The sequence below is a fragment of the Lactuca serriola genome, chromosome 5, assembly GCF_051521515.1.
Source record: "Lactuca serriola cultivar US96UC23 chromosome 5, Lser_US96UC23_V15, whole genome shotgun sequence".
Taxonomy (NCBI): Eukaryota; Viridiplantae; Streptophyta; class Magnoliopsida; order Asterales; family Asteraceae; genus Lactuca; species Lactuca serriola.
In genome coordinates, this window is record NC_136412.1 from 295054767 (window position 1) to 295126855 (window position 72089).

The 72089-nt window shown below is 35.3% G+C and overlaps 3 protein-coding genes across 16 annotated transcripts; all 3 read right to left on the reverse strand.

Moving 5' to 3' along the window:
* Nucleotides 1–15124: 15124 nt before the first annotated feature.
* LOC145054683 (transcription factor KUA1-like) lies at nt 15125–27570 on the reverse strand. Of its 12 annotated transcripts, XM_079002932.1 has the most exons (8): nt 26972–27570; nt 26585–26781; nt 25914–26249; nt 24834–24890; nt 24276–24356; nt 23393–23458; nt 23021–23183; nt 22701–22931 (listed from the first exon to the last, which is right to left on the reverse strand). In XM_079002932.1, exons 1-4 carry the CDS (start codon nt 27303–27305, stop codon nt 24834–24836), a joined length of 924 nt encoding a protein of 307 aa, XP_078859058.1. In that variant the 5' UTR covers nt 27306–27570; the 3' UTR covers nt 22701–22931; nt 23021–23183; nt 23393–23458; nt 24276–24356. The 12 variants fall into 12 exon arrangements, with proteins under 12 accessions (XP_078859052.1, XP_078859054.1, XP_078859051.1 ...); XM_079002926.1 differs by lacking the exons at nt 24834–24890; nt 25914–26249; nt 26585–26781; nt 26972–27570 and adding exons at nt 15125–15346; nt 15781–15846; nt 16643–16723 and having other exon boundaries at nt 17022–22931; XM_079002933.1 differs by lacking the exon at nt 24834–24890 and having other exon boundaries at nt 26972–27567.
* Nucleotides 27571–32004: 4434 nt separating this feature from the next.
* On the reverse strand, nt 32005–34725 carry LPXA (bacterial transferase hexapeptide repeat-containing protein). Of its 3 annotated transcripts, XM_079002935.1 has the most exons (10): nt 34618–34725; nt 34444–34541; nt 33814–33938; nt 33604–33712; nt 33447–33539; nt 33248–33364; nt 33084–33167; nt 32827–32931; nt 32478–32564; nt 32005–32392 (listed from the first exon to the last, which is right to left on the reverse strand). In XM_079002935.1, the coding sequence occupies exons 1-10, from the start codon at nt 34703–34705 to the stop codon at nt 32273–32275; spliced, it is 1026 nt and encodes a 341-aa protein (XP_078859061.1). In that variant the 5' UTR covers nt 34706–34725; the 3' UTR covers nt 32005–32272. The 3 variants fall into 3 exon arrangements, with proteins under 3 accessions (XP_078859061.1, XP_078859063.1, XP_078859062.1); XM_079002937.1 differs by lacking the exon at nt 34618–34725 and having other exon boundaries at nt 34449–34541; XM_079002936.1 differs by lacking the exon at nt 34618–34725 and having other exon boundaries at nt 33814–33945.
* Nucleotides 34726–41122: 6397 nt separating this feature from the next.
* Nucleotides 41123–45519, reverse strand: LOC145054685 (inactive protein kinase SELMODRAFT_444075-like). The gene is made up of 9 exons (XM_079002938.1): nt 44515–45519; nt 44124–44278; nt 43764–43858; nt 42516–43444; nt 42156–42316; nt 41990–42066; nt 41719–41866; nt 41427–41576; nt 41123–41341 (listed from the first exon to the last, which is right to left on the reverse strand). Exons 1-9 carry the CDS (start codon nt 44690–44692, stop codon nt 41306–41308), a joined length of 1929 nt encoding a protein of 642 aa, XP_078859064.1. The 5' UTR covers nt 44693–45519; the 3' UTR covers nt 41123–41305.
* Nucleotides 45520–72089: the final 26570 nt, after the last annotated feature.

Sequence of the window (72089 nt, forward strand, 5' to 3'; positions counted from 1 at the left end):
ATATTTGGGATCTCAATATTGCCCAAGGGTCTCGTATAGAGTAATTATCCACTATTGTCTTTTCTCTAATTTAGGCCAAGGCCCAATGCCAAATCCATGATCTTAAAAGTCCATATATCCAAAGCCCATTAATGGCCTAATTTTCCCAATTGGGCCTAACTTCCTAATTAGGCCTTATTCTGGGATCCGTTATCAAAACTGGCCCAAACCCCAATTATTCAGAACGTCCAGTAAGGCCCAAGTCCAACTAGTCCAAAGGCGGCCCAATCTCGAAGCCCAATTCGTCAAACGCCCAACATAGGGCGTACGCGGGGCGTACTCCTCTAGTACGTTGGACGTACTTCTGTTCTGTGTTGACCACCATTGGGGTGGTTGACTTAGTACGTTGAGCATACAGAAATTACGTGGGACGTATGCGAGTTTTACCAAAACTCTAATAAGTGCTTGATGGCTTAAGCACTTAAGCCCAAATTCCAGATCTGTCGACCAAATGTGTCTTTGAACCATAAATTTTAAAACTTTAAGACTTTGGACGTCCAGAAAGTTCTTAATACATGGTCTTAACCCATTAAGACCTTCCTACTATATGCATGGGACACTTTTAGCCATTAGGACATTATTTTTATCACTTAGGACCCTTTCTAGGGTCTGAAAGGACAATTTATTTCGTTCAAATCATAACATGCACCAACTTGGGACTTATAAAGCTAGCATGGCAAGATCTACATTATACACGCATAAAGTTTGGAGCTTTTTACCTCCTAGAGCTTCTAGAGCACAAAGAAACTTTAGATCTACAAGCTTGTCCTCCTTCTCCAGCTTCTTGATGCAACACCTTCTTCTCCAACTAATTAAAGCACACTCTTTTAGCTCACACACTCAAGAAAGAGGTTAGGGTTTGGGGAAAACAATTCAAATCTATGGAGGCTGAGGTGATGGAGGGTTATTAGCCCATAAGGACGTTTATATAGCACTAAAACCCTAAATATTAGGGTTTCCACCTGATGTGAGTACGCTCAGCATACACAAGTGTACGCCTAGCGTACTAGTGCGCGCCTAGTACGCTCAACGTACCTTATATACGCTTAGCGTGCTCTCTTGATCCCAAAGTTGCAACTTTAGCCGTCAGTCCTCTAATGGCTTCACTCTTCCAACCCCAGGGACAACAAATGACAAAATGATAATAAAAGAGAGGATTCGGAAATACCTGCAAAATCTCGGGATGTTACAATTTTTTTTTATCTTTGTTCATTTATGTTCGGTTAGCATGTTCACAGACATAAATGAACGAATATGAACAATGTAATTTTTTAAACGAATGAACATGAATAAGAAAACTCGTTCGTTTATCCGTTCGTGTTCGTTCACTTATTCAACTAACTTAAATGAACGAACATGACCAAGCCTCGTTCGTGTTCGTTCGGTTCGTTTACAGCCCTACCCTTAACCACTTCTAAAACAACATATTTTTTCCAATTACATTCTAATTCTAATTCAAATGGATTGCAGTCGTGGCCAATCCCCTCCCAATCTCGTCACTCAAATCCAAAACAAAGAGTCTAATAACAAATCAACAAAACGTAAAAAATACAAAAAGTTCTCTAATTAGGAAGAGGCGTCGTTTCAAAATGCTTACATTGACATTATGGAAAATGAACGTGGAAATGAGCAAAGAGCAAATGTTTTCTGGGGCTGAGTTCTAGAACACTTTAAATTGAAACTTTGTGGTTTGGATCCTTTAATGCATCAAATTAACTCAAAATGGAAGGATATGTTGGCGAAAGTTAAGCAATTTCAATTACATATTCACCCAAAAGATGAATACATGTGCATCTACAAGTTCCGAGCTAAATATGTTTTAAGTCCAACAAAAATTGAGTATATTGAACACAACAACATGAAATAACTTTCGCCTAAGGATGTCGTTGATAATTTTAAATCCACTTTAAACGATTAATATTTTAATTATTTTTTTGAATTTTAATGGTTGTTTTATCACTTTATCTACTGTTTCCAATAATTTACCCTTTATTTAATAAAATGATATCTTTATATTTAGTTTAAATTTTTTAATTTTAAACTAGTAAATATTTTATTTAAAATAAATAAATAAATAAATATATTATATGGGTTGCAGAGATGGATTTCCATGAGGTGTTGATAAAAAGGATGAAAATAAGATGATGAAAGTTGATATAATAGTGAGGTGACAAATGGGTTCGGAGAGGTGGGAAGGTTGAACGCTCATCATCCTAATAAAAGATTGATTAAGGTTTACATGCCTTTAGATTTATTATACCAAATAAATCTCGGATCCTTTCTTTTGTGTCTTTAGAAAGAAAGCACCAAAAATATGACTGCCTCTAATGGCTTACACCCAAACCTAGAAACTTTAGAATGAAGAGGAGAAAGAGGAGAGAGATATAAATTTTGTTCCTAAGCTTGTAGGTAAAGGTATGAACGAAATTTGTTGGTATTGAGATCCTATTTATAGTTTAGGTAACTTGCAGGCAAAACCAGATTTGAATTAATTAAATAATAAACTTAATCTCAATTCAAATCCTTTCCTTATCTGCATTTAGGAGGCTTTCAGAAACCTTGGGAATCAATCAAAAACCGTCCATACCATAGACGGTTCTAGAATTACTTCTTCTGTTCAACTATTGAACAATTATAATTCACCCCTTGCACATTTAATTAAGTTCAATTAATCCCAAATTAATTTCAGATTAATTCTGATTAACAATTAATTAATTCTTATTGATTTCTCATTAAATTATCAATTAATAAATCAATTATTTAATATTGATTTCATGTTAATTTATTAATCACATAACAAATTAACATATCAATTATCTATTTCCAATTAATATATTAACCACATAATATATTTACAAATCATATTCCTCTCTCTTTCTTCTAATATCAATTTTAGTTATTTCTAGTTATGAAGGCACCCCAGAAAGGATTTTTCTTCTATTTTCAAGTTTATACCAATTTAGTTATGAGCTTAAACACCTTAATCCAACAATCTCCCACTGTTGAACTTTGATTCAAATCAAGCGTCGTCCCTAAGATAAGTGCTCAGTTATTCCTTTGTTCTTAAAGATATCATATGAACAGAGTCATGTAATAAATGATCAACATCATGCTCATTTGTTTGTTTTTCAGTCTCCGATTTAATGATCAAATTCATACTACAAAATTGAACACATTAATTTAGTCCGGACCAGGCTTGGTTCTTATAAAACAACTCAAATCATCGAAGGGCCCCAAGGCTATCACTTTTCCTTATTTAGGAAAAAGGAACGAATTACATTTGACTATATATTCATACCTTTTACTCACCAAATCATACATGTAATAACCCTTTATAACATCCATTTACGATATGCATTTGAGTAAGCCAATGAACAACTAATTTCTAAACTATGAGCTATATATCTCTGCTTTAAGAATAGTTGATATTATCATCTTAGAATTACGCGTGATAAAATCCATGAAGTAATCTCTAAGCGTGGTTTTATCTAATACTCAAAATCTTCTTTTTCTTAGTACTCATTAATATTGCAGCAATCCAATGCAATGTCTAATCTCTATAGATATTCCACAAACTATTCATGATAGTCTTAATTCATTACTTACTTCCAAAAGTATGATCGACTGTGGAATTTTGAAAAATAAAATTATTCGGGAAGTAAAACATGCAAAGTGAAACACAATAATAAATTAATCAATTATGGCATCAAACACTTTTATTATAAATAAATCTCTATTATTTAATCATAGAACAATTGTGAATTTATTCATAGTAGATTGTTATGTGTAATCAACTAACTACTTAACTTAAGTAACATCACTTATTCCATGTTCTAAAAACGCATACTATGCCTCTCTATAGTCGTTCCTTTATGAACAAATCGACTGGAAATTACTCTAATGATGCTCATTTCACAATTCCTAATTCTCATTGCTATCTAAGATGTAGTGGAGTTTCTTCTTTACATGCATTTCCCTTCTGAGATGTCGAAGGTCTAAAGTCATAGTAACTAGGCCTTCGATATTATAGAATGTTCCACTAGAACTTGTTACTTAGAACAATTCCAAGGTTATGAAGTCTCAAATTCAAGGAAACTCCTTGAGCACTTCTCTTGCATTAAAGTTTCCACCTCACATGTAGATTTTATTGTTGGGTAATACAAGCATCAAATACACTCAACAACTAGGTAGAGGAAGAATCGAAACAACAAAACGATATACCTAAGTGTACATGCAACCTATGGATCTATGGATTCATACTATTACTTCTACCCTATGAAATCCGAAAATACAAGGAAGAATACTAACCTCTTTAGCAGCTAATGATTGCGTGCCACCTTGTTTGGATGATGAGGATCCAAACTAGAATCCCTCTCTTGGTTCACACCCAATGAACTCAAAAGAGTAGAAACAAATATTAAACTAGGAGGGATGAACTAATAGAAAGTTCTTCCACAATGAGGGAGAAAGAAGGTGGCGAATACTCAAGCCAAAAATTAGCAGGGAGGAATGAATCCCTAAGGCCCTATTTATAGCCTTGGATACCTCTTAGGGTTTTATCCTTCCATCCATGTGGGATAGGATAGGCTAAGAACGAAATTCCCTTTATCCAAAGGGAATTTTCGTCTAACCCCCTTCATTCTAGGGTTCTGGAATGTTCCCTGATTAACCAACTATTGATTAATTCACATTCAACCCTTCTATTAATTAAACTGTTAATTAATTCCCAAATTGTTTTCTAATTAGTTTCTAATTAATTATTAAACCATAATAATTAATAAACTAACTACTCCTATTATTTATTCTACTCAATTTTGAGTCTTGAAGGCAACCCAAGAGGACCCTGTTATTATTAGAAATATCACCAACTAGTTAATGACCTTGTGCACACTTCCAACATTTATAACCAACTCTTATTATGGAAACATTTCCATATGCCCATCTCCCATTATGGAATCATTTCCATATTCCCATATGACCATCAATTCTGACCAAGAATCATCTCAATCCAAAACGTGTCACTATGGTCCTCCCAAAACAATACCATACTTCCAACTTTCCGCAAGCAACCAATCTTCAGTAAACCTCAGAATGTCCTTGAAAATTTGTTTAATATATCTAGTCACTTAAAACTCTAGTCTTTTTTCTCATAATGCTCAAAGCATTTGAAAAATTAGAATAAGAGAATATTATAGCATATGAAATCGATCCTATATCTGAAGCATATGGGACTAGACTCATTATATCTTATATAAGGATTTGATATCTATTGAATCTCTTGCTATAATATTTCCATATAGAATCTTCTATGTTGAAACATTTCAACACACTATTCATATATGATTTAGATTAAGTTTTATTAAACTATGCATTCTAAACCTTTAGATTCGTAATGAAGTATGAGTTCCCTCTCCCTTAATTCCGATATAACGAAATAGTTAAAAACTTCTACAATTTGAAAACTAGAGACATTGTTCCCTATGAATAGTATTGTCATCATGCAATTCCAACATAACAATTAAGCTCCCACTAGCTTTGACATGTACTCAGAAATCGACTAGAATTTTAGAAATCAGTACCCTTTGGCTTTTTCATGGAAGTGCATATTCCTATTTTGTGATGCTTCGTCAAGCCTCTAATTAGGTTTCTTAAGCTTATGCACTTTATCTGGATAGTGTAGGTGTTTAAACCCTTTCAAGACATGATAAACATATCTCCTGAAAGTTTAAAAAATTCCTTGTCATTCATCATAATTCGAAATATGAAGAGCGATGGCGTAATCATATTATGAATTTGAGGATGTATTTAATACAACCAATATCCATATTCATCCATATCAAATCCTTAAAATCAACTAGCGAAAGTGTTTCCTCATAAACATTTTCTAGAATTACAGCGAAACCTTTTGCCACCTAGATTAGAAGGTGCATACATTCTCGTCCATGTAGAACTTTCATTTTCAACCTACAGTCATAAGACAAGGTTTAGGACAAACCAAAATCACATTTAGGTCTCCTTCATGGACCGAACTTCACTATCCTTCATTTCTCGCTTTCTGGCATCTCAAAGCCCACCAATGCTTTCGTTTATGTTAGCAGCTCACTCGTATTGATCAGTGTACCTTCACTAACCAACACCCTTTGCTTTTTCAGTTAAATAAAAACAAAGAACTCAGAAGTAATGCCGACTTAACTGAAGTGCATAGAAATAAGAATGTGTCAATAAATAAAACAGGCGTTCAACCACGGGTTGCGCGCAAATGATAACAAAAAGGATCATTGTCGCTTGACTCTTGAAACTATCAAGATCAATACAAATCCCACTGACTTCTAGACATATAATTTTTCTCTCAAGAGACATTCTTTGACGAGTTAAAACACGCACGCAAAAGTTCATGCAGATTCCCGACATGATAACACTCTTCATAATTGGATTCAGTTCATCTTTTGTTTCTCGACTGCCGAAAAATACCATAACTCCAATTCTTAATGTGCTTGAGCGAGAAATCATTCTTACTCCACTTATTACGAGGTGTTATCAACCTTCTTAGTTTGAATGAATTTGAAGATGTGATTTAGATTTAACAGAGAATAACTCTAAAACTCGATTGGAAATGAAGTATAACTAATCCCTTGATCGAACCATTTCCAACAATATTTGATTCCTCTTCTTAGTCATACAATTTCACTAACATGTTCTATTGTTCTTTGAGGATCAGTTGTGATATAATTCCATAATCACTAAGATGATCATAAAACATTATAAAAAAGTACTCTCCTTTCCTTTTATATTGGAGAATATTTTATCTTTTTGCCTAATAGATTCTTCTATTCGTTATGCCACTCTTTAAATCTTTTCAAAGTATTAGAGTTACATTTAATCTTATAAACACAACTATATTTACTGAAACATCATTGAATCATGATGAATAGAGTTATCGTCCCTTGTGATGGATCTGAGGAGTTTATAACAACATGTACAAGGTCCATTAATCCATCACTTGCCTCACATAGACATGTCAATAATGACTCCATTATAATCTCTCCAATGAACAAAACTCTCATTCATCATCAATTTCGAATTGTATGACTCCAAGTTTCTATCCAATTGAAACTTAGTGATAAGATTTCCTTTCACTTGGTCAAATTTGACAATACCAGAAGCACGATATTATAAAAATTACATCCACAATTAATATTTCTATTATTAGAAACACAATCATTAATGTCATTGCAAGGAACTATAAAATAAGATAACAAAACATCATTTTATTGCAAGGAACTATTAAAGCTATCCTAACTTCTTAGTAGTAGCTCAAAGTTCTGAATATCGAACCATATGACAAAATTCCATTTCTCATGATGATATTTAGCTTGCTTTGCTCATGCTTCTTTCTTTCTCTTAGATCTTAAGGGGGTTTCAAGATCTAGGAGGGAAATCACCTGCAAAGTAGATCTTGGAGCCTCCCAAATGCACCAAGAAGAGAAAATTCAAGGCAAATGAAAACATTCAAGTCAATGCAAATGTGTCTGCGGTTATCCACAAGAAGTTACCTCCCAAATGCAAGGATCCGGGAATATTTGCTATCCCTTGTACCATTGGTGATTTGCATGTCGAAAGGGCCATGTTAGATCTTGGAGCCTCGATCAATGTGATGCCATATTCAGTTTTTCAATCTCTCAATGTTGGACCTTTGGAAGAAACCGGAGTAATCATTTAATTAGCAGACAAGTCAAGTGTGTCTCCAAGAGGAGTGTTGGAGGATGTGTTAGTACAAGTTAATCAACTTGTTTTTCCGACGGATTTTTATGTCATTGATCTTGAAGAGAAGACTCCTTCCAAATCATCTATGATCCTCTTTGGAAGACCTTTCATGCATACTTCTCACACAATCATTGATGTCCATAAAGGAAAAATAACTATGGAGTTTGATGGAGAAACCATTCACTTCAACATCTTTGAAGCAATGAGGTACCCTAGCAACATTTCTCCATTGTATCGGGTTGATGTGATTGAGCCAATAAACGAGATAAGCCCTAATGTATGCACAAACAAGATACTCATGGCAGATGATTGTAAGCCTAAGAGGGAAGCTCAAAGAAGATTGAATCATCCAATGATGGAAGTGATCAAGAAGAAGATAATTAAAAGGTTCAAAAGGTGCAAAGAGAAGAAAAAGGCATTTCATGACAAGCACATAACCCAAAAAAAAACTTTATTCCTGGTCAAAAAGTTCTTTATCATTCACACTTAAAGTTATTCCTGGGAAAGTTGCGATCTCGATGACACGGACCTTTTATTGTTCTAAAAGTGTTTGATCACGGTGCAGTTGAAATTAAGAGTTTGGAAACAAATCAAATATTCAAAGTGAATGGGAACCGCTTGAAACCATTTTATGAAGGCTTTGACACGGGAGAATTCAACAACATAACATTGGAAACTCCACATTACGAAGGTTGAAGGAAGCGGGACTATGTCTTGGCAAAGATGTTAAACAAATGCATTGTAAATAAATAATCTACGCTTGAAGTTTTGGGTGTTTCTAAGCTTGAAATTGGTCTAAAAATAAGCAAATTGAAGTCTATCAATGATTTTGGTGAAGTTTGAAAAAATGTAAAAATCTACAAGTTGCGCAGGTCCCCGCGCAGCCGTTGCGCGACCGACCCCCAGCCACGCAGATTCCGAGTTCTAAATTATCCCCACATGGGATGTCATCTGATTGCAGCGTGCGGCATGTTCCTCACCCGCGCAAATGTTTGCGCGACTGACTACCACCCTCGCGGTACTTGCGAGACTGCCTTCAACCCTCGCAGATTCTTGCGCGGCCAAGACCAAATCCTTCCTCTTCTTTGCGAGACCAATGATGCTAGTTATTTATTTGCGCGACCCAACCATCACCCGTGCAAAGTTTGCGAGGGTACCCGCGCAAATATGTCACTTCATAAGAAAATTTTGAGCCATTTCATATGCCTCCTTTACGCGACCAAGCTTTCATCCATGTGAATTTAGGCGGCCAAGAACTCCATCCAAGCATCATTATGCGACCCATGTGTTGCTTCCATACCGTCCTCGCAGGCCTCCTCCATCTTGATCCCGGTATGATCCTTCCTTACTCACATCCTAAGCATTGAGGACAATGCTTAATTTTAAGCTTGGGGTGAGGTATTCTTTATCTTTTTTTATTGCATTTAGGTTGTATATTGTTGCATTTAGAGTAAGTCATTTAGGTCATTCATAAAATTTGCATAAAAATTTCAAAAAAAAAATATTGCATATTTTGTTTCTTTCTTTTCTAATTTTTATACTTTTTAGATGCATTCTAGTTTAAGTTCATGCATTTTTTTCTCTCTTGTCTTCTCATCCTTACAGATACCATAGCGCCGAGTCATAAGTATTGAATCATAGATTGGTCCCGGGTCTTGATATGAATTCCTTGTATTTGATAAATGGGACACGTTTTGAACCTAACAGACCATTTTGAGACCACTTGTATGGGGGTCCGATGCAAGTAGCTTGATTGGGTCTAGGTGCGGAGGGATGTGGTTGGTCATGCCAATGTGTGCGAGCAAAGATTATCCCGGTAAGGTATTTTGCATACATTGAAGATATTGAAGACTCGCATCTTGGTTTTAGGGGAGTACCCCTTAGTACTCCCAAGTATCGTCCGAGCCTTACTTAGTTAGATTCTCACCACCTTTTTAAGATAGGTCATCATTTTTCTAGGGGTCTATAGTAGATAGTTAGATAGATTTTTGTTTGTCACACCTTGCATTGAGGTGCTTGATGAACTTTGAAGTGAGTCCCCCAATTCACATCTTTTGGGACCAAGTTTTTTCGGTAACACCCATTTTTGAGTCATATCCCACCCTTTTTAGTTGATCTTGGCACATTGTCAATGATTATTAGGTGTTCATGTTAGCCTCCAGTTACATGGTGAAATTCCTTAGCCCTTCAAAGAATAAAGACAAGAAGAAAACACAAAAAAATGAAGAAATTTGAAAAAGTGAAGACAAAAAGAAACAATGAAGAAGATTAAAGAAAAGTAACAAAAACAAAGAAGAAAAATGAAGATAAAGAGCAACACAAAAAAAAAAAGAACAAGAATCCAAGTTCAAGGCTTCCCTTAAAAAAAAAAAGAGATCGAATATCAAGCAACGAACAACCTGAAGACCAAATAAAAGAAGTTCAAGATTGAAGATTTAGGTTGTTAGGTCTAGATTTAGGTTAAGTAGAATTTTTATTATTTTATTTTATTTTTGATTTTTGGTGAGAGAAGGCCCCGACGATGAGACGGTAGACTGTAAAGGAAAGTACAAGGGAGATGCCCTATTTCGTTATTATACACTTTAGCCTGACAAATATAGGAATCATAGTGTGTGAAGAGGCGCCTTTCCTTCATGCATTATGATCTGCATTGGTGATTTAAAGTGCCCCCACTGGGCGCATCTCTGTTTCCTTTGTATTGCACACCGCAACTACATCCAGCCGTTATCTATTCGTCCATCAAGTGGTTAAGAATATGGTTTATGGCTTTAAAGAGGGGAACATTTTGACGATGCATAGGGTCCATGAAGGACTAATTCTGACCATGTTGACTGATGTTGACCAAGTTCTATGGTATCTTTCTTTTTCTATTTTTATTTTAGTTCATCACGAGTTCATTTTAGTCTTGTTCTAACTTGAAGACAAGTTAGGTTTAAGCTTGGGGTGATTTGATAGTTTATTTTATTTACTTCTTTTTATAGTTTATTTTAGAATTTTTTAGATGTTTTAATTATTAATGCATTATACATTCTTTATTTTCTTTATTATGGATCGTGGCGGATGCTTTTTATTTTGCATAAGGTATTTTGCAGGTTTTCGGTGTTCGTTGCGGTTGCGGGTTGATTGGAGACGGAATTAGTGGGCTCTTAAGGCATTGTTGGGCTTGGTGGATCCATAAAATAAGATTTGGGCTTAAAAATCTAAAAGGCTTGGATGAAGTGGGCTTTTGAAGATGGATCTTGGACTTTTATTTTGGGCTTGGAGCATCCACATTTGAAGCTAAATGATGATTGGTTGGTTTAAATCATATGGATACGGAGGGGACCAAAGGAATATTTGGTAGTGGAAGGGTGGAGTGGAGGAATGAGGAGCCAATAACATTACAGCAACACTTGCGCGGGTGGAATTTCCATCGTGCGGGTACCCGCGCAACTGCCCAGTTTGGGCATTTTGGTCATTTGGCACACCATAACCTGGGGGGGATCAGTTCCATCAGCTACACACCTCGATTTTTCACCGTTGGAGACCTGGAGGAGGCGATTTTGAAGCTTGAAACCCATTTCTTGTCATCTTTCCAAGTCATTGGTAGTTTCTTTATGCAATTAGACTTTTGTGATTGTTATTTTGTTGCCATGAGTGGCTAATTTCTCTATATTGGTTAACTTTGGTTAAAACCTTTGAATGTTGTGGGTTTTTGAAGGATTCATGCTAGATTATAAATTATCTTATGTTTATGTTTCTAGATCATATTTCTTATGCTTGTTTAATGCTTTGATCATGAACTTGGCACTTGAATGAGCTATTGTTAATTTATTTCTTTGGTTTTGCATTGAATCATTGAATTAACTTAGAACAAGGGCTCTATGATGGTAAAAGTTATCTCTAGTTTATGAATCATAGCTCATTTATGGATGTGTAAGCATTGACATCCTCTAGGAATTGGGGATTCCTTCTTTCTTAAGGCTAATTAACTTCTTGGGTTCAATTGCTTCAATTAAACCCTTGATCTTGATTAAGACGATATGTTGTGGGCTTCCCCAACCTCCATACTGCCTAAGAGGAATCTTGGCATATCATGCTTCATGATTGCTATAACCAATTTGGGATGAATGATAAGCTTCATGTTGAATCCTAATGATAAATACACAAATGTTCATTGTGTTGAATTGCCTTAGTTAACCAACTCTCTCCAATATTTGAGCATCTCATTATCTTGCTTAATTGCAAGTTTTTAGTTATTCAAGTCTTTTAGTTTTCAAGTAATCAACCCCCCCCCCCCCCCCCCTTAGTTTAATTGTAGTTAATTAGTTTATTTACAATAGTTCTTTTAAATTGCATTGATGATTGAATACAACCATTTCCCCGAGGATCGATACCCCTTTTACCATTATATTACGTTTTATTTGCAAACAAATAGTGTAAATTGCTTGGTGGGCTTGACATCCCATCAGATACGAAATATTGAAACACTACACATTATTAATCATATTCAATTTGCCATCCGTGGTACTTTTACAAAAAAAATGGTTAACGTATGCTTGTTTTCCATTCATTTTCTTTATTTCAACCATTACCTCACTCTCTCCTCGGACATGAGATTTTTTAAACTCCTTTATCGACAATTTATTTTTCTTGATTTTTATCCTTTTTTTATGTTGGCTTCTTTTTGTCCATCGCACACATTCATGCACGAATACTGAAAGTGTGTATCTCAAATTATTATTCTTTGTCTTTTACACCCTTCTTCACTCTTCAACATCTTCCGATGTCTAAATGTATCATTAGAGGTGAAAGCTGATTGATGAGATGAACAATTCTCGACCGGTCTTTTAGTAGATAAGAAGAACATATTTTTACAAACAAATGCAAATTCATGATTTCAAGATGAGTACGAAAGTTTGGTATGAAATTCTTATAATTTTAGGTTCTTTATATATTGCTTGAAAGATATAGAAGGTGGCACATTTTGGTATTTTCACATGCTACCTGGATGTTTTCGCAGGTGGTCGAGAGATTTATGTAGGTCACCAAGCAATAAAGAGATTTTCACAGGCCACCTAGATTTCGTAGGTAATCACCTATGAAAACAATAGCTAAAATGATCATTTCTCTAATTTTGCTTAAATTTTAGAAAATTATATTTAAAATTATCATTGATTTGTCTTTTTCTATGAAATAAATATATGGGTCGTTTTGAAAACATCATTAATAATTTGATTTTTCAAAAACATAATTAACCCTTTATTTTATTATATATATATATATATATATATATATATATATATATATATATATATATATATATATATATATATATATATATATATATATATATATATATATACACTAAAGTCTCAATATTTTCAATGATTTGACAAAAAAAGTCATAACATTATTTTTTTGACAGTAAAGTCCTAACTACTAGCAGTTTTTGACACGCTTACCCTTTTTTGCTGGTTAACCGGTAATTAGGACTCTATTGTCAAAAAAAATAAAATTTAGGATTTTTTTGTCAAATCGTGAATTAAGATTTTACTGTCAAAAAATAAAGTTTATGATTTTTTTGTCAAATCGTTGAGAATATTAGGACTTTAGTGTATATATCTTTTTTTTGTTAGAAATTTAATAGTATAATAGTCTTTAAGTATACGTGTTATTGGAACTGCATTGGTCAGCTAGATCGTATTGAAATCTTTAACGTTTTGCTTTTTGTTAAATAGTTTTTTTTTTTAATTTCAACGAACTGACATTGAAAAAATGGAGATAATCAAGGAAGAAATAACGAATTAGGGTTGTGTTGGGTTTTTGCAATCCTAAAAATGGAGAACTAAAAAATCAGAAAAAACAAAACTGTCATTCTTACCCCTTCTCAACATTCACACCCTTTTGACTAGGCGTGTGTTATTTGTGTTTGTACAATATGTCTCCTCTTTTCAGTTCTGATTTGGCGGCAAACCAATTGATGTTTGTGTTTGTACAATATGTATACTTTTTTTAGTTCAAGATTTGGCGGCGAACTAAGAAGAAAGTTTTACAAGTCTTCTCACCCTCTTCCGTTCTCTCTTTTGCACATGTCTCCCTGGTCGTGATTGTAGCAGGGTAAAGATGATGATGGTAAGAAAAAACAGTGGTGTTGTGACGAAAATCACAATTAAAAGTTTTTGGGTCTCACGAGCCTGATAAAAATATTTGTTTCTAAGGAAACAAGACTATACACTAAAGTCCCAATATTTTCGACGATTTGATAAGAAAGTCCTAAACTTTAACTTTTTGACAGTAAAGTCCTAATGCATGATTTGACAAGAAAATCATAAACTTTATTTTTTTTTACAGTAAAGTCCTAATTACCGGCTAACTAACAAAAAAAGGTAAGCGTGCCAAAAATTGCCTATAGTTAGGACTTTACTGTCAAATAAATATAGTTTATGACTTTCAGGTCAGATCGTTGAAAATATTAAGACTTTAATGTATATATCCTTATAAATTATAAATAGGCTCCTATGTACTTTTGTCATAATCATACAGTAGTTGTAAGACTCATGTATTACATGAGTTAGTTTAAAAAAAAAGTTATATATGATTATCTAAATATTTTATAACTTTGAATTTATAAGAAAATAAGAAAAAACAATGAATTATCAAAATTGAAATGTGTTTTTTATCTTTTAAATTTAAACAAATAATTTTAATGAGCTTTAATTTGTGAATTTTGAAATTAGAAGGTAAATTCATTAATGAGCTTGATATGCATTTTTATCTGTTAAATTTAAACAAATAAACTAATGAGCTTTAATTTATGAATTTTGAAATTAGAAGGTAAATTCATTAATGAAATTGATATGCATTTATTATTGCATTTATTATAATTATTATATTAAAATACTATGTGGATAGTGGTGAATTTAGAACAAAAAATCACATTGTTCCTAAATTAAGTGTAACCAATAAAAAAAAATCAACAACATTTTTGGGGTCGGGTCGGGTCGGCTCATGTACCTTAAAAGAACTGAATCAGTTCAATCGGCTCATGTATCTTGTGTCACCGATTAAAAAATTTTAAAAAACTGATTGAAATATAACTGAAAAAGGTGTACGGTTTAACGAAAAACTAGTTGATTATTAGTCCATTGATAAAACGGTGAACGGAGAGTAAGAGTCTTTGGCATGTGGGCTTTCATTTTATTAGAATAACTTATTTATTTATTAATATTTTGAGAGTGACGATTAAGAGTGGTTAACTTTTTGTTATCAATTCCATAATTTAAAATAACAAATTGCCCCTAATAACTTATATTTTTGAAATATCCAAAAATATGACCCGAAAATTTCATTTTTAATATAACCAAAAATTATAAAACAGAGTATCATATAATAAAACCATACGCTGCGTATCTCAAACCATACTAAAATATTGTGAGAAAAATGTGTCACAACTGTAACAAAACATATCTAAGTAAACTGAATCAACACCCAGGACAAAAACTGAAGTTGTGGTGTGTGCGATGCCATCATCCCGAGCTCTTCCCTTTACTTGCGGAAGTACCTGAAACCAAAAACTGAAACCGTAAGCACGAAGCTTAGTGAGCTCCCCCAAACTACCACATACCACACAATAACAAATAAAGCACATACTGGGCCTTGCCCACTGCATCGGACCGAAGTCCGGAACTAGCTGCATCGGACCGAAGTCCGGAACTAGCTGCATCGGACCGAAGTCCGGAACTGACTGGGACCTTGTCCCCTGCATCGGACCGGAGTCCGGAACTGTCTGAACATAGCATATCATAAACACGTATTCGCTAACATAACACATATACTACATCGGACCAAAGTCCGGAACACATAACACAAAACATGCTTGAATCACAAAGACATCAAGCACTCTAACTACTGCATCGGACTGAAGTCCAGAACTACGGTTAACTAAACGGGCCGGCATTGTGTCCGTAAACCCGTTCCTATTGGAAGGAAACTCACCTCATGAACTGGCTGCTGAGTGTATGGCTCTGGAAGCTATCTGTTGCTACTCCGGTATCTCCCCGACTACAATTCCATAAACACACTCAATCAAATACTAATCACTGTATTGGGGTAAAATGACTCTTTTACCCCTGGTCAAAGTCAACTCTCCCGGTCAAAGTCAACCTACAGTTGACCTGACTCGCCGAGTTGGGCCGCCAACTCGCCGAGTCCCTATTCTCACTTCTCAACCCTACTCGCTGCTACTCGTCGAGTATGGCATCAACTCGACGAGTTCCCTTTCGAATCTAAAACTCAGGCAATCTGCATCCGACTCGCCGACTCATATGAACAACTCGACGAGTTATTCTTCGAGCTAAGAAGATTGCCTTGGACTCGCCGAGTTCCTCCATTACTGAGTCTGACCTCCAACTCATTGAGTCCACTCTACTACTCACTGGTCCCCACTCGGCATCACTCAAAAGGGGAAAATCGGGGACTCGCGACTCGACTCGCCGAGTCGCTTGCATGCAGCTACTCTAGACTCGGTTCTGCTTGAATCCAGCGTATAAAACTTATAGATCTGGGCTCCCTTAGCTCGATTAGCACGTAAAGATTCTATCTTTACGTGCCCATAAGCATCCATGAAGATAATAAGGCTCAAAAAGCATAATAAAGGCTAGATCTAGGGTTCTCATGCAAAGCATCTTCAAAAAGGCAATAGATCCGGGCTCTACAACTCCTAAATGAACAGATCTAGGGATATCTCGACCTATTAAGGCATCCCTAAAACTATAAGGTTTGGAAAATACATCAAACTAGCCCTAGAAGTGTTCTAATGGAGGTTTAAAGCATAAAACAGAAGGAATCCAAGAAATACCTCAATGAACTCTGATTTTGACCTTGGATCTTTGCTCTACACCTCTTCTCTTTTGATCTTTCCTCTTTTTCTTCTTCAAGCCTTCAAGAAATCACACAAAAACACTTAATCAATCAAGGGATGGTTTAGGATTTCTCACAGGCTCTCTGAGGGTGAGGGAGGCGAGTTTGGGGCACATAACATTGCTTAAATAGTGAGCAACTCGGGGATTTAGGGTTTCTTCTTGGCAGGCAGACTCACCGAGTCCCGAATATGGACTCGCCGAGTCGCCGACTTACACGTGCTCGAAATCCCGTCCCTACTCGACGAGTCGGGCTATAGACTCGTCGAGTCCCTCTTGAAAACTTCTAAATAAATAAATATTATGGAAACAACATACCAGAGACGGGTCGTTACAATTCTCCCCCACTTGACTCAGACTTCGTCCTCGAAGTCTGCTACGGCTGAATCTGCAAATAACTCCGGGTAGTGCTCTTTCATCTCCTCCTCAGCCTCCCACGTCCACTCAGACCCCTTCCGGTGCTACCACTGCACCTTCACTAACTGAATTACCTTGTTCCTCAAGGTCTTTGTCTTCCGGTCCAGAATTGCAACCGCCCTCTCAATATAATTCAGGCTGCTATCAACCTGAATATCTTCTAAGGGAACAACTGCTGACTCGTCCACCAAACACTTCCTCAGCTGAGACACATGGAAAGTGTTGTGGATCTGGCTAAGCTCTGCTGGAAGATCCAACCGATAAGCAACCCGACCCACTCGGGCCAAAACCCTAAAAGGACCAAAGAACCTGGGACCCAGCTTGCCCCTCTTCCGAAACCTGATGACACCCTTCCAAGGTGAGACTTTCAGAAGGACCATATCGCCCACCCGGAACTCTAAGTCTGAACGCCTCCTGTCGGCGTAGCTCTTCTGCCGACTCTGAGCAGTCTGCAGTCTACTACGAACCTGTTGAATCAACTCGGTCGTCTTGAGCACCACCTCTGTGCTCCCAAGGACCCGCTGACCGACCTCGCCCCAACAAATCGGGGTCCTACACTTCCTCCCATAAAGCATCTCAAAGGGAGGTCGATCAATGCTCGCATGATAACTGTTGTTATACGAAAATTCCGCTAACGGAAGATACGTATCCCAACTGCCACCGAAGTCGAGGACACATTCCCGGAGCATGTCCTCGAGAGTCTGAATCGTCCTCTCGCTCTGCCCGTCCGTCTGAGGGTGGAAAGTGGTACTGAAATGGAGACGAGTACCCATCTCGTCGTGAAACCGCTTCCAGAATCTGGATGTAAAACGGACGTCTCGGTCTGACACCACTGATACCGGCACTCCATGACGTGCCACTACCTCCCGCACATAGATATCGGCTAACTTTTCTGTCGATATGCTCTCCTGGATCGGTATGAAATGAGCACTCTTCGTCAACCGATCCACTATCACCCAAATCGAATCTACCCCACGTGCAGTCCTGGGAAGCTTGGTGATAAAATCCATGGTGATGTCCTCCCATTTCCACACGGGAATGTCTAACGGCTGCATTTTGCCGTGAGGCCTCTAGTGTTCTGCCTTGACCTTCCTGCAGGTCAGGCACCTCTCTACATACCAGGCGACATCCCACTTCATGCAGGGCCACCAATAATCGGGTCGAAGATCTCTATACATCTTCGTCGCCCCTGGGTGGATAGAAAATCGAGACTTATGAGCCTCGTCCATCAACATCTGCCGTACTCCGCCCCAGTACGGTACCCATACTCTCCCATGAAGGGTCAACAACCCTCGACTATCATAATCAAATGAAGCTACTCGGCCCACTATCCTTTCACACTTCTATCTCTCCTCCTTGAGGCCCTCAACCTGAGCCTCCCTGATCCGATCCAACAATGGAGTAATCATTGTCATCCTCAGACATAAGTCTCTGATAGGGGCTGCTGACGCCTTGCGGCTTATGGCGTCGGCCACTACGTTGGGGCTTCCCTGGATGGTAAAGGATTTCACAATCATAATCCTTCAGCACATCCAACCACCTCCTCTGTCTCATGTTCAGATTCGGCTGATCCATAAGGTACCTCAAACTCTTGTGATCTGTGTAGATGGTACAACGAACCCCATAAAGGTAATGTCTCCAAATCTTGAGGGCAAACACAACCGCCCCCAGCTCTAAATCATGAGTAGGATAGTTAGCCTCGTGAGGCTTCAACTGTCTCGAGGCGTAAGCTATAACACGGCCTCGCTGCATCAATACTGCTCCCATACCTGTGATTGAGGCATCACAGTAGACTACAAAATCCTCTACTCCCTTTGGCAGGGTAAGGATCGGAGCCTCGCACAACCTCCGCCTGAGGGTCTCAAATGCTGCCTGCTGCTCAAGCCCCCAACGAAACACCATCGACTTCTTGGTCAGTCGGTGAGCGGCACTGCTATCTTGGAGAAATCCTGAATGAACCTCCGGTAATACCCTGCCAACCCAAGGAAGCTCCGAATCTCGGATGGAGACTTCGGGACCTCCCACCGCATCACAGCCTCTATCTTGGCCGGATCTACTAAAATACCCTTCTGGTTGACGAGGTGACCAAGGAACTGCACCTCGCGCAACCAGAACTCGCACTTGGAGAACTTTGCGAAAAGTCTCTCCCTCCTCAGAACTTCTAGCACCTCTCTCAGGTGCTCCTCATGCTGCTCCTGCATCTTGGAATACACCAAGATATCATCTATAAATACTATCACAGACCGGTCCAGCATCGGCCTGCACACACGGTTCATGAGGTCCATGAACGCGGCTGGAGCGTTGGTGAGCCCAAATGACATCACCACAAACTCATAATGACCATACCTGGTCCTGAAAACAGTCTTCTGCACATCCTCATCTCTGACTAGCATCTGATGATACCCAGAACGTAAATCGATCTTGGAAAACCAAGACGCTCCCTGAAGTTGGTCAAACAAATCATCTATCCTTGGGAGTGGGTAACGGTTCTTCACCGTTACCTTATTCAATTCCCGGTAATCTATACACATACGGTGCGAACCGTCCTTTTTCTTCACAAACAAAATCAGAGCTCCCCAAGGCGAACTACTCGGTCTGATGAAACCCTTGTCTAGCAGCTCCTGCAACTGCGTAGACAACTCCTGCATCTCAGGGGGAGTTAACCGATACGGGGCCCTAGCTATCGGCGCCGCACCCGGAATCAGATCAATCCCGAACTCTACCTGTCTCTCTGGAGGTATCCCAGGCAAATCCTCTGGGAATACATCAGGGTAGTCTCGCACTACCGGAACATCATCTACTGCCATCTTACCCTTCTCCCGGGCATCCAAAACATAAGCTACATATCCGGCGCAACCCTGCTGAAAATAGCGCCTCGCTCTTGCGGCTGAACAAAAAGCTGGTCCGCGCTGTGGCCTCTCGCCCTGAATCACTAACTCTCCCCCACTGGGAGTGCGAACTCTCACTAGCTGCAGCTCGCAATCAATCACCCCCCCCCCCCATTGGGACTCAACCAATCCATGCCTACTATAACCTTATTCCCTTGCAGGGGAATAGGAACCAAGTCCACCGAAAACTGCTCGTTGAACAACTGAAGAGAACATCCTCTGTGTACTCTGGCGACCCTCACGGTCATGTCATCTGCTATCTCGACCTCTAGTGGACAATCCAGCTCCCCTGGAGCTATACTAAATCTCTTGCTAAGCACTAGCGATACAAACGATCGGGTAGCCCCCGAATCAAATAATATTGTAGCAGAAATGTCGTTCACAGAGAACGACCCTATACAAAACATATAATCATAAGCAATAAACAATCAATAACAATATAGAGATGAAGGGAAGATACATACCCGTCACCACATCAGGAGTCGCTCGTGCCTCCTCTGCTGTCATCTGAAAAGCTCTACTCTTCGCCACTGGCGCCTCGGCTCGGCCCTGCCGGCCATCTGTAATCCTCAAAGTAGCAGGGGAAGGTGCAACCACCTTCCCTGCTGCAGCTAAACTCGGGCACTAGGACTTTTTATGTCCCCTCTGATTGCACTGAAAGCAAATCAGATATGATGCTGCAATGGCGGTAGCAGGAGCCGTACAATCCCTGCTCAAATGCCCGGTCCGACCGCACTTGTAGCAGTCGAAACTCCTTGCCTTGCACACCCTATCGTGCAATCTCCCACACTTGCCACATCGACCGTGGCTCTGCTGACTCCTGGATCTGTGATCTGAAACCTTGGGCTTTTTACCCGAACTACCTGTACCCGAAACCGCCTCCGGTTTCCTCTTCTTCTCCATCTCAAGGTCAATCTCCCTCTCCCGAGCCCTAGCAATCATGTCATCCAGCGTTTTACAGCTGGACCGGCTCACAAACTGGCGGATATCGCTCCGCAACATCTCATGATAACGAGCCTTCTTCATCTCCTCATCGGCTGCATACTGAGGAACGAGAAGAGCCCTTTCCCTGAACTTGGCGGTAATCTCCGCCATGGTCTCTGTAGTCTGGGTGAGGTCCTGAAACTCTTTAGCTAACTGTTGCACCTCAATAACTGGTGCAAACTCCGCCCTGAACCTGATAGAGAAATCAGCCCAGGTCATGGCATCTAGCGCTGCATCATCTCCAATGGTATGTCCGACCTCTTCCCACCAATCCCGTGCCCTGTCCTTCAGAAGACAGGACACCAATCTAACCTTGTCCCCCTCGGGACACCTGCTCGTGCGGAAAGCGTTGGCCACATCCGCCAACCATCTAGTACTCGCTATGGGGTCCCGCGCCCCGTGATAATCTGGAGCTCCACATGCCCTGAACTCCCTGAAAGTAAGCATGCGCGACCCCATCATGGCCGCCACCTCGGCACGGAAGGTGCCCAACCTCTCATCCATCAGCTCTAGGATACCTTCCTTGATCGAACCGAAGATCACAGGAGTCTGCTCCAGTATGATACGAGTAATCTCTAAAGAAAGAAACTCTCTGGTCTGCTCATCCATACGCTCGGCCCCCGAGCCTGATCCTGATCCCTCCCCGGCACCGGTACTGCCGTCTGCTAGCCTCGGACACAAAACCACCATTCGGAAACACATCAAGGCAACATCAGAAAACTGAAATATCTCAAGGGATCATTGATACTACTACTAGCTTCCTGGTCTTGCCTCAGCCTTCCTTGATTCGAGTACGGATCCTCTACTTTCAGTAGTACGGGCCCATACTACCTTCCACATCTATCCGTACTTTCCTCAAGAACTGCCTTGACTCCACCAAGTCACTACTACTACTACTGATCTCTGCTACTCTCATCCTAAGCTTGCCCTAGGGAAATCTCTGACTCAACTCAAACCAGTCCTCAGCTGCTGAAGGCCTCCTTATATTGCTAATTAGCCATCACCTGAATACCATCACATGTGATGAGGCTCAGATAATCCTTCGAGTAAAATCTCGTCCCTACAACGGTTGGACTCAAACAAGAGCTGCGCAATAGGGCCAAATCCAATACTCTGAGATTATTCAACCCTGATCACATGTGACGTGACGTATTCACCTAATGGCTAACTCCCATCACCCGGAGTCCCACAAAGCACAAAGCAAGCAGCATTCAGACACAAGAAACTACTCAAGCAATTCTATTCTCATAACGAGAAAACTATACTATCATACAATGCTAAACTTATACTATCAGGCATAACCTAAACAGGTTATCCTACTGCTGTCTACTCAATACTAGTATGCAATTCTCAATAAGCTGAAACACATATAGCAGGCACATAAGGCATCCTCCTAGATCCTCAGTCCTATACTAGCATGCTGTTCTACTGAAACTGAAGTTGAAACTGGAACTAAAACTGAAACTGAACTAATAAACTTGTATGGGTAATTTGGGAGTACTTACTTGATCTCGGCTGATCGCATGCACCACACCCTTATCTCGTTTAAAAATTCTTTTCTTTCTAAGTGCTTTTTAAAATTCTTTCGAAAACATTTTCCTTTTGAAAATCTTTTTATTTTTCCCTTAGTTTGAGTTCAGATACACCCGGAAGTGCATCCGAATCCCTCAAACCAAGGCTCTGATACCAACTTGAAACATCCCAAAAATACGACCCGAAAATTTCATTTTTAATATAACCAAAAATTATAAAACGGAGTATCATATAATAAAACCATACGCTGCGTATCTCAAACCGTACTAAAATACTGTGAGAAAACTGTGTCACAACTGTATCAAAACATATCTAAATAAACTGAATCAACACCCAGGACAAAAACTGAAGTTGTGGTGTGTGCGATGCCATCATCCCGAGCTCTTCCATTTACTTGCGGAAGTACCTGAAACCAAAAACTGAAACCGTAAGCACGAAGCTTAGTGAGCTCCCCCAAACTACCACATACCACACAATAACAAATAAAGCACATACTGAGCCTTGCCCACTGCATCGGACCGAAGTCCGGAACTGACTGCATCGGACCGAAGTCCGGAACTGACTGCATCGGACCGAATTCCGGAACTAGCTGCATCGGACCGAAGTTCAGAACTGACTGGGACCTTGTCCCCTGCATCGGACCGGAGTCCGGAACTGTCTGAACATAGCATATCATAAACACGTATTCGCTAACATAACACATATACTGCATCGGACCAAAGTCCGGAACACATAACACAAAACATGCTTGAATCACAAAGACATCAAGCACTCTAACTACTGCATCGGACTGAAGTCCGGAACTACGGTTAACTAAACGGGCCGGCATTGTGGCCGTAGACCCGTTCCTACTGGAAGGGAACTCACCTCGTGAACTGGCTGCTGAGTGTATGGCTCTGGAAGCTATCTGTTGCTGCTCCGGTATCTCCCCGGCTACAATTCCATAAACACACTCAATCAAATACTAATCACTATATTGGGGTAAAATGACTCTTTTACCCCTGGTCAAAGTCAACTCTCCCGGTCAAAGTCAACCTACAGTTGACCTGTCTCGCCGAGTTGGGCCTCCAACTCGCCGAGTCCCTATTCTCACTTCTCAACCCTACTCGCTGCTACTCGTCGAGTATGGCATCAACTCGACGAGTTCCCTTTCGAATCTAAAACTCAGGCAATCTGCATCCGACTCGCCGAGTCGTATGAACAACTCGACGAGTTGTTCTTCAAGCTAAGAAGATTGCCTTGGACTCGCCGAGTTGTATGAACAACTCGCCGAGTTCCTCCATTACTGAGTCTGACCTCCAACTCACTGAGTCCACTCTACTACTCACTGGTCCCCACTCGACATCACTCAAAAGGGGAAAATCGGGGACTCGCGACTCGACTCGCCGAGTCGCTTGCATGCAGCTACTCTAGACTCGATTCTGCTTGAATCCAGCGTATAAAACTTATAGATCTGGGCTCCCTTAGCTCGATTAGCACGTAAAGATTCTATCTTTACGTGCCCATAAGCATCCATGAAGATAATAAGGCTCAAAAAGCATAATAAAGGCTAGATCTAGGGTTCTCATGCAAAGCATCTTCAAAAAGGCAATAGATCCGGGCTCTACAACTCCTAAATGAACAGATCTAGGGATATCTCGACCTATTAAGGCATCCCTAAAACTATAAGGTTTGGAAAATACATCAAACTAGCCCTAGAAGTGTTCTAATGGAGGTTTAAAGCATAAAACAGAAGGAATCCGAGAAATACCTCAATGAACTCTGATTTTGACCTTGGATCTTTGCTCTACACCTCTTCTCTTTGGACCTTTCCTCTTTTTCTTCTTCAAGCCTTCAAGAAATCACACAAAAACACTTAATCAATCAAGGGATGGTTTAGGGTTTCTCACAGGCTCTCTAAGGGTGAGGGAGGCGAGTTTGGGGCACATAACATTGCTTAAATAGTGAGCAACCCGGGGATTTAGGGTTTCTTCCTGGCAGGCAGACTCGCCGAGTCTCGAATATGGACTCGCCGAGTCGCCGACTTACACGTGCTCGAAATCTCGTCCCTACTCGACGAGTCGGGCTATAGACTCGCCGAGTCCCTCTTGAAAACTTCTAAATAAATAAATATTATGGAAACAACATACCAGAGACGGGTCGTTACAATTTTTCTCTTTTTAAAATGGTTTTTTGAATAATTTTTTTAAAAAAATCAAATTCAAGGTAAGTCCTCTATTTTTTCTAAGACATTCTAAGATAGTTCATAATTTTTCTATAATATACATTGTAAATGAAATTGAGAACTTAGGTAGGTCCTAGGACCTACCTAAGTACATGATGCATATGTCGTCCCCGTATGTGGAATATAATAAAATAAGAAAACCTATAAAATAACATATGAAAAAAAAATTAATTCAAAATAACTACAAAATGAATGACATTTAGCATATTGAATGAGAGTGTGACATGTGGCAAAAAAATATTCATTTATTAGAGTAGATTTATTAGAGTAGATATGTTTTTTCATACAACACAAAATGGAATGACGATTTTCCATAATTTGTTTTGATCAATAATAACATTATATCAATGGTCGAAGGAAACATCGCAAGATCTTTATAGTTTTATAGGGTTGGATTGCATCTTTATTATTATCTCAATCGGGTCTCTTTTATCATGCCCCTGCCCCATTCATCAATCATGTTATAAACTTGTAGTTTATCCAAACAAATGGTCTGACAAATCGTTCATTGAATATATTACAAACTAGTTGTGAAACTCATGTATTATATGGGTTAATTTAGAAAAAATTTAAATATAAAGTCAAAATATTTGAGAACTTTGAATTTATAAGAAAATAAGAAAAATAATGATTTATTATAATGAAATTTTTTTTTATCTTTTAAATTTAAACAAATAATTTAAATAAAAAAAAGAAATTAATGAGCTAAAATTTTGAGAATTTTGAAATTAAAAGGTAAGTTTATTAGTGAAATTAATATTAATTTATTACTAAATTTATTGTAATTATTACATTAAAATATTATATGAAATTTAATAAAATAGAAAAACTTATAAAATGACATGTGAAAAAAAAATTAATTCAAAATAATCACAAAATGAAATTTAGCAAATTGAATGAGAGTCTGACAAGTGGAATTTATTAGAAAAGATATTGAATACCGATACAAAGAGAATTTCTGCTCATGCGAATTAAACCCTAATTTAATAGGGTAATATATATACATATAAGTATATTTGTAGTTACAAAAATATCTTATTCTAACCGGGCCAAGTTGTCGAAGGTCTCAAAATTCAAAAAAAAAAATTATATATATCTACAATATTTAATAATTAGATTTTTTTAGCATACAAAAAAGGTTAATTTAAACTCAAATTAAATTACTCTGATAATTGGCCCAATTTGGAGTGAAGTAGTAGCAGATGACTTGTTATTTTCCACCGGCTTTGGAGCAGCAAGTGTAAGTTCTAAATCAAGAGTACCACTTTTAGAGCCAATAGTACCACACGGAGAAGCATGCACATGTGAACACATTGATGTTGTTTCATAGGATTTGACTGTTGGATTGTAGTAGACATTTTCTTGTTTTAGTGAACTGAAATCTATCAAAGAAATATTGTTACTCCGATCTTGATGACCTTCATCAAAGGAGTTTGTTCGACTCATATTGTAACTATTTTCTTGATTTGCTACTACATTCTTGTTGTTGTTGCCCCTAACCTGTGACCACAACCAAAAATAACTTTAGAAATTTTTTTTAGAAGTTTTATCAAGAAAATGAACATCGATTCTCTGGGTTTTCTTCAATTACAAAAATTTTGGAGTTTAGCTTCATCAATTAAAGGGTTATAGTTTGTGTATTATGTGTTGTACATTGTTGTAAAAGTTTCAAACCCCTACCGAATGGAGTGCATGGTTGAATAAAACAAACTATAACGCACATTGATGAGGCTTTAAAACTTTATATGACCTCCATAGCATAAAGCCTAATGGAGGTACCATTTTTTCTACACAAAGTACAACCTTGCAATGCATGATTGTGAGGAAACACGTACCAAATCAAAGAGGCTCGAACGACGTTTCTTCTTGACAAGACTAGCCTGCCTTAGAAAGTACTTTTGGGCATGACTTGCAACTTGTGTAGGTGTTCTTGTGGTCACATAGTTCCTTGAAATCCCTCTCCAATCACCTTTCCCAAGTTTTTCAAGACCAGTTAAAAATAGACGGTGTTCATCTTCCGACCAAGGAAATCCTACAAAACCACCCAACCAATATGTCACAATTGAAATTCTACATTCTTTTTATGTAAAAAAAAGAATTTTAAAGTTGAATACATGCATGGCATATGGTGGCATACATAATATAATGTAACCATAAAGAGAACTTTTCAACACTCTCATACAGTATATAAGTAAATAATATTGTTGATGATTCTTGCATACCTTTTTTCCGTTCTTGAGCTCTAAGACCATCTGAAGCATAACCAAGTGACATACTCTTGAGGTCGCTAGCGGACACCCGAGAAGAAGATAAGGAAGATGAAGGTGAATGTGAAGTTGAAGCTTGTAGTGGTGATGAAGAAGCCAAACAATCCATGCTAAGGCATTTCTTAATGACCATAGAGTGTGGTGTGTCTAGTTGAACCCCAAAGAGCCTCAATCCCCCTCCACCACCCCCACCTATCAAGATTGTGCTATTGACATTGCCTCTATTATAACTAGTGCAAGTTCTTGAATTGTGGCCTATGTTTCCACAATGTGAGCATTTTCTCCCCATTTTGGTTCAAATTCTTTTGCAAAAGAAAGAAGTAAGAATGACCCACAAATACCCAACACCTAAAAAGCACACCCAAAGAGAGAAAAGAAAAGGAAATGTTAGGTTTGGCACAAAGGCAAATAATGATGATGATATATGTGTGGTGGGAGGTGGGGTTTTGGCAAAAATGGATGCAAACCTAAGAATAAATGATTGGGTGGATATTCTTTTTTACGATTTGAAAAAAGATAATATTTTTATGACCAAAATCACTTATCCAACTATATAAATAGAAGAAAAGAATCTTGATACATGATATTGGCATCTCGAAAGGATATCACGGGAAGATATGATATGATGTGTTCGTGATTAATTTGCACAAACATAGTAGGGTTTAAAGATCAAGACATTCGTTTGTCCACTTGGGATTTATGCTATTTTTTAATAATAAACAAAACCCAAGTTACATATCCGATAACAAGATAAAATATGAAGTTATAGTCGAGTAAAGATAATTTAAATAAGTTCGTACTATGGATTTGATATTTTACACTGGCCGGCATCTATTATTGGAGTATGGAAGGCCTCAATTAACCTCTTAAAGAATCTTGACATTAACATCGTTGAAGTTGTAAGCATATGTTGACATGATTAATAAAGAAACCAATCTTGATTTAATTATTTGATGATCAATCAAGTATTAAGTTTGGGTATTTTATGAGTTGAATCTTTTAATGACATAATTTCGGAATAACCTTTTTGTAATAACTTGTATATTATGCAATATAACGTGTATCTATTTGTGAAACTAATCATTATGGGTCTTAACTTAATGGACAAATCATTTATATTTGTTTTTATCCTGTAAGTTTTCTTTTTCAAAACCAAGACAAAATCAAAACTATGAACCCCAGTAGTAAAATGGCATATCACTATAGCAAAAATTAAACAAAAATCATAATTTTAAAATGAAAATTTGTCTATTCCTCTCATTTTGAAATAAGTTTATTTTATAATTTAAAAGTTTCTAGTACATATAGATTACCAAAAATCGATAGTTTGGTAAGAAAAAAACGAAGTCGGATTTGTTTTTAAGTTCATTTTATATTATATAAAAAACGTTCTAAATTTATTTGCTCGTGTTTTATTGGTACCTAAGAAGCCAATAATTTAGGGTGTAAGTACTTATCCACCCAACCCCATCAAGCATCAACCACCACCTTAAGAAATATAATATGAAATCCACTAAAATAAAGAAAAATAAATGAAAAAGTCTATAAACTGTTCAGCACCTATTTATCTCGTTAAATTTAAAATAAAATAAAATGTCTGTTTTTTTCTTTATTAAAAAAAAAAAAAGAAAAAAAAAAGATATATCTTAGGTGCCTAAAAAAATAAAAAATGATAACTTTATTTCCATTTAGGATAAACTACACATATCATTTAAACGTATCTTCATAATCAATTGTTCAAAACCAACACTATAATTCATAATTAGTTTTTAAGATTGATCTAGATTCTGTCTTTTCAAACCGAAAAGGTCAACCAATTCAACCAATCATGTCGGTTTGGATGTTAAACAACTATTAAATACAAATATTTCGAAGATAAACAATATAAAGATTCCTATCGAAATTGAATTAAAATAATGCGTGTGAATCTCTTATAATACGTAAAAAGAACAAATTGAATCTACTAAAGATTACCCCATACATACATACATACATACATACATACATACATACATACATACATACATACATACATACATACACACACAAAACCTTCCATTGGCGAATATATTTTAAAGGATTTGGAGTTTGTCATTACTATAAGAGGGAATCTTCCAACACCATATTATATGCGGCCTAATTAACTTTCTTTGACTAAGTTCTTTTCTCCATGATAAAATTAGTTTAATCATGCAACAAGTTGAGATATTTTAAAAATATAGTTTCTTTTCAACGATAAAATTGGTTTAATCATGCAACTAGTTGAGATATTATATATATATATATATATATATATATATATATATATATATATATATATATATATATATATATATATATATATATATATATATATATCAAGAAAACAATGTTTAAAAGTTTATAAAACTATATAATAATGTTACCCTAAATCAGATTGGCCAAGCCAGATAGTCTCCACTTCACGAATCATAGATCTTGAGTGAGGTTGGTATCCTATGAAAACAACACATAAACAAAATGGCAACTTGCCAAATACACTTTTATTACTAAAAGAATAGTTTCTTCTAGAAAAGCAAAGTCTACACGAGTACAACTATTCATGCATAAAATACTACCCAATTGTAACAAATGAATGTATTAAAGGGATGCTTAAATTAGCTTTTTGAGAGTGATGTCTTTTTGTGATTAACCCTAATGTAAGATGTAATATTTAAGTCATAATTTTTTTAATTTATGCAACAATGGTTTTTATATGAAATATGCAAATACAATTGACTAAAATATACACTGTATGTAATGTTTCACTTAGATCATCCGGTATACATATCACTACCAAAATTGTGGTGGTGCGACATGTTAGGATCATCTCATCGCCACACCACTCAACATCACGATATCCCTTTTATCTTTTTTTATTATTTATTAAAAAATATATATATTAGTTAATTAAAAAGTAGAGAGAGAAAAAAAAATGATGTACCGTTCTTAATTATGGTAGTGACCAAATTCCACAACGCCATAGCCACCGCAATACAATGGGGACGGAGTGCACTATGTTGGTGGGCTACCATTGAAGCCCTTTTGTTGTAGGTATTTGAATGATATTATTTACCAAGTTATGTTACAATGCTTCATTTTTTTTTTTACTTTTTTTACCAAGTGATACAACAATATTGCCAATTGAATTGACATGAACCATAAATACATCTACCAAACAATTCGGCTTTAATTAGAAACAAAGATCTTCATGTGCGATTCAAGCCAATATGGGCCTAGGAAAAGGAGGGGTCAACAATCTTGAAGCCACTAATTTTATCGTACCATAAAACCATTTACTTTTATGGCCATTATGTGAGTTTTCATGCATATCATTTGTGGAAACGCACCAACACTATGACCAAATCAAAGTACAAAAGCACATTGATCTTAATCAAAAGTTGTAAAACATTTTTAAATGTAGACTAAAGAATAAAGCCTTATGTACTTGGATGCATGGTCATGGTATATTATTTATTTATCATGGTACTTGTTACAAAAGAAAGATTACAAAAAAGTCACGTATGTATAAACAAAAGCCTTAATGACACCAATCTACTTTAGTATGAAAAAGAAGGCCCAAGTGGCACTAGAAAGGTCTATCGTCTTTAAAATAAAAGGTATAACTATATAAGTTAAATGCTAACTGGACCACGAAGGAATTGGAATCTTCTCATGAGCTGGTGCAACCTCAAAATCTAAGATTGTCGTGGGAATTATCTCAAACTTTTTATTTATATTTGAATATTTTTTAATGAATGAATCATAATATGTCAACATAGTGTATAGAAAAGGAATCGAATGTAGCAATATTGTCCAATGAAAAAATGTTGTTTGTTTGCGATGAATGAATGGAACGGAGCATTCAACATGGAATGTGATTTCTTCTCTTGGATTGATTTTTATTCAACGTGTGAGAATGTTTTCCATTCCTTCATGCCTTCGTGGAATAGAGATATATTATAATTATAAATTACTTTTATTCATATAGGACGTGTTTGGTAAAACTAGTTTTTAACTAAAAGTTGAAATTAAACTGATGGCAATGAACTAGAAGCTCGAAGTTGTAAGCTATAACTTTTATTTGTGTATAAGTATCAACAAAAGTAATTGCTAGCTTTTAAATGTGTAAAATTACATAAAAGAAAAACAAATAAAAGTTAAAAATTCTCAAAAACCAACTGAAATAGTTTTTGGGTGTGTTGACACAAAGATATTAAAAGCTTTTTTGAGCTTTTTAACTTTTAAGAAAAAACCTAAAAAAAATGTTCAATGATAAAGCTTTAATTTTTCTTTTAAATAAAAAACTCGTTCAAAAATCACTTCTTTCGAGAGCTTTTAGTTTTTGGATTTTATATAACTTTACATATTTAAAAGTTAACTACATGTGCCGAACATTTCTTCACAAATAAAAGCTACACCTTCTGGCTATCAACTTCCATATAGTTTTGTCAAACACATGCTTTAAATTAAGAGTTTTTTGTTTAAAATAAAATCAAAAGGCTCCTACTGCTAAACAAAGTTTTTTTCTTAAAAAGTACAAACTAAAAACCTCATAGATGCTCTTAAAAGCTTCGTGAAAAGTGTTTTTTAGATGATAAAAACTCCTTTTTAACTATTTTGAAATACATATAGCATACATTTTAAATGAAATGGAATATGCATACATAACAAACATTTTCAAATGACTTGTTCTTTTCCATGGAGTCTAACCTAAAATGATAATGGAATGTAATGATCTGTTCCATTACCTCGCTCATTCCAAAACGTTGTTCATTCATTCCTTTCTGATTCTATTCCTTCATTCCAAATACAATACACGTGTGTTTGTTTGGCAAGAAAAAAAACATAATTTTTTTATTCTAGTACATATAATGAGAGTATTTTGGTATTTTAATAAAAGAAGAATGGAATGGAATTGAATTCCTTCCACCCTAAGTTACGAATGGTGAAATCCATCAAACATGGAATTTAAAAGATTCCTACAGAATTAAATTTCGTCCAATTGGCAACCAAACACGACCATGGAATGGAATCTTGAATTCCAATTCCATCAAAATCCACGTACAAACACACCCTTATGTTCTCTCATTTGTATCTTTGTAGAGATCAACTTATGTTTTGTCTCCAAGAGAAAAATGACATCAATTCATTACATATATACAAATAAAGAAAATTCACCACAAGATGATAGAGATAGATATAGAGATACAGATACATATACATATACATACGCACTCAGGAAAAACTCCAAGATCTGAATTTGCAAATTCCACGCCGATTTTCACCAAGAGAATCACGTATGGATTTCACCAGGGAAACCACAGCTGGAATAAGTGACAACTCCTCGTCGCATTCCTACATTATTTTTTATTTTCTTTAAGTCATGTTTAACTTAACAAAGAATTTAATAATAAATGAAAAGAAAAAAAAATTGTATTACCACTTCAGCAAGACGGGCTTCAATGCCTCCGATGTTTGCATTAGTAGGCATGAATATCTTCCTGTAAGCTGCTCTCAGGCTCCTGATCTATCCTTATCAAAGAAAACAAATCACTGTCTGTTTGGATGGAATGGAATGGAATAACAAAGGAATGGAATTGGGTAATGAAACAAGCAAAGTTAACGGAATCAGTGATTACATTTCATGATCATGTTTAGTTGACCTGTTGGAATGAAATGAATTTTACTGTATGGTTTTAACTCTCATATGTAACATTACATATTATAATTAATAAATTTTCTAATTTCATAAAGTAAAGAATTAAAAAATATCTTTTCTAAATTCTAACCTCAGTAACTGAGAAGCCACCTCGTCGAAGACCTTCTAGATTCAAACCACGCAGCTCTGCTCTGTCTCCAGCCACCATTGTATACTTGGGGACATCTTGTGAAACCTTATGTACATATGAACTTTGATTAAAAAATAGCATTGTACTTTTATAGATAAAAAATTTGTTGTAATAGAAAGAAATGAAAGTAGAATGATATAATAAACACATAAATGAAAGTATGTTGCCATTTCTTGCATTTAACACTAGAATCTTACCACTGAACCTCCACCAATGAAACAGAAGGAACCTATATGGCAAAACTGATGAACAACAATGGCTCCAGCTGTGTGTGCATGGTCCTACATTTGGACTTGTAAAATCAGATTTTTAGTTTTCACAACAAAATACCCAAATTGACCTCAACAAGAAAAGAAATAACCTCCACCAAAACATGCCCAGCCAAAAGTGTATTGTTTGCAAAGATGTTGTTGCTACCCACTTTGCAATCATGGGCTATATGACAAGCTCCCATGATAAGATTGTTATCACCAATAACCTGATTATGCAACTTTTTTACTTCAAGAACACATTTAAGTTTATAAATACTGAAAGGGGAGAAGATATTCACAATCACATACTGTTGTATCACAAGGTTTTGAAGATCGATGGATGGAAACATGTTCTCTTATCTCATTATTATCACCAACTTGAAGAAAGCATTCATTACCTGACTGATAACAAAAGTGAAGTATCAATAAATTAAGGTTTAGGGTTAAGTGCATACAATTCAATTACCTTATATTTCATGTCTTGGCATTTGAGGCCAACAACAGCATGATGACCAATGAGATTATTGCAGCCTATGATTGTTTTGCCAGGAATGTCATCTCCAACAACTGCCCCACTGCTTGATGATGGCATATAAATAAGGATCAAGGATAGAAGAACAATGTATAACAATGGAAGTGTGACTACATGACATGAATTATGAAATTATGAACTAACCTCATCAAGATGCATTTATCTCCCAATTCTGTGTTTCCAAAAACATGACTTCCAGGATGTAGGATGCAATTATTTCCTAATGTTGCTGAAGAGCCCACACTGCAAAAGGGGCCAATTGAAACACCCTGCAAGCTAATATAGTTTTATCACTATATATAAGTTGCAGGACAATCTAACCACTTTATAAATTATGATATCATTCCTGATTGTAGTCCCTCTGGCCTATAATTATCATTAATGTTTAATAAGTGTTTGCATTAAGAACAAATACACTCACTGACTCACAATTGTATAGCCTTTCAGCATTTTCAAATATTCCTATTTCACAGAAAGGGATGAGATTTGGTTTATTTATATGTAAGGGAACAGCTTTTAGATTGAATCATTTGGTTCAACTTTCCCAAAGTTTTATATTGGAGAAATACCTGATCATTTATCACTTCATTGATACTACCTTTAACATAGTTACATATAGATAATACAATTTTATACATGATTTACATTAATGCAGTTTCTATTTGACACTCTCCAGATTATCAATATAATAAAAAATGGTGGCGACAGTCCTCTAAACTGCCATTTGCAAGCATACAAGGAATACTACATTTCAGTGTAAAAATCTCAATATACCTGACCTATCATCGCATTAGGATGAACGACAGATGAAGGATGTATGAAGCTAGGGCTTATTCCATCAGCATTATCGTCTTTACTAAAGTCCGAGGCATCTGTACATAAATAACAAAAGTTAATGCGTATATACACACAGGGAGATAAGGAAGCAGGACACGGAAAGTGAGTTACAGTTGAGAGTCGAGAGGCGTCGAAGAGAAAGTGCCCGCAGTAGACCAACGGCGACCTGCCGCCGGGCTATGAGGGGTGAAGTCGCCATTTCTCGAAATTGACCCACGTTTGCGGGCAATTTATATCTGTAAGATAAGTTACCACTTTACCCCCTATGTGTCTTGGCAACCCACTTTACCCCCTATATGTTTTGGCAAAAAGTTTTTAACCCCTTATATCATATTTAGAACCAAAAGGTCCCTTTTATTATTGATTCTTTTGAAATTTGACCTTTTAACTTATTACAAATATATGTCAAATTTAGCATAAATTTGTTGGTTTTCTTTAAATAAACACAATATTATGTAGAGGGTCCTTGTGGTTTATCATAAGTCCTAGTTTGGTTTACAAAAAAATAATAATAAATAAAATAAAATTGGGATTAGTAATGGTGGTGATGATGGATTCTAGTGGTGTTGGTGGTAGTGAAGTGAAGGCTAATTGGAAGAGAGGAGTGGGGTGAGGGGTACGGTAGAGATAAGGGTAGTGTTGTTTTTTCTTTCTTTTATTTTTTTTAACTATATTTAATTAAAAAGAAATTAAAGAAATAAAAACGACAAAGAAGTTATTTCATGTGGCTCATGCACAAACTATAGAAGTTTAAAAACCTATAAAAAAATGTGTTCCTCAAAAAATATTAGTAGTGACTAAACTTATGACATTTAATAAACTATGATGACCATTTATATAATTTTGTCTAAAATAAATAAATAGTACCGCTAATAAAGTAATAATCACAAGGGCTGGTTGTAAATTCAATCTTGTTCGTAAAGTCTCTGTTTTCATTTTAAACGTTTTCAACAATTGTTATGGATTTTCATTTTTAAACGTTTCCGACGATTGTTGTGGAGAGAAAAAAAAAACGATAACATACTTTTTTATAAATAAATAAAGTCATACATGTAATGTAGTGTTTGTTTTTTGTTTATAGATCTGTGTGACCTCTTCTGTCTACGTCGTGCGTACCACGTGCGGACATTAGTCTTCGCAGACTATTTGTTTTTTTGAAAACTGCAGACCTAAAAATGTTTGCGTGCCCTCTTCTTGGCGCAGATGTGGATCAGAGTCTTCTAACATCTTCAGGCATCGTCTAGCTTAAAAAAACATATATATCTTTATTTTTTTAAGTCTTTTTTAATTTATAATTTTTGTAACTTTATTAACGATAAACAATTTGAAAAAAAATACAAAACTTAAAAAAAAACGTTCGACGATACAAAGATGATATTTTTGACAAATTTATAAATAAAGATTTATTACAATAATAGTCGTTGAAGTTGTTTATATAAATATGAAAAAAAAATCATAATATATGATTATATTCTTATATTTTTTTGCCAAATTTTAAAACATTATTTAATAAAGTATTGTCAATTTCTCGAGAAAATTTTATGGTACGTTTTTAATGGATTTAATTGAAAAAAAAAACCGAAGTTTATTTTCATCCATTTATGTATCAAATTTTTTGGTCACTAATTATAATGTTTAGTTATAACTTTGCAACCAAAGTTGTTGGTTTTTATCAAATATATATGTTACTTTATACCATTTTTATTTTTATTTTTTATACAATAATATATAAAAGTTGATATAGATTCGTTAATTATTTATAACAAATCATAAAAATATTAAAAAATCACTTTGAAGTTTTAAAAAAATCAATTTATTTAGATTTCAGTTTATTTTAGTAGCCCGCAGATGTTAAAAAAAACAAACAGTCTTCTTTTTTCAGACTGCAGACGTTTGGTCCACCTCTTCTACTGCAGAGGTCTACAGATGTGGTCCGCAGACTACAGACATTTTGTCTCAGAAAAAACAAACAGCACCTAACTCTTTGAGCCCAATTTGATTAATCCGATCCAACCTAAGTTTTATATTAGTTTTCGAAGTTGTTGTTTTATTTTATTTTATTTTTTTAACTGGCAAATCTAATATACTCCCAAATTAATAGTTAATTTCACATATGTCCACAACGGGACTTGAATCATTGACCTCTATAATGTCCAATTTTACATCAAAATTTTCGTTTTTAATTAAGGTAAAACTTCACATATATAGAATCCCATTTAAGAAAACTATTTGTTCCAAAGTACATTGTTTCAAAAATAGAGTAATATAGTAAATGCGAAATCTTCATTGCTACTGATGAATGTGTACAGTCACATCTCCGTCTTCTTATGATCACCAATGGTATATGAAAAAACATAAGCAACTGGGTAAGCATGAAATTTAGTGAGTTCCCCAAAATAACACACGCCACAATACATGTACAATGCATGCACATCGGGCCCACAATCACAAAAACTAGATTGCCCCTGGGCCCATAGCCACAAAGACTAGATTGCCCTCGAGTATGTTGGCATACCGCCTCAACCCGATTGCTCCCCAGAACCTCTGCGCCCACGGCGTAGAGCCGGCCCACACCTGGTATCTTGACCTACATCACAAAGCATAACCACCTCAACCTAACTTACCACGATATGTCGACATATATAATCAAACAAGCAGTCAACTAAACACATAAGCATGGGCAACTATCTACATGAATCTACCTGTCGAACAGTTCACTACCGCCTACTAGGCCCCTCCCAGCACAATACGCCACTACCGAAAAATATCCAAAGAATGCATAACTATATGTAGCCAAATGTGAGATAGACACTCAAATGGATGATCCTACTTTAAAGCCACAACCAAACAAGTAGCATGCAAGAAATCTTAGATCAAGAGTTTTCAGGTTATCCTACGTGACTACATACATCCCTTAGGGCACTCTACTAGATGATAACCAACCTATTGGTACTCAAACTAGCATACCACTACTCATATATCATTACATACAAATATATATATATATATATATATATATATATATATATAAAATATACCACTACAACATATCAACATCTCATACACAAGGATACATAACACAATCTAGTCGGTCGACATTGGTGCCTTCGACCCATGTGTACAGTAAGGAAAACTCACCTTGCAGTCTAGAAGGTAGCAGTGATGATTATTGATTCGATGCCATCTATACATGTTACCTATACAACAAACAAGGATCGAGTCTCAATCTACAACTCAGAATACTTAAATTGGCCTAAAGTTAAACATTGCCAAAGTCAATGGTTTACGGTCAAAAAGTCAATGGTCAACTCCAACCAATCTAAGCCCTACATAACATGCAACTCAACGCGTTGTGTAGAGCTCAAGGTGGCGAAACGGGGTAGAAAAGAGCTACACCTTGCGTAGCACGTTGGTGTCCAATTTTCCATTAAGTTCTTAATACATAAGATTAGCTTCTCAAACTCTAAGATCTAACCAAGATGGACGTCTTAATGGATAAAGTCCCTGACTTTATCCATATGCATGCATACAAAGGGCGCTAATCCAAACCCTAGGTCCAAAAAAACCTTCTATTTCTCAAAAGCTCATGCATAGATGGATGTGAGTGACCAAACTCTCATTTTTATGACTTAGCAATCCAAAAAACGATTAGAAATGATATTTATACAGCCTGGAGTAGCTTATACTCACAAATTCCAAGGTTACGGGGACAAAAGCATAAAAATCTCAAGAGTAACTAGATCTAACATGAAACATCATCAAGGTAAGAACTTTATACCTTCTGGAGGATGATAATGTGATGCAAGATCCAGATCCACAAAGCTTAGAGCTTCCCAATGGACTTCTTTCTTCCAGACTACACACAAAACACTCTAATATCACCAAAACTCATACAAAATGGCTATGGTTTCGAGGTGGCTACTTAAGGGGATGAAGGTTGAGCATGAAGAGGGCCTCAAGAGGTTAAATCCTTTAAATAAGGCTCACAACCCCAAGAATTAGGGGTTTGGTTTTGGGCTCCTACGCCCTACGTATATCATTTAAGTCTTGTGGCCAACTTCCCTCCTACGCTCTACGTAGGAGACTACCCAACGTCATTGGTAACCACCTGCGACAACCTCTTCACAATTCGTATGAATCCTCCATATTCGCCATCGAGCCGACCATATTCCGCTACAATTACCACCATTCAGACCACTAGGTAGTATGATCCAAACAATATCGAGTACTTGGGAATACTCAGGGAGTACTATGATTTTGTAATTCATGTAGAAATATTTTTAGGGAAATTATATATGTCAAAAACAAAATTTTATTAAAATATAAAACAAAATTAGATACGTATGAACACATAAAAACTAAAACACACATGTTGATCTAACTATATGAATAATTACTGAAAATTTAAGATATATATGTAGTAACATGGGATTGGGGATGGTTCGACAGTGATGGTGGTGATCGAGTGATGGTGGTGGTGGTGTCTAAAATATGTTATCTTCCAAATATTTAAAATAAATAAGGAGATGTGGGGTGGGTGATATTTTTTGGGATATTTTTTGAAAATAATAAAGAAAACAATTAATAGTAAATTAAAAAACTAAAAAGTTAAATAAAAAATTGTAATATAATAAAAGAATATTTATTAATATATAAATAGTATATATTAAAATTAATATTTATTAATATATAATAATCCAACAAAAAAGAAATAATCCAATATACAAATTAAAAAAAAAAAGAATTAAAAATCCAATAAAATAATACTTATTAATATATAAATATAATATATTAAAAATAATATTTATTAATATATACTAATCCAATAAAGAAATAATACATTAAGATAAAAAAAATTAAAAAAAATTAATTAAAATAATTAATATATAATAATTCAATTAAATGAAAAAGAAAATATACATAAATGTTCCTTCTAGTTTGGTAAAAGGATGCAACTACAAAATGTCATTTTCAAAAAGTTATTAGTCAAGTTGTTAAACTTAACGAGATAAAATCAAAATCACAACTAAACCATCAGATAGGTACTTTTTTGTTAATAAACATTTATTAGACCTTATCCAAAGGAATCGCCAAACCAAAAAGACCATTTCTATAATTTCATCAAAAAAAAAAAAAAACAATAACATTTTTTTTAATTAATAAAATCATGATTAATCCCTTGGGTCCAGTTTCCTTAGAACCCAAAAATTAGTTTTTTTAATGTTTTTGGTAAATCTTATGGTGTACCAATCTTATGGTGATTTTGTATAGGTGCCCATAACGTTATCGACAACATCTATCATGTTTGTTCAGTGGAAAAAATTTCGATTTTTTTACCTATTTTTCTTGCACCATTAACACCTACTATTAGAATTCTGGGGTCATAAGAATATCAATATACTTGAAATTTTTGGATGGTTATTGCAATCACTTTCCAAAATCTATGATTTCAACCATATAGCCTAGGGTATCACGAAATCAGATTTGAGATAATTCAAAGAACTTCAATTTAGAAGTCAGGCCACTTCTAAATCTGCAACACATAATATACATTGATGTTTTGTGTTCTTGAGAGAGAGAAAAAAAAAATCAATATATGATTTTTGTGTATGTAGGTTCCAACCCGTTTTCTAGAACCAAAAAACATTCTATACTAGAAGGAAATACGGTTAGAATCGGTTAAACCAAAATTGGCACCAAAACATGGTAGTCATTGGACACAATCGATACCTACATCATCATGATGTCATCAGTGGGTTTTTGGCGGGAAAAAGCATGGCTGAAGTTTCACTTGATACAAAATTCGTTTAGGTTTCGAGGAGGCGCTGCCTCTAGACCCCGCCAATGAGTTGCAACTCCTTGGAACCCTGTACTCACAGGGGTGTTGCCCCCAGACCCTGTATTTCCGAGTTCACATCACACCAAGTGTACACCTCGCACCTCTAAGCTTGGTTAGTAAATAGTGTTCGGTGAATCTCATTATTAATAATAATTACATCAAAATATGTTGATAACACTAAAATCATCAACACCTACTTCAACCTCAGCACCACCTAATTTGTATTTTTGCATCCGACCCTCCGCCCCTAGTAAAACTAATCCATAATATTAGCTCGAAATTGCTAGCTATAAAACCAAAAGCTGTAAACTATAACTTTTAAAGGGTAAAAATAATTAAAAACTAAAAGCTTCTTAATTCTATTTGAATTAGTTTTTTTATTCGAGTTTTTTGTTTAATTAAACGTAAAAATAAAATTTGGTTAAATTTTTTTATAAAACTCAAAATTCTTAAAACCACATTGTCAAACAACCCAATTTAAGCCGGTTAAACAAAATGAGCACATTAAAACAGTAAATAACTATTTGGGTAGGTAGATCGGTTGAATTAACATCATTCCTTTAATTATCTTTTCGAATGATTACAGATCCAAAATAATCACGATAACAACTTTATATAATAAAACGATTCGAAAATATTACATTTATAGAAATACATTATGAGCGTTTTTCAACCAGTTAACAACTCAAACCGCGTTTTTCAACCCTTTTAACAACTCAAACCTACCACTTCAAAGGTAAATTGTCAAATATTATTAATCATAATACAAAAAATAAGTACTCGTATAATTTTATTTATGCAATTTCCACCAAAAAGTAAAAGAATTTATAAAAATAAAAGAAATAAAAATAATACGTATATATATATGTACAAGTATTCCAATAAATGCATAGAATGTCTATTTTTCAACCATCTATGGACCATTTGTACTGTAACTATTGCTCCAGCCATACATATCTATCACTTGATATCGTCGTTTTCCAACATCCAAAGCACCTGTTTCCCCCCCAAAAAAAAAATCAAAATCAGTACAAAATCATCTTACAGCTAGTGAAGTTAGACCAGGGTTCTAGATTAGAACCTGAGACATCCGAGGTCTCGAATGTGGGTCCCGCCTGATACACAACGAGGCACAATGTGCCATGCATCGAACCTCTGCCTCCAAATATCCGTCTTTAAGCCGCGGATCTATCAATTCACTAATAGCCACCTCCTCAAGCAATGGCCGTGCCTGTAAAATTGTAAAAAAGAAAAGTCAGTTCATATCAACGGATTTTCGTCCGGAATGGAAAGTAAACATGCTATGGAATGGAATCTCGAATTCCGTCGGAATCCACGAACAAAACATGCCTAAAGTGTTCCAAAACTCGTACCCATTCAGTAAGATATTGTTGACCTTTTGGTCGGTTTATATCGACAGCTTTTCGTCCGGTAATGAGCTCAACCAACACCACCCCGAACGAATACACATCGGCCTTTTCGGTAATTTCACCACTCTGAGCGTATTCCGGAGCCAAGTACCTTGAAAAACAAAAAAACATGTTAATAAATGTTTGGATCGATAATGTTTAAAAACATGTGAGAAAAATAAACAAGGACAAAATTTGAATTTCTCTATTAACTCGTTCTTTAAATTTTATATACCCGAACGTTCCAATTACTCTTGTTTCCACTCCCGTTTCTCCATCCGGTTGCCACCTCGCAAGTCCAAAATCTCCAACCTAAATTCAAACGCAAATCTCGTTAAGTGTTGACTTCAAAAGTCAAACTGTATGTATTTTTTATTTTTTTCTGGAACATTGATACATACCAAAGCTTCAAAATCATGAGTTAGGAGAATATTGTTTGGACGCATGTCACGATGAACAATACACCCGACCCGACATTCTTCATGAAGGTATCTTAACCCTCGGGCAGCCCCAACAGCAATCTTTTGTCGGGCAGACCATTCCAACAGCCCGTGATTGTGCCCTGCAAAAATTGACATCAATCTCATTTTGTTACCAAGGACATGACATTATCGGGATTTTGAGGGCATTTACGTCTTTTCCACAGACCAGACACCTTTTTTGGGTGTACAATTTTTTTTTTACCCAGCGACATCGGTTTCAGTTTCGGTCTGTTTTGTCCTGTCTTACTTTAATTTACGAAAAACGTGCTAGATTTGTACCGTAAAGATGAGAATCCAAAGACCCGTAGCAAATATATTCATAAACAAGTAACCGTCTTCCATCTTCCACACAATACCCAATTAACATCACAACATTCCGATGTTGTGCACAGCTTAAAACCTCAACTTCTGAGAAAAACTCATTATCACCTTGAGAACTAGCAATCTTATGTTGTTTAACTGCAACCATTCGGCCATCTTTAAGAACCCCCCGGTGCACCGATCCAAACCCACCTTCCGCTAAAAAATTAGCCCCTGAAAATCCATCTGTAGCCTCTTCAAGCTCCCCAAATCCAAACCATTTTGGAGGTTTTCCAAAAACGGGAGCTTTATGCTGACAAATCGAACAAAGTGGAGGTGATTTTGGAGACACGTGTCTCGTTAACGGGATCATGTTCTTCACATTCTTGGTTGCCTTTTCGGGTCGGTTATCGATTTCAAAGAATTTCAAACGGAGTGCATTTGTGATTGGATTTATCAAAGGTTTCACGTTTAAATGTTTGAAACTTTTCTCAATTGAGAATTCATCCGATGAACATAAGCTTGTGGACGGGGAGGAACTCGGGTTCTCGGAGTCGGAATCGTGAATTCCGTCTTTTTTCGTGTCCCAATCGTGATCGGAAATGAGAAACGGGGAGAATCCAAGGTCGGAGCTTGATAACGAGGGAGTTCCGTGTTCGGTTGTGGTGAATGATAGATGTTCGGGACTGCTTACTGGGGTTACGTTTGGGACTTTAGTTGTGTTCCAAGTACTTTCATCTTCTTTGGAAGAATCCGGGGGTGGTTCTTGACATGTTGTTAAAACTTCAGGGTCTTTTGTTGGCGATCCGACTAAATTCAAGCGAAGTACTTTTGGACGCGCCTTTTTCATCACAACCACGTTGCATTCTAGCTCCTCGATGCATGCTTTCGCCTCTTTCTTCAGATTCCTGTTGACAAAAATCATCAAAAAAGTAGGAGGGCATTTACGTCTTTTACACATACAAGAGTCCAAAGATCATGGTCGAATCTCCGTTCTACCTTTTTGGGTGGGACAAAAATTTGCATATTCGTACTTTCTATTTTTTTTTCTAATTAAAACATTATATTTTGAGAATCTACCCAATTATAGCAGAGAAAATTGCTTTGTATTTTGATGACATTGCTATAATTGAGTAGATGTGATGAAACAAGTCGATGAAAGTTTTTTTTCTATATCTTGCATTTAACTTTTTTGAGGTCTTTTTTATAATTTAGTATGTTGCTTACTTATCCAAAACCACCCATTGTGTTCGGGTTTTCTTTGCTTCAGCAGCTACAACTCCACATGGGGTGCCAGATATGACTTTGATCTTCATCTTTATCTATTAAGAACCATCAAAAAAAAAATTTAAAAGTTGGTAATGATAGTTAATAGCATTTTGCCTGTTTGATAAATTTAGTGGAAAGATTATGTGTCAAAAAAAAACCACGCATGAGAAATATTTCGTATTTGAATCACATTCTACGATTGGTAGTTTTTCAAAATATAAAAATAATAATGATAATAAACAATGAAAGTACATTGCTACAACTTGTATTTAACACGATTTTGAGAAGAGCAAGAAAACACAGAATAACAAGACTGACCTTATCTGAATCGTAGATATTATGGAGTTGAAACATCATTTGAGAGCACGATTCCGTGATGTCATCCTTCTGATCCCTAACATCGCCGGAAAGATGTTTCCATTGCCCAGTGGTGCAATCACTGTTGAATTTTGAGAAATTCCATAATTTGTGACCTGAAAGAACGAAACCCAGTTCATGATCAAGAAAAAACTCCATCGATTTGTTATTTTGGTCTGGAAATCAAATCAAAAGTCAAACTGATATTTTCGCAAGAACATAGAGAACTAATGAAGCCTAATTTAAAACCCTAAAAAGTCAAACTGACAATTTTGAAAGATCAGAGAGAAGTTATGAGCCCTAGATTGAAGCAAAAACAGATGGAGCATAAAAATAGGGTTTAACGGATTACTTGAAGTGTGAGCAGGGATGACCACAAGCAACTTAGCACAATCCCCAGGTTGAACGACATGTGTTAAAGCCCAAATAAAAGCACTTTTTGGAATCTCTCTTGATGCTTTCACAGCAATAAGCACAACTCTTTCTCCTGTTTGATCTCTAACTGTTCCACTCTTTTGTCTCTTCATCATTTTTTTTCTTCAAGAAAACAAGGAATGGATCCAAAACTAGCTAAGATTTTCACTGTGAGTGCCTAAAAACAGCAAGAATTGCTAAAAAGAAGAACCCTAAATTCCCGATTTCCTTATTTGTTCAAATCATTGAACACCCACCAACAATTTTCGCTTTGTTGTGTGCTGAAACAAGAAAATGCGGCGATTCTTTTACCCAAATCGGAGCCGAAAAGGTATCTTTAGAGTACTTTGGGTCAAGATTTTACAAAATGCAGGATCGAATATCGAAGAAACTCAACTAATTTCAAATCATCGAACACCCACCAGCAGATTCCATATTCTTGTGTTCTAAAACAAGAAAAATGTGGTAACCTTTTCGAAATTCAGTGCCCAAAAGGTCTCTTGAGAGTACTTTTGGTCGAGATTTCACTATAAATGCATGATGGAAAGTGAATAAATTACTAAAAAAGAAAGAACCCCAATTACCGAAATCTTCAAATCACCAAACACCCAACAACACAGTTTCAAGTTTTATGTTTTAACAAACAAGAAAATGTGAAACTTTTTCTTTTTTTGCATATCAGAGCCCAAAAAGGCAGAGTACTTTTGGTCAGGATTTCACAAAAAATGCATGATGGAAAGAGAAAGAAAACAAAGTAGGGTGTAGAAAGCCTGCAAAGGCAATCGGATCACACTATTTGGACAATAAGGTTAATTTTCTGTGTAAAGAAAAACAAAAAAGAACAGCCAAACGGAAAAAGAAGGGATCGGAAAATGGAAGTGAAGCTAGCAAAAAAAAACAAAACCTCGAAGGCGCATGATGCTTAAAGTAATGACAAGGGTGTCCCACGTCTCTGAATAATACCAAAATTATTGAGTCAATGATGGATATAATTGGAATTTAGAAGTTAGAACTCTCTATTGATTACTATAGTTTATTCTAAAGTGTTTAAGACACATTTAATGAACCTCGTTCTCTAGAACAAGATGCAGGAGGTTGCTTTGAATCTTGGATACTCGCAGGGGTGCCCCATAAGTTGTTTAAGATAATAAATGATTTTAAACATTGCTCTAAATCAGGAGCAATGTTTGGCCCCATGAAATTAATTGAGAGAGAGTTTGGTATGTATATTTTACTCCATGTATATATGATTTTAAAGTAAATAAATGAAGGTGTGAATTTGTTGATAATAAAAAAGAATGATGTAGGGAGCCTACCCAAATTTAATAAATGATTTAAACAAGTCATCCAATATAAAAATATCAAATGAGGCATTTTAATTTTGAATTTGATGTGATATAGACAATCTTTTGACATCCAAAAGATTTTGATAACTCGAAAAAATCTAATCTAGACCACCAGGTTAAATATTATTATAATATTTGATTTGATTTGATTTCAATTAAAACAATTTTGGAGTTTTAAAATGCAAAAAATCTTACGGTCATATAGTCAAAAACATGTTAAGCTTCAAATATGTAAATAAGCAAGGCAACATCAATTAGTAATCAAAATATAGTTCAAGATTACTACAAAAACTATGGCCTTTGAAAATGTCTTTTCTATCTTTTACCCAAAAGTCATCTATAATCTTTGGTATGTGCATGTGTCAAACTATAGTTTGACAATGAAATGTTAAGAATATCCTATGTGATGATGGTAATTGAGACCAACCCTAAAAATCAATTTAAATAAACAAACAAATTATCATTCTATTTCATTCATTTTGATTACAATACAACTTAGGTATTTTGTTGATTCTAATTTCTCACTAAAGTTACAATTTCATATAAGTATTTTAAAATACTCTTTCCACAATCCAAAACACATTATACATTATAAATATATGATTAATTTGCCAAACAAAATCCTTATTTGAGTTCGGGTTCACTTCAAACATCATTTTATTACATTTTAATCGTAATTCTAATAATTAGTTTAATGGAACTATATAATCATAATTAACATCATCATATAAGTATATAACTAGGGAAATCATATAGTAACCCATTCTATTGTATTTGACATCTCCAAATAGTTTATAAGCTCGTATAGAAGTCATTATTGTCAATGTACAACTCAAATAATGAGTTAGGGATGAAAACACTTAATCCCATCAATCAATATGAAATTTGACATTCATTGATTAAATGAAATCTACATGATTATGTAAAGAGGATTCCTACCGGTAAAAATCCATCTAAATCATTGTTTGATGGTTAATCTCATATTTAAAGGAAACTAGGGTTAGAAACCCCCAAAAACCTAAAACAACCATCTTTATAAACTAAAGTATCACTCTTTGCATTATCAAACGAAAACTGAAATCATTGTTTATATAATGCATGAAATGAAATAACATTTTTAGACATATGATAGTGTCGTATTTATGCATTATTTTAATACATTTGAGTTATATTTTGGTTGAATATAAAGATATTTGATATTTATATAGTTTAAATTCTTTTTTGTAACCGCATGAAACTGAAGAAAGTTGGAAGCTTGGAGGTTGGAGCGTACATTAAGAGGAAAAGAGAGAAGAAAATCGAGCATAATGAAGTTTCCACGTCGCGAACAATTACATACCACGACGTTGCGATTGGAATCTTCTCAAATTCATGCATGAAGACTTTCTCATGTCGTGAACATCTATTTCTCACAATGTGACTATGTGTCAATTATAAAACCTTCTCCAGACCTGCATGGAAGCTTTGGCATATACGAGATTAATATGTTTCTCACGACGTGGAACTCATATTGCCACAACGTGGAGACCAATTTTAGGCAACTATAAATTACAGATTTAGGTTGAAATCTGAGAGCAATTATGGAGAGTTGTAATTATAAGGTAACAATAACCCTTCTAAGAACCTTTAGAAGCCAGAATACGATTAGATCAAAAGTTAGAGAGATTAGAGCAAGAGCTAAACATCAATCTTTGGGTTTACCTAGATTTAATCATGTTTAATCTAGTCTACTACTTGATTATGTGTTTTACTTCTGTCAATGGCGGATCCACTATAGATCCCGGGGTATCCCGGGATACCCCTCAAGATAAATTTAGTAGTGTTGATTTTTTTGGAAAAAATTTGTTTTACGTTGCGGTTTTATATCGGAAAAAAATTGGCTCCCCTAAAAAATTTCAGGTTATTTGTAAATGTTCCAAAATACAAACTAGCCCAAATGGTCCAAAATTTTTAAGCCCACACTCATTAGTTTAGTAAAACAAAGAGGTATTAAGCCCAATTAGTTTAATGAAAAAAATCGGACGTATACTCCTAATCCTTCTCTGATCGTCCGTCGTCGACTTCTCAATTGTCGAATCGTATTATGTTTTATCGACTCATCCTCTCATAGACATCATGTCTTTATTGAAGCCATGAATCGTCTTTACAATTGCCTCGATCGTCGACTTATCAATTCCGACGACCTTCTCCTCGGCTCCTCCATAACAATGAAACAAGTTAGTATATAAAAAAAAATACTCAATCCTATTATGTATTTAGGTTAATTCAAATTCCATTTTTTTGTCATTATGTTTGAAAAGTTAGAAATTACCAATTAACTTTGTTAAATTAGGGACTTAGGGTTAATACTTAATGATTATTTGTTGTCGAAACTTGAAATCAAGTTGTAGTTGATATACTTTGATTCTAGGTTGCTATCTGCTATTTGTTCATTTGTTGTTGAAACTTGGAAACAAGTTTATTGTTGATATATCTTGATAAATGATAATTTGATTGTAGGTTGTTAATTGTTGACTGTTGTTGAAACTTGAAATCAAGTTTATAGTTCATATATTTTGATTGTATGTTGTTATTAAAAGTTTTTCAAAAGACAGTTAGATGTTGGAGACAACAATGGTGAAGGAACTTCCAAAAAAATAGGGCTAATGAAAGTAACCAAGTTCCACAAACTAATCAACATATGCCAAAACCACAAGAAACACAATCTAATGAAGCTACTCAAAAACCAAAAGTGACACGATCTTTTGATTTGAATGATCTTCCTTCGGATCCGGGGGATAGGCCAAAGATTACATCTTATAATCCTAATCAAATGGATGAAATAAGGAGGGCATATTTGGTTAAAGGGCCTTGTCAACCAAAGGGGTGTAGTTTTGAATATACCTTATTTAGTAATAAGCCAAGACGTTTTCTTGTGAATATACCTCATTAGCAAGTAACATTACATAATTCATATGGTATGAATTATTAAGTCATGTACAACTTTTGAATCATAAGGATTTTTTGTAGTTTACCAAAAGGTTAAGGTTTATATACATGCTTCCTAGAAGCATGCTGCGATTTTTATAAAAGATTTTATAAAAATTACAAAGTTTGACTTTTATATATATATAAAAATCGCAGCATGCTTCTAGGAAGCATGTTATGGCCTTTTGATTATTTAAATGAAAATCATTACATGTCTTAAGAAGCATAAGAGACACTTAGGTGTAGGTGCATGGATGACTAAAAGAGTTAAGGACTTAAGGGTAAACAAAGTGCTTTATGAAGGCTTGAACTCTTTCCTTTTCTTTGGTCTACTAACCGTAACATGCATGCTCTATCCCATTCTCTTTAGTTTTGAGTTTAAACTTGAACAACAATTGCTTATCTTATGCTCTCTTGAAGTTCATATTGGTTATGAACTTCAAGCTTAAGAGTCTTAAGAGTTTTATACAAAAGAACTAACATTCTACATCAAGTTGAGTCATTATTGGTGTCTCTAAAGTTTATCATTCTCCATAAACTTCCAAGCCTCCCAAGAGGACCTAAAGAACTAAAAAGGTTGTTATTTCTTCATCATTTCTTTGGTTGGTGTTTAATCTTTCTACAACTTACAAGATGATCATTGGTGGGTATAAATTTGCTTATGTTATAAGTCTAAAATGATGATTTTATAACTTATTCAAAATCCAAAATATTAATAATAAAAGGAAATTTGATTAAGTAATAAATAAGGTTCCGTATGGCTCAAACTCAAACTCAATACTGGATATTATCGTTAAAATTGAACTGCATCAAAATATAAAACTGGATTTTATATTTGAACCTTAAATGTGATTTTTTGGAAAATCAATACCATGATTACATGGATGCATGAAATTATCATGATATCATATATTTTTAAAACTAGAATTATAAAACATATAAAAGATCCTTTAAAACCACAAATCTATGCAATTTGTCTTGAAGAACACTAGCACATCTCTTGTATGTACTAGTGGGATAAAGGTCACCTAACCTCTTAGTATTATCTTTTGATGGTCGGGGTGTCTTCGCGATTTATGTAACCAAGTTATAGGCCGATTACACATGTTTTTCAAATTGAATGATTTGATCATAACTCTTTTGTGATAAAGATTACCTAAGCAAGAGAGTTCTAAGGCATAGATGGGATCAAACATGTTTAATTAAATTTGTTTTTAGTGATCCCATAAATCTAGGAGTTATATAGTTAGATATAATTTATAATCGATATCTACCGAGTTGGATTCAAATAAATGAGATAAAGGTCACCTAACAATTTATTTGTTTTGCAACTTGGATCCTAGACTTTGATGATTAATGTTTTTTGGAAACTGAGGGTATTAATTATTGAAGAGTTTAAATATTGAAAATACTAAATGAATTTTGTTAAAATTTTGTAGACAAATAATACATTCTCATTACCATGATTTGTCATTTTCTATAAATGACTTAATTAAAAAAATCACTAAATACAACTTGAATGAATGGATTCATGTCTTAAAAGAGAATCTCGTGAGAGATATGAAATTGTATACTCTTAAAAGTCCTAATACTAAACTATTTGCTTTGAGCAACTGACCTGAAGATGACACCCGGTAAAGGTATCATTGTGATGCTAAAATGTTTCTAACATCAAACTATAAATAGTTATTCCTAACTTCCAGGAAGTCTTGAATAATTTATATATATATATATATATATATATATATATATATATATATATATATATATATATATATATATATATATATATGAGGATATAACAAGTTAAGAAATATTCCAATAAATACAGTGATATTTTGTTTTAAACTAGTTAAAACATTTGGAATAGTGCAAGGCTAAAAGAGTCATCTTGTGTGATCTAAGAGGCGCAGGTTTTATGGATCGGTCACCTTTAAGCCCAAGAAATCCAATAAGACCCACATAGATGGATCATGTTTCTTTTGTGGAGAAACTAAACACTGGAAGAAGATATGCCTCTCTTATCTAGAAAGAACGTCTGGAAGAGACTAGTACTTCAGGTATCTACTAGATAGAACTCATACTTTTCATATAACACTTAGGTACTTGATACTTAAATGTTAATCTAATATTTGTAAATGGCTTGTAGATATTTACAGAAAAGGAACCAGCTGAGCATAATCAAGTTGGAAATATACTCTTAAAATTAAGTATATTAATTATACTATGAACATAATGTACTTGTAATATAAAACAATGTTTGTTTTGGAACAATGTATGTTTTAAATTTAGCTTGTCTAAATATCTGTCTCAGTTTAATTTATGAATGATTGACTATTTACTTAAATCGTTTTTCATAACGATCACCTTCATATTCGGAAATGATTAAAATTCTCGTTATGAAACTAGATCTCCTAATAAGAATTATAAAGTAAATATCAACGTTTTATAAATAACAATTTATATATGAACAATACTTTTGACTTAAACTTGTTTTAAATCAAACTCATCTTTGACATTGCTATCTTTATTATATAAACAACATTAACATATTCCAACTTCAAGAAAGGGATCTTTGAAGGCAAATAATATAGTTTATTTGACATATGTGAAACTTAATTATATATAAAAGATTTCAAATGATATTTTTACTAAGTAATAAAGAAAATAAATTATTAAGAAACTATACACTATGGTGTATGACTTCCTTTCTAATAAATGTCTAAGATTTAGCACAAGATACCAAATCAACTTTATTAATAACTATAATAGTTTTAATTATATTTTACACGGTAAAGAATAATTGTGAAACCTTTGTTTAAGTTTTCAAATATAAATTTGAGATACAAACCGTTAAGAACTATCTAAAGCCTTAATGATAATAAATGATGAACTAAATCTTACTTGATATGATTTACTTTCTAATCGGTAGAAATGTCCTCCTTTTTATGTCCTTGGGATAACATCTAGAACACTATCAATCATGCCTTGAGTACAAATACCAACTAATAAGTAGATATAATATTTTCTTTGTAAGATTTTGTATGGTAAGGCTTCATCCCTATCTTATTAAATGTTTTGTGGATTTAAAGCATATGTTGGACTAAAGCTTTTAAACCTAAAATCTACTAAATACATATTATATAATACTCAAAATATGGCTTAGATTGTTATATGAAAACCTACCAAGAATAAGTTTTTCTTGTTTGATAGATGAGTTAGTAGAAAGCAAGCTTCTAATGACAAACCGAGTGGGAGGTACATGGAACTTGAAGCAACACAAGAACCATAACCTGATGTATTAACAGTTGGCACTAGTTTTAACAATGGATTGTTAAAATTTAATAATAGTTACTCACAAACACAAATTGTTCGCATTAGTGGTAGAAATCATATAAATTGAGAAACGTGGAATCTCTCATTGATGAGCTTTTATTGATGGTTTCTGTAAATCCATCAAATACCTAGATGTTATGTCAGATCTCGAATCTAATTAATGACTTAGAGTCATGAACATGAGATGTAATCCATGTATGATAATCAAGTATGGTCTTGATTGAGCTTCTTCTCAATAGCAAGGCTAAAAGGAGTAAGTGATTCTTCTAGAAAGAATACATTGCATGGATAAATATACATATTTGAAGCAAGACTTGTTATAAAAAGATTTTCTCATACTCATGTCACTGAATATTGTCCTCATCATACTCATGGCATTGAATATGATCAAACCTTTTTCACAAGTAGCTATTATTAGATCAACAAAGATATTATTTATAGTAAATCATATTCTCAATATGAAATATAACAAATAGATTTCAAGAAATACCATTTTTCTTTTTAGACATCTACTACAAGATATCTATATAGATTCGACTAGAGATTTTTGTAACGCCCGTATATCCGGGCTAGTCAATTTAGAGACGATAAACGTCAAAAATGATTTTTTTGATAGAAGAGTTTTTAAAATTAATAATCATAACCAAGTTGTAGTATATGTCACAAGGTTTCCGTGCATATAAAGAACGCCGAAATCTGAGTTATAACGAAGAAGTTATGACCTGTCAAAGTTTCGCAATAGAACCGGTACGACACTGTGTGACATAAAATCTAAATTAAAGTCGTAGATTATGTTAAACCGAGAGCGTGCATAAAAAGAACGCCCAAATCTGACTTCGTATGAGGAAGTTATGATTTTCCGAAGTTTCGACTTAGCGGTATGCAGCTTGAATACTCGAATATGAGATCAAGTGATTTTTAGCCGAAACAATCTAAACGAGAATTGAATATCTCGTCGATAATAGTCCTACGGTAAAAAGACAGATGAAAACGGACGTCGGATGAAAGACGTTAGGAGTTTATAACGAAGTTTTCCTGTCCCGACCTACTAAAAATAATATAAAAATATATAATAAAAATAAGATCAAAATTAGCCGACGGAGTTTAAATGAAAGTTGTAGATCTTGTTTTTACCTACGTGTCGATATAAAGAACATCGAAAACGGAGTTCGTATGCGAAAGTTATGAATTTCTGAAGTTCGGGGCGCGAAACCCCAAAATTGTCAGAGGCCACGACGTGAATATAGAGTTCACGACGTGACATGTTTTCTGACGCCTTCTGGAGTCTGCCAGACCCAACTTGCGATGACGCATGCAGTGACGATCAAGCCCACAACGTAAAAACATTGTCCACGACGTAGAAAATGAAAAATTTGCCCTATAAATAGATTTTAAGGGGCAGACGAGTTTGGTTGCTCATTCTCTCATCTCACACCCATATTACCTCGATTTACGTGCAAAGAAGTACCCCCGAATCCCCGGTATCATCCCGAGACCCGAAGCAAGTCTCGAAGCCCGAAGATCCCGAGAAGAAAAGAGTTTCCGAGCCGAAGCTCTGCCTGCGAGATGTCCGGTGTGAGAAGTGATCCCGGTTTCACCGAAGAATACTACTCTTAGAGTCGTAGTGTTGTCCGAGCATCATCTAATCAAGTGAGTGTATAGTCTCTTTCATAAACACGATTTTAATACAAATATTGTTTGAATGTATTAAGTATATGTTTGGTGTGAGTGTGTAGTTACTTTCTTCTAGTGCATAGATATGAAGTATTTGCTATGAAATACGTGCTATATGTTTATATGTTGTTGGTTTACTTGAGATGGTTTTTGAATGAATGTTTTATACAGGTTTTTAAATGATTTAAACTATATGTGTGATTTATATCTACAAATATGTTGGTTAGAACATGGGTAAATGAAATAGTTGGTGTGTGAGGAAAGATCAGTTTGAGGATGAGACGAAAGATGATATAGATCATGAGATGAGGGTGACAGGTGATAAAGGAGTGAAACCTTTACCCAAACTATGGCCCTCGTCATTCATCAGAGTAGGGATGACAACCACGGACTATTCTAGACAATCCTGTGGAACACTAGCAAGCTCGCAACTTGTAGGTGTAGTGGACTTGATGTCCACCGGTGTACTCTAAAAACCCATTGATATGTATTGCTAGAGGATGTCTCGGAACCAATACTGTCAATAAACGAGATAAACCCCAACAACTATGGAGTTAGAGCCAGTTAAGTGAACCTTGGTGACTATGGAGTTAGCGCTTGTTACATAAACCTTGGTGACTATGGAGTTAACGCCTGATAGCTATGGGTTTAGTACCTGATAGATCAACTTTGGCAGCAATGGACTTCGTGCCAATTCCTTAGGTAAATCCTTATGAATGAATGAAGGAAGGATAGTCGATTCTTAGGGTAAAACCTTAAGAAATAAAGAAGATAATGGGGATGGGTAATTGGGTTGATTGTTTGATGATTGAATATAATAAATATATTATTGTGGGTTGAAAACCCTATATGCTCACCAGGCTCCCAAGCCTGACCCACTCAGTTTTCTTTGCATTATAGGTAATGGCACAAGAGAATAATTTGGTGGACTTGATGAGAGATTTTGGATTATAGATCAGTAGTTATAAATAACTATTGTAAGGTCTATTTTATACTGTTTATGCTTTTGATCTGTATCGGAACATGACATCCCGAGATTTTGTTATTTAATGAAAATACATTTCTTTAAAGAAATGTTTTGATAAATTCTTATCATATTTTGTTTTGAGAACAAATTCCGCAACTGTTTTCTTTAAAAGATTACTCTGGTTTTAAAACAAAGCATAAACAAATCGGTCTTTTCTGGCCGTGAAATTGGGGATGTCATAGTTTTCTTAATCCATGTTATCCTAACAAAATGTGTAAAGCTTGAGATCCACTTGTGGATATAAAGCAAACATCTCAATGTTGTAATCATCATTTTACTATAAAAACACTAGGTATGCTTTTATATCAAAATGAATAGAGCATGTGTGTTTACTAAAAACTGGTAGGATCATTGTGACATTCCTAATATTGTATGTGTGAGACATACTTAATCATAAGAAATTACATTTTGACCATGCTAGGCCTTTTCACATTGACTCAGAATGTGTTTCTAAAATGAAAGACTTGGGAAGAACAAAATACATTCTTGGAATGTAAAATATATAGGGATAGATAAAATGAATGTTAAAAGTTTTATATCTTTATGCATATATTCACAATATCTTGAGGAGATCAAGATAGAAGATTCCTTTGGAGGAACCTTACCATTGTCACATGACACTAAATTTGAGTCAGACTCAAAAGTAACTGAGCTCATAGGTTTAAGCTAATTAAAATGATTTATATTCGATTTGCTTGGAAAATGAATCCATCATTTATGCCATATTATGTATAAGACTCGGTATACGATCATGTTATGCGCATATCATAAGATACCAATTAGATATATGGTTAAGTAACCAGATGAATATAGGAACATTCTAAGAGTAATTTAGAAGAACTTAGAGAATGTATATGTGACAATTAGTTTAGAATAAAATTTTCATGTAAAGAGCTACATAAGATTCTGATTTCTAAGCAAATATAGATAATTATGAATTATAATTGCATTATGACTTCATTGTAGGATGAAGAGTAAGTTTAGTTGGAATGAGGTTCAAGAAAAACAAAATGACAAATTCTACTACAAAATAAGAATACACTACTTTAGAAGTTGAAATCTAATATGATTGGATGAATGAGTTCATTGAAAAACTATGTTGATTTCTACCATTCAAGGATCACATAGAAATTTTTGTGACTTCGAGAGTATACTTAATCGAGCTAAGAGACTCTATGTCACGAAAGAACACCAATCATATACTCTAAAATATTTAACTTTACCTAGAGTAAAGTCAAATATGGAGATGATAGTATTCACATCAAGTTTTTGATTTCATTGTCGGGGAATAACTTATTTTAGTTTTAATTTAATTGATATTAGTTAATCGATCCTTTTTGTGGGGTAAAAGTCGCAAAAAAAAAAAATTTTGCTTTGTTTTAATTTTTTGTTTAATCAGCTTTCACGACGTGGAGATATACTTGCCACGATGTGAGAACTGAACGAATTTAGTTTTTAGTTTATTTTGTTTTTGTTCGTTTTACATGTTTTCTTTGTTTTGTTTCAGGAGTACATGACCGCAAGATCTTCCTCAAAGATTGTGCCACCTGTTGACGATCCCAAATCAACATTTCACAAGAAAAAGGGAGGAGACGATTTGAAAACCGACGTGATCTCACATTTCAAGAGAAAACTAGACAAGAAAGAGAGCGGGTACGAACTAGAAACTGAAACCGAGAGCAAGATTGAAAGTGAGGTAGAACATACGAGAGACATCACAAGAATGACCATGGAAGAGTACAATAGGTGAATGCATAATGACAATGGGCCAAGTCTCATACCACCAGAAATTCCAGCGCGACCAACTTTGAGCTCAAGGGACATACTCTCACTATGCTTAAGGATATTCAATTATATGGGAAGGATCACGAAGATGCCTACAGACATATTTATGAGGTGTTGGACATTGCAAATTATTTCAATGTTCCAAATTTAACACGAGATGTGGTGCTACTAAGGATGCTTCCAATCACGTTTCAGGGAGCGATCACGACATGGGCCAACCTTCGAACATAATTCATTCAACAATTCAACCCTCCTTCGAAGATAGCTAAGCTGAAGAAGAACATTCAAAACTTCCAAAAATTGGATGGGGAATCTTTATATGAAGTGTGGGTACATTACAATGGGCTACTTCGCAATTGTCCTCAACAATATCTAAACGTACAACAAGAAATCTATATTCTTGATTCTCAAGGACCGATGACAAAGAAGGAACTAGAAACCAACAAGTCCTTAATAGAAGAATTTACCAAGCACTTAAGAGAATATCACAACCCTCGCGATGATTTCACTAGAGGAAAACCTAATGGTGATAGAAGGACAAGAAAATGTTGCTTCAATAATTGCAAAGCTAGAGCATGGATAGGAGGATCACGAAAATGGGACATTCCATTCACATGATGTAATTTGGGTGTGACAACTATCACGGGCCACATCTAACCAAGGATTGTGATTTAATTGATAACATGAACATGAAAGTGCAAGTGTGCAATTCAAGTGGTGAGTGGTTTGATGTCACAACCCGAAATATTCTATCTTGTGAGGTCAAACACATCAACTGAAGTTGAAACTTATAGGTTTCTAGACCTAGTATACGTAAGGGTTGTGTGTTAGGAAGTGAATCACGTAAGAACCGAGAGCCAAGAACTTCATTCGATCCATAAACCTCAACAAATGAGGTTCACGGCCGCAAAGCATGTTCACGGCCATGAACCCTCCTTAAGTCGTGAACTCTATGTATATATATATATATATATATATATATATATATATATATATATATATGAGTTTGGGTCATTATTTCTTCACTTCTTCATCTCCTGGCCGCAAACATCCCTTTCTCTCTCAAGTATCATACACCAAGAACACCATTTTCACTCTTTTCATCCCTTTTCCTTTTGCATCTCCTTAGTATACCACTTAGGACCTTCAAACAATCAACAAACATCAAGATCTTCAAGTGTTTTTCCTTGTTTTGGGCCGTGAAACACTCTTAGGGCCGTGAACTCTTCATCGGCCGTGAACCCATCATGGACCGTGAACCCATTATACATTTACAAATGTTTTTAAAACATGAAACTTGTGTTTTAAAATATAAATTGCTTATTATGTATTTCATACCTTTACAAATGTGTTTAAAACATGAAACTTGTTAAAACATGGAAAATAAGCTTATAAGCTGTAAGTTAGTTTATGAAACAAAGGAATATTTTTACAAACTTATCTGTTAATTGTAAAAAGGGTTTTTCGCATTATTACTTGTAAAATCGTTAATCTAGCTTGTGAGACACGTCTTCGAGTACTTACATAAGTACTAGTGGAAGTCTACCCTTATGAACCATAGTCTCCTGGAGGGAGAGAGTGAGTTTGTATATAGATTTATATGGGACCAAAAATCCATCACCTTTACTGTTAGCTATAGTTGGACCGGTAGGTATGCAGGTGACAAAGTCATAAATGATACTAGCGTCCGTTTCACGTCGTATCAATTAGTGTGGTCATAACATTCACAAATAGATACCAACGATATATTTACTTAGTAATATACTTTTCTTAAACAATCTCAAGGGATATTTACTATGTGATTACTCAGTATATACAACAGGGTTAGAAAAAATTGAAGTTCGGTAGACAGTGGAATGTGTGATTTCCTCCTTACATCATGTTCCTTGTTTGGTTGTGGGCTTAGGGCAGATTCACCCATTCAACTGTCTGTTCCATCTCGGTTATATACAACTCGTATGTATTAAGTGATCATAGGAGGGTAGTATCGTTGTATCAGGTTTCCAGGGTAAACAAGTCTTTATTCAGTTTAACCTATCAAAAAAACTAGATATCATTGAAGTAAGTATATTGATTATACTTGTGCTTTTCGATTTTGGAACAACATAGGCTACCAGTCGGTTTTATAGAAAATATAGGATTTTCTATGGTAAACATCGTTCTTTTAAGATAAACAGTTTTTGATAGAACTTTCTGAAAACAACAATATTTATTACCGAAAACAATGTTTCACAATAGAGTTAGTGAAACTAGAAACTTATTTATAAAATGTTTAATACTGCTTATTAAACTAGTATAACATAAAGGACCTTAAATGGTTAATTCTATAATTCCTTAGTTTATACATCAAAGTTATATATAATTAATATCCGATAGGCAGTGGAATGTGTGATTTCCGCCTTACTTCCTGTTCCTTATTTGGTTGTGGGCTTAGGGCAGATTCACACATTTAATTGCCCGTTCGATATTAGATTATATATAACTAGTATAAACTAAGCGATTATAGAAGGAACTATTGTGGTTACCAATTTACTATATAAAATATATGATTTTCTTAAAGAATATTTTCATCAAATATCAAAGAGCTATTACAGTTAACTTCGTAAGCACCTAGTGAATACGTCAGGGTTATATACACTGAGGATCTAACAAACAATGAAATGTGTGACTTCCGCCTCATTTCCGATTCCTTGTTTGGTTGTGGGCTTAGGGCAGATCCACACAATTCATTGTATGTTTGATTTGGATTGTATATAACTTGTATTCATTAAGAACTCATAGAAGGAATTGTAAGAATTATATTTACTTATCATTCATCACATCAGAAAATATAGGATTTTCTGGAGGAACAGACGAACTTTTCCAAAGAACTCAGACTATACTTTTTATAATAAAAATACTTATGAACTCACCAGCTTAAATGCTGATCTATACTTTCAAAATAACTTGTATTCTCAGGAAACTAGTAGTTAGGTACACACACTGGGATTCGGAAGATGGAGCATAGTAGCTTCATGTTCTTGTTTTGTTATTTAGTTTTGGAGTCAATCATATGTGATTCGCATACAATGTAAACTTTTAATATTAATGTAATGAATGTTGTTGCTTATTTTAATATGATGCATGTGTTGTGATACTGAGCATGACGTCTTCCGCCCCCGAACGTTTCCGCCATTCCGGTTTGGGGGTGTGACATATGATGAAGATCGGAGAAAGCTTAAAAAGGAATGGAAGCCCTATGAAGAGTATAGGAAAGAAAAATAGGAAAAATACCGACAACAACGGTGAGGCTTTTACCAGAAAGAACAAGCACCACTCGAGAAAAAAATTAGATCTTGAATCAGTATTAGCTAGGTTTATGGAAGCTAGTGAAAAAAATGAATAATGAAACTGACGTGACATTGAGAAATCAATAAGCTTCCATATCAAACATTGAAACTCAAGTTGGACAATTGTCAAAACTAGTACAAGAGCGTGTGAATTTGGACGCCTCACATTTCCGTGAATTTGGAAATGCAACAATGACATATGCTTTGGCCGATTATGGAGCTAGCATCAACTTGATTCCATATTCACTCTACCAAAAGCTTAATTTACCGAAATTGAAGAACACGAGAATGGCAATCCATATGATGGAGGATCTGTCACTTATCCTCATGGCCTTATCGAAGACTTATTGGTAAAAATTAGAAAATTTGTTTTTCCAATTAGTTTTACGGTCTTAGACATGAAAGAATATGAAGAGGTACCTATCATATTTGGACGTCCGCTACTTAACACCGCAAGAGCTTTAGTAGACATTTGCAAGTCTAAACTTACACTGTGAGTTGGTGATGAAGAAATTACTCTTGGAGTAATAGGAGACGATAAATCCTTGCGAGTGAGAAAAATGAATTATGGTTTACGGATCGGGTGGATGAGGAATTCTATGAAGACAAAGAGAATGACATGGAGTTAGAAGAAGAAAGAGTTTATGAAATTCTAGAATTACAAAAGATGATGGAAGAAGAGCTTTTAGCTTTAGACAAACCTTTGCCAAAGAAGAAGAATCAAGGAAAGAAGTGAAATATAGCAATCCTAGAGCATCAATTCCTATGATTTTTGAAGTTTTTTCCTTTACAACCCCTCAAGCTCAAGTCAAGGCGGCAAGTGAAGATGAAGAACCTAGTGATGAAGAGGGAGAGGTAAGAATGAAGGAAACCGATAAAGATAAAAAGAAGGATGATGTGGCTATACAAAGTAAAGGGATAAAGCGAAAAGCATGATCCAAGAGATAACCCGAGAAAGAAGGAGAATTCAAAGAAAGCATACAAGAGAAGGGTTACGACATACAAACGAAAAAGGATCAAAATGAAGGAGAACATGGAGATTCCATTCCCAACCAGCACAACGTAGAGTGGTAGGAGTGCAGTTTACGACTCCTGCAAAAGAAGCACTTCCGGGAGGCAACCCGTGTTTGGTTTGAATTTTCTTTCCTTTTTTTTTCATTTTTCATTTTTATTTTTTCTAGGATTAGTCACTCGCTCATTCTCTGTTTTTTAATCAAGTGTTGGGTCATTGGAGTATATTGGTGAAGGCTTTTATCAATTTTTGAAGAAAAAAAATGATTTTTTTGAATTTAAACAACATCATTATGTGGAAATATCTTGTTCATGCCGTGAGATTTTAATGAACCCCAATTTCGGCACATGTACTCATCCTCACAATGTAACAATCACATGGTGACGACGTGAGGGCTGGGGAAGGGTGACCAAATCCGTTGTAGCCTAAATCACTTTCACTTTCACCTTACCAAAACCATTTTCACTACACGTGCTCCCTATTTTTACCCCATTACTCGAATTTTTGGCCTTAAACACTATTTTCTTCCAATTTTGTGTACTTCTCATCTCCAAGGTAAGAATTTCTTGTTCCATTGTGTTTAATTGAGCCCCATTTTATTTAATTTGGACTAGGGTTTCGATTATGGATTAGGAATTGAAGTTTTCTGAGCTTAAATAGAACTGAATGTTATGAGGAATATGTTTATATTTATAGATGTTCAAAACTCTTGGCATGTTGTTGAAGGATTTAGAATTAACAGGGTTGCGGTTGATCGATCTACTTTCTAATAAGTGTCATGACGTGAAAACTGGAAATACATAATTTGGATTTTTCTGTTTTGCTAAACTGTTGTTATTTTTGTTTTGTGTTTTGTTTGTTTCTTATTTTGAAGTATTAAGGGTCCAAGAAGGCAACCTAATCATAAACTTCATGGGAACGTATCTAATTTACACTCATTTTACCAATTTCCGAGGGATATCTCGAGAGCTCAATTAACTGTTGGAAAGACTGTCAAATGTCATTAACTATTAGTAATATTTGTAATAATAGTAGGGTCCTTTTGGGTTGCCCTCGAGACCCAAATTAAGTAAAATAAATAAAAGAGAAATTGGTTAATTAATTATTATGGTTAATAACTAATTAGAAACTAATTGTAAATATATTTTGGGAATTAATTAACAATTTAATTAATTAAAGGGTTGAATATTCATTAATCGATAGTTGGTTAATCAGAAATGTTCCAGAACCCTTATGGAATTAGAGTTGGATGAAAATCACTCCATCCAACTTGGGAAAAGGAGTGAATTTCATGGATGCCTCCTTGTCCCACATGGGAAGGAGTACAAAACTTAGGAAATGATCGAAGTTTATAAATAGGACCTTAGGGATTTCATTCTTCCTTGAACCTTGGCTTGAAGTTTTGCCAACTCTTCTTCGTCATCCCATAGGGTCAATTTCTAACCCTATTAGGGTTTGTGAAATTGACCTTTCTCCTCGTTAATTTATTCCACTCTTTTGTGTCATTGGGTTTGATACCATTAGAGGGATTCTGGTTTGGGTCCTCTCATCCAAGCAACTTCTTGGAGGACGAGATCTCAAGCATGGAGATCAAGGGCTACATAAGAGGTATGTTTTTCTTCTTTGTATTTTCATTTTCCAGGGTAGATGTAACTAGCATGGAACCATATATCCATAGGTTGCATGCACACTTATGTATATCGTATTTTCGATTCGTCCACTACCTAGTTTAGAGTGTATTTGATGCGTAGAAAACCTAACGGTGGTATCAGAGCCATTGGTTCATGATTACATTAATCTTAGATCTATGTTTTCTGTAAATACTTGTTTGAAATTGAGTGAAAGAAGAATAATTAAAAATCCATAATTAAAAAAAACCTTTAGTCACAGTTCACGACATGAGAGCTTGCTGCTCACGATGTGAGCTTGTCGGATTAGGGTTTCCCTGTTTTTTCATTTTTCAAATTTGAAGGTTTGTTAAATATGGATAAATACCAAATTTAAACTGTTTTAAATCTGGAAAACAATAATTATTATTTAATAGAGATTTGAATTTGAATATTTATTTATTATTTAAATAGTGGATTTAAGTATTTAATATTATTTATAATATAGATTTATAAATGTGAATATTAACCCCTCGTGATTTATTAATTGTTACATTGCGTCCTCGCAATTAATTAGAATTAAAAATAGACAACTAAATTTAAAGAGTATTAAATTTACCCCTTATATACTAGAATTGTATCTATTATATATATAAGAAAGTTACAACATGCACCATTGTATGTTTTAAATACTGACATTATCAGTCTTATCATGACTAGGCTCGCCCATTATGATGTAGGGGTTTAAGGAGGTCTCTATGATTCCTAATGAGGTCGGTTTTTAATATGCTTCGCGCTTACCACCCTCACCGTCATATTTCATTTTGAGAATGGAGTTATCGAAAGGGTTTGATAGTGATAATGGTCAATCTAAAAGTATTCTAAATACAAGTATAAAACAAAATCTCATTTTATTAATAGAATGTAAAGTTCATATTATGCTTGAAAATTACGCATTCTCTTTCTATTATGTTGGTGGAGCTCATGTGGTTAACTGACACATCAATTTAAAGTATAGTTGAGAATGAAATGGAACTCGCAAATCTCAAGCGTAACTTGAGTCGGGGACCATGTGATTTTGCATGGTTAATTCACAATCTATTTAATGTGAATCTTATGTTAACCATAAAAGTTTCACATTATCTTTATAACTTGTTAATGGAGCTCGTGTGGTTAATCGGGACATCAATTTGAGAGTATAGGTAAAGAATTATGTGGAACTCGTGAATCTCAAGCGTAACATGAGCCGGGGACCACACGATTTTGTATGGTCGATTCATTATTTGTTTACTGATCCGTGGTGACCCCGTCATTGAATTTGAGATGAACATAATATGAGATTAACATGCCATTGATAGTCAATGAATCTCAAAGATCTAGGAATTTTGTGCTGATCAAAATTGGAAAAGAGCTTTGCCTCCCTAAATAACTTTATCGTGTGTTTACGTCATCCCTTTACACATCATGGAGCAAAATATGGATCCTAGCATTCTTAAATAATTTTATTTAGGGTGATTATTTTATAAGGATAAGTAAAACAAACTATAATGGAAATTGATATTGAATGATGTCTATAACCTTGTCCACTAAAATCTACTACTTCAAAACCTTTACGGATTAGCTATGAGGATGATCAATCTTGTATAAATTCGTAGTTTGGGAATATTTCTCATAAACAAAAGGAAATATCATGCCTTTGATAAATCTCTTCCTAGGTTACTCCAAACATTGCATTCTAAACTATTAGAAATAGTAGTTATAAAGTGTACATTGTAAACTGACATATTGAAGTAGAACGGAATTTCCTTGTGTTATGAGTTTACTAGGGTTAGTTGACTAGCTAACATGTACATATAATCAATTCACTCTGATTTTGATATGAACAACGTGGAATGTCAATAAATGAGTTGTGTAGCATGTTGAGGTTTCATTGTGAAACTAACATGGCCAATCATAGAAACTCAAACTTGAAAACACTCTCATATTTTTACTCTCATGCATAGAAGTGTTAAGAAGAAGAAAGTCGATTGCCCATGGGTTAAAAGGTGATTAGTGTTGCTAAACCTAATATTGGCCCAAAACACCGAGGACAGAGGAAAGCTTATTCTGAGACATGTTTTGATAGCTATTCATTTCCATAACAAGAAAGAACTAAGAAATCATACATGCCCTATATATATGGGGTTAGGGAATATGTGGCTGTTATGTATCTAAGCATAGGTATACAACCATGTAAAACTACATTGTTTTAAGTAATAAACTAAAGTTATACCTTTTTGGTTATGAATATATCTCCGTAAACATTTTCCATCATATTCTTAAATCTTCAAGATTTTTATGTTTCTTAATAGTTTACTCGATATAATACATCAATACTTACAGATGGAAACAAAAATAAAAATACATTCGGTTTGTTTTAATAGAAATGAATATTTAAAATCTCAAAGTGCAATAATTGGTTATTAAATGATCGATGTAGTTTGTAATGGTGGAAGTAATGTACTAAACAATCTTAGTTTTACATTAAATATTAAACGTTGTTGCAATATGTTTTTTAGACTTGCAGCAGATTAACTTTGATATAAAAAATGTGATTTATTGAGGCTGTAATAGAAAACGATTAGTCTAAAAATCCGGTAAATTTAATCAAGATTGAATAACTTAGTTTAACGCAAAACTATATTGTTTTAGATGGTTCTATACTTACGGTTAAATACATGACAATCACATATTCACTTTTCTATATATATATATATATATATATATATATATATATATATATATATATATATGTTTGAAGTGAAAGGATTAAAACATGAGAAAGTAATTTGATCAAAGATTCCGAGCCCATGCTACTATCCATAGGATCAAAAGACAACTAGTTATCCTATGTTTGGTGTTCAATCAGATATATGAATTTATAATACCATTGAAAAATACTTTTAATCCTTTGATTATTTCTATTAAGGATTTCGTATTGACATTTGCAAGAATATGTAGCGACTAAAATATAGTAAGAAGATTGAAGCATAAAGAAGATAAATTTGATCATGAATGCCAAGCCCTTGCTACTATTCATAGGATCAAAAGACAATTCTTTTCTTAAATAATTAGAATGTTGTCTTATAATTGAAATTGTTTATACTATGTTTCATTAGATAGTTCTGAGATAGTTAAATGTAAAACATGTTAAAGGAAAGTCATGAAATATATGAAGCAAGTATAGTAACAATAATTCAAAGTTGATTCAAATATTTGAATAAAATGTATTATTGTGTAAATATCGGTTGAAATTAGTTTAACTAATGGATCGTTCAGATTGACCATAATACATACTGATTCAAATACATCCAAATAGTTTGGGTGAAGTGTATTTGTGGACTCATAGTCTTGGATACATAAATGAGAAATGCATTACCAAGTATCCAGTTGAATCGGATTTTGGATATCATTTGACCTCAAGTCTCTTGATAAATGCAAATCTTGTTTATCAAGATAGATGATGAATACATCATTGGGTGATGTGAATAACTGTTGGAATTAGTTTGCACTAATGGACCGTTCAGATTAACCATGATACATGGTAAGACCGAATTTGTTTGAACGTGAGTTTGGAACCTTTCAGGTGTTCAGAGATCTCATAAAGCAAAGTTAAGAATCAACAGGGCATTAGGATGAGACACTTATAGTAAGAATCTCCATCCAAACTTTATTGATCATCTAAGGAATTATGAAAGAGTCTCGCGAGATATCTCCACCCAAAACACTACCACAATGAGTGTTAGTAGGATAGAGAAACAAATCATTCATTGATTTTGTACTAGATGAGTCACACTATGCTTGCTAAGAGTTCATAGATTGTACCATGAATGGTGTTACGAGAAGTCCTTTGGCCATGTACCAACTGAGAAGGCTCATGAAACACTCTATAATATGTGAAGTGGTATTCATTCCTTACTAGCACATATGGAAGTTTAAGATTATGAGGCTTACGCTCGTCGTGAAGTGTTCGACAATCTATAACTTAAAATAGAGATGTGTTATCTTGTTGGAGAACCCAATGAGCATTTTGGATATTTGTTTAACAACCTTTTGAGAACAAAGTGTATGTCACTTGAAGGGCAGTCTTCCAAGAAAGGGAGCCAATATGCAAAAGTGCTAGTTGGATCCATATTGATCTTGATAAGATTCAAGAGTCAACCAACAAAGAACCTAAAGTTAGACATAACATTCAATTCGGGATTGAAAGAGCCATTGAGGAAACTGACATATTTCAATTTTTTCCTTGTAGATCTGATAGAGGATGTCATACACCTAGTTATATAAGTGTTTATATTACTAAGGTATATGAGTCACTGGTAGATAGCAATCAGAGTTACCAGCTATCGGAAGCTATATTAGGCCCAAAAGGCTACAAAGTGAAAGGAAGATATGGAAAGCAAGATTCAGTCCATGTATGTTGAAACTTGGTAGATCAAGCACTTGGCCTTAATGATTAGGTGTAAGTGGATCTTCAAGAAGAGACAACCATAGATAGGAACAAACACATAGTCAAACCAATATAGGTTTTGAAGGATGTGTAAGCTTAATAATTTCATTTATGGACCGAAATAAGCATCTTGCTTTTCAAAATTTCATTTTGAGTTGCGGTAATGTAATCGGGATTTTCATAATTTTTTTTCGATGAAAGCAAGAGATGGCAAGTTTTGTTCTAAATTATGCCTTATTCCATGAAATCTAGAAGCACTTCTGCAACTTTATCTCTCTCCATTTCCCTAACTTTTTTTTACTTCTTTAAAAGGGGAATGAAGACCTTCCTTAGAAGTTGCCGCTCGATTGAAAGGATATAATACATACAAAACCTTAACTTCGTGGACTTTCCGAGGTATAACCTTTTAGCATGGTGGATCAAGACGAGAATGAATCCGGTAATCCAGGACATACTCATCCTGAAGCTTATGCTCTCCTCTGGGGAGAGGGGTTTTATAGATAGAGGTAAGTCGAGGGTAGCCTCCCGCTTGACCGATTTCTCGGAGTCGGAGGAATATCTCTCATCCAATCATCCTGAACACGAAGGAGCTGCTCTCGATGTGAGATCAACAACATAAGAAAGAAGAAAAGGGCCATGATCCTATGTTCGTTTTCTCCCTACTCTGATGATGTGCTCCTTGTTCGCGGAGCAACATACCAGAAAAAGAAAAGGATCTCTCTATTACTTTGAGAGGAGAATCCTTGGTTCGACCGACAGTCTACGTGGTAAAGTCTCGCAAGTGGGATCATTATTTCAATGAGAAAGTTAAATGAGTTTGAATTTCGAGAAATAAAGATGAGCCATACATATGTCAAAGCTAGTGGGAGTAATTGGCATATTTGTTTCAATGAGAAAGTTCAAGGAGTTTGAATTTTGAGAAACATAGATAAGCCATATATATGTCAATACTAGTGGGAGCATTATAGTCACCCTTGTTTAGTACATAGACAATGTACGATTCATAGGAAACTATGTTCTAACTTAGCAAGTGTAAAAGTTTGGATTAGTATGGAATCGTTTCAATGTGCTATACATGGGAGATACAATACATATACATAATAAGGATCTATGGAGATAGATCAAAGTGATTCATTGGATTAAGCCAAAGTACATGGAATCTTGAAGAAACTCAACATGCAAAACTTAGAAAGGCCCGTGCTTAATAAATATGGCATGACATTGAGTGATGCTAATGTCCTAATTCTACTATTGTCCAAGTGGGAGACTGTTGGAAAGAGTGTCCAAGGTCATTAACTATTGGTAATATTTCTAATATTAATAGGGTCCTTTTAGGTTGCCCTTGAGACCCAATTTGAGTAGAATAAATAAAGGAAAAATTGTTTAATTAATTATTCTGGTTAATAATTAATTAGAAACTAATTGGAAATTTATTTTGGGAATTAATTAACAATTGAATTAACTAAAGGGTTGAATATTCATTAATCGATAGTTGGTTAATCAGGAATGTTCCAGAACCCTTATGGAATTAGGGTTGGACGGAAATCACTCCATCCCACATGGGAAAAGGAGTGAATTTCATGCTTACCTCGTTGTCCCACATGCGAAGGAGTACAAAACCGAGGAAGGGATCGAAGGCTATAAATAGGGCCTTAGGGATTTCATTATTCCTTGCACCTTGGCTTGAAGTTTCGCCAAGTCTTCTTCCTCCTCCCATAGGGAAGATTTCTAACCCTCTTAGGGTTTGTGAAATTGACCCTTCTCCTAGTTATTTTTATTCAACTCTTTGGTATGATACCATTAGATGGATTCTGGTTTGGGTCCTCTCATCCAAGCGACTTCGTGGAAACGAGATCTCAAGCATGGAGATCAAGGGCTATGTCAGAGGTATGTTTTTCTTCTTTGTATTTTCGTTTTATAAGGTAGATGTAATTAACATGATTTTTCCGCTACCTAGTTTAGAGTGTATTTGATGCGTAGAAAACCTAATATTAACAACTTGGAACTATCGAATGGGTTGGATCTACAACCGAGATGTGGCTGTATCACCAAAATTTTATTGGGCATGGTTGATTCACAATGAAATCATGGAAAGGATGAATCAATATTTAACAAAGTTGTTTATTGGGAATAGAGTTTATATCACTTGAAATGGATGGAGGAACCTATTCTTAATCAAAGAACAAGTTTATAGGGAACTTTATGTTGAATTATTTACAACGATTAGCTTTCAGGAGAATACGAAAGACCCACATTGTAGGAGGGCACTTACCTTTAGACTTAGGGGACAATATAGGGAGTGTAGTTTGGTTAAGCTAGCTTGGAAAATGGGATTATACGAACGAAATGAACCCATGATGCCACAATGCGAAATGTTCTTACGGGTCGGGGCTAGAGACTTTTTTTGGAGGGGTAAACGATTATGGATTTTGTGTTGGGTTTTCTACGCATCAAATACACTCTAAAACTAGGCAGCGGAAAAATCGAAACATCGATATACCTAAGTGTACATGCATCCTATGTGTAATGCCCCGATTCTCTGGTATTGAATTATGTTGAATCTTTTTGGTCTTTGGGTCTACTCGACGAGTTGGTTGCCCTACTCATCGAGTAGCAGCGGTTGGTCCATGCATTTTAGTAACCTACTCGCCGAGTCCAAGAAGGGACTCGACGAGTAGGAGCTGGCGGATGAAACCCTAAATCCCGGGGTTTTGCACCCTATTTAAAGAATCATATGCCTCCTTTGGCCTCTTTACAGTCCCTTGAGAGTCCAGAAAACCCTAATCCGTGTGGTGATTCATTCTTGTGTGTTTTAAGTTTTGGAAAGTGAATCCTTGGAAAGAAGAGCTTGGAGGGCAAGAGGCTAGAAGCAAGGAAAGTATGGGGAATCAGAAATCTACCTCTGTTAGCATCATTTAAAGGTATCAAGTTGCCACCTTTACCTCATTTCTTTCTAGACCTCTTTTGGGTGAGATTTAGGGTTATTCTGGCTTGCGTATGATGATATTGTGGTGTATGAGCTAGATCTGAAGTTGTAACTTCAGATCTGGACCCTTCTTGGGTTTTAGGTTCAAAAAGTTCGAGCTTGGTCACGAATGAAGCCTCCCTTGAGTGTAAAGCCCCCTTGTAAGCTTGGATTTTGTCATTTAAAGCCTTTTTAGCCATGCATGCATGTAGAGTTTACAACTTCACATGATAAGCAAGTCTAGGGAAGTTGGATCTGCAATTTGGGGCCTTGGCATGGCTTAAAAAGTGACTGCATGGTTAAGGGACTAAAGGGACTCGGCGAGTCGCATAGTCGACTTGTCGAGTCATATGAAGATGGACATCGAACTCGACGGGTTGGATGAACAACTCGGCAAGTACGATGAAGATTGTCGTAGACTCGATGAGTTGGATGAACAACTCGGCGAGTCGGTTAAGGTTTCCCCAATTGATGGATGCGTGTGAACTTGTCGAGTTGCAAGGAGGAAAAGCCCGGCAAGTGGCCTTAGAGCTTTGATCGCGAACCTTAGGAACTCGACGAGTCACTCCGGTGACTCGACGAGTGGACGAGTAGTCAAGGAACTCGACGAGTAGTCGAGGATACTCGGCGAGTCAAGGTCAACACAGACTGTTGACTTTGACTTTGACTAGGGGTTGACTAGACTTATGGGGTACCTTGAAAGGTTGGGAACTTACGAGTATGGTTATATTATGATAATAGGTGGTGGAGTTTGTGGCAGTGCTTTGAGAGTTGGAGTTTATCTACCGAGTCGGGATTTGCGAGATGAGTTATCCTCACTATACTAAGGGGTCTAAGGCACCAAGGGCGGCCCATTGGGTATATGATCCTATCAGTGTTAGATATTGAGTGTGAGTTAGCGTTGCATGCTAGTGGCTATGCCAGTTAGGTAGGTCTATAGGACTACCTGTGTTATTATATGTTATATGCATGCTCAGTAGTTATGTCATTATATGTTGATATGTTATGTGGGATGGGTTGAGGTGAGACTGCTTCGTGCGGTAATCCAACAAACCCAGGAGCATTCCAGTTACGGGCTAAGGGAGACTCGTATTGTGGGCTCGATGACAAGCCATATGTGAGCTGTGGGCCGGAAGCAATCCATACTCAAACTGTGGGCCAGGGGGGTAATCCAGTCTGTTAAGCTTTGGACCCATTACATTATGTTCAGTTTGTTATGTTATGATGTTGCTGATATGGTTATATGGATTGTATGGGTATCGGTATTTTAGGGGAACTCACTAAGCTTTCGGGCTTACAGTTTCAGTCTATTGTTTCAGGTACATCAGGTGATCGTGGAAAGGCAAAGGCGTGATCGTACCGCTCCTCGTTTTGATGATTTTTTTTCTGGGATACTCTGATATAAATATTTTGGAAACATGTTTTGTAATAACTATTGAATTTGGAGAGCATTTTTAAAGTTTAAAATTGGCTTGATTTTTATGGGTGTTACACTATGGATCTATGGCTTCATGCTAATTACATCAACCATAGATAACTAAAACATAAGTACGAAAACATACCTCTTATGTAGCCCTTGATCTCCATGCTTGAGATCTTGAACCTCCATGAAGTTTCTTGGATGAAAGGATCCAAACCAAAATCCCTCTAATGGTATCACACCTAATGACACCAAATAGTGGAATAAAAATAATAGGAGAAGGGCTAATTTCACAAACCCAAAGGGGTTAGAAATTGTCCCTAAGAGGGGGAGGAAGAAGGGTTGGCGAATACTTCAAGCCAAGGTGCAAGGAGGAATGAAATCCCTAAGGCCCTATTTATAGCCTTGGATCCCTCCTAGGGTTTAGTACTCCTTCCCATGTGGGATGGAGGTGTAACCACGAAATTTCACTCCTTTCCCATGTGGGATGGAGTGATTTTCATCCAACCCTAATTCCATAAGGTTCTGGAACATTCCTGATTAACCAACTATCGAT

What these genes read in the sequence shown, in the direction of transcription:
- LOC145054685 (XM_079002938.1), bottom strand. Translation starts at nt 44,692, where the DNA reads ATGATGAAGAGACAAAAGAGTGGAACAGTTAGAGATCAAACAGGAGAA. An exon ending in ATATCTACGATTCAGATAAG is followed by an intron (nt 43,859 to 44,123) that starts GTCAGTCTTGTT and finishes GGTTCTTAATAG; the next exon opens with ATAAAGATGAAGATCAAAGT. An exon ending in CAATGGGTGGTTTTGGATAA is followed by an intron (nt 43,445 to 43,763) that starts GTAAGCAACATA and finishes TTTTGTCAACAG; the next exon opens with GAATCTGAAGAAAGAGGCGA.
- LOC145054683 (XM_079002931.1), bottom strand. Translation starts at nt 21,694, where the DNA reads ATGTGTTTCCGAATGGTGGTTTTGTGTCCGAGGCTAGCAGACGGCAGT.
- LPXA (XM_079002935.1), bottom strand. Translation starts at nt 34,705, where the DNA reads ATGGCGACTTCACCCCTCATAGCCCGGCGGCAGGTCGCCGTTGGTCTA. An exon ending in CTAATGCGATGATAGGTCAG is followed by an intron (nt 33,939 to 34,443) that starts GTATATTGAGAT and finishes ATTAGCTTGCAG; the next exon opens with GGTGTTTCAATTGGCCCCTT. An exon ending in TCATTGGTGGAGGTTCAGTG is followed by an intron (nt 32,932 to 33,083) that starts GTAAGATTCTAG and finishes TATGTACATAAG; the next exon opens with GTTTCACAAGATGTCCCCAA.